Below are 57260 nucleotides of genomic sequence, written 5' to 3' on the forward strand. Positions count from 1 at the left end.
ACTAGGAATGAGCGAACTTGTGTTTCAAGTTTGCCGTACAAGGTTCGGGTTATCTAAGAATTCCGTTATGGATTCCGCTACCACGGACCATACCAGCAGTATAGAAAGTTCCAACTTTCTATCCTGCTTATGTTTATGACTGTGGCCAATAAATTGCCAAAAAAAACGCCCATCATTACTGTTGCCACTTCCTCTGCCCTTCTGGTGTGGGGGGCACAAACATAATTACTTATGAAATAAATTGTAGTAGTAGAAATAATAATAATAATAATAATAATGATCCTAACCACTAGGAAAAGTCCCGGGGTCCAGGAGTCATTTTGTTTTCGTCTGCGCCTGTATAATAATTACACCTGATCGATGAGAAAATGGCCGTCGCTGCGTTCAGAAGTCACTTGGGCCTCTAGTGACAGGAAATGATCGCTTCACGCCACACGTGGTCCGTTTATCCTTCTTACCCCGGAAGTAGATGTGTTCGTTGCCTGGACACGGAAGCGGAAGTTGAGAGGTGTCTGCTTCGGGGCTGATGGTGCAGAGAGCGGGGAAGTGAATGGTGGATTAGCCGCAGAGGTGAGGAGGTGGCGGGGTATGTGCAGGGGGCTCTGTGCGATCCTCCGCCGGGCACATGGACGGCAGGGACCCTGCTGCAGAATACGCCAGGCTGCGGCTGTGATAATGGCAGTTCAAATCATTCATCATTATGGTGATTATCAAAGACCATTTCAAGATCTCTGCTGCCTGTCAGTGAAATCAATCGACCATACTTGCATTCAGAAGCCGAAGTCCTGTGCAGACCTTGTCCTTCTCACAGCTGAGGGTTTGCTACAGTTGTATCCTGTCTGCACAATCTTCTGTGAGTTGAACAGCCTGGATTTGGACTGATACACTGTAACAAAAAGGAGAGACATTCGTGCTGCTGGGCTGCTCACACTGGATACAGCTGTAACGAACCCTCAGCTGGGAGCAGTGCTGCCTCAGTGTAAAAAGGATTGTTTCAATTTACTGACAGCAAGCAGAGATATTGAATGGCTGATCTCTCTATGTATTGCATTGTCAGCCGTTGATTTGAATGGAGCGGTGCCCCCCGGTGATGACGGCTGATTACTGGTGCTCTATGATGGGGACGCCCACATGAATCCAATTCCCGGGGGAGTTCCCTGCTCCGTGTTGTGCTGAGTGCAGGGTGGGACGAGTCTCCGGGCAGCGCTCTTTGGGGGTCCCCCGCCCTTGTAGCTTCTCTCTGTTCTGAGTATACAGGGGTCTCCCGATGGTACATGCAACCCCCCCCCCCCCCCCCCCCCGCTGTGGGCACTGCTTATCTCCTGTGAGGGATCAGCGTGTAGGAGTGCATCAGTCAGGACCCCCATACACATCGTATGACGACCCCCTGACATCTACTGGTTATTGACCGATCACTTCCCTCTCTTTTCATCAGATCTCTTATTTCTCAGTGAGGGGTGAACGAAAAACTGCAGCAAGATGGGGCGCAGGTCGACGTCCTCCACCAAGAGCGGGAAGTTCATGAACCCCACAGATCAAGCAAGTAAGTGAGATATATACGGTGCGCAGCGCAGCAGCTCCTTGTTACCTGCGCACTACTACCCCCTGTTATCAGCTATTTCACACTGGAGGACTGAAACAACAATTCCCTTTACTTCTCCCATAATTATCCCGTTTTAATGTCTGCTTTATACTCCAGAGCTGCACTCACTATTCTGCTGGTGCTTGCAGCTCAGGAGTATAATACAGGATGTAACTCGGGATCAGTACAGGATAAGTAATGTATGTACACAGTGACTGCTCCAGCAGAATAGTGAGCGCAGCTCTGGAGTATAATACAGGATGTAACTCAGGATCAGTACAGGAAAAGTAATGTATGCACACAGTGACTGCACCAGCAGAATAGTGAGTGCAGCTCTGGAGTATAATACAGGATGTAACTCAGGATCAGTACAGGATAAGTAATGTATGTACACAGTGACTGCACCAGCAGAATAGTGAGTGCAGCTCTGGAGTATAATACAGGATGTAACTGAGGATCAGTACAGGATAAGTAATGTATGTACACAGTGACTGCACCAGCAGAATAGTGAGTGCAGCTCTGGAGTATAATACAGGAAGTAACTCAGGATCAGTACAGGATAAGTAATGTATGTACACAGAGTGTCCACCAGCAGAATAGTGAGTGTAGCTCTGGAGTATAATACAGGATGTAACTCAGGATCAGTACAGGATAAGTAATGTATGTACACAGAGTGTCCACCAGCAGAATAGTGAGTGCAGCTCTGGAGTATAATACAGGATGTAACTCAGGATCAGTACAGGATAAGTAATGTATGTACACAGTGTCTGCACCAGCAGAATAGTGAGTGCAGCTCTGGAGTATAATACAGGATGTAATAAGGCTGGTGTATCTGTAATGACTCTGCTCTGTTCTGCCCTCTACAGGAAAGGAGGCGAGGAAGCGGGAACTGAAAAAGGTTAGAGTTTGTTGCTTGTGACTCGGCCTCTGGCAGTGCAGATTGATGAGAGCGGTGACTGTGGACGATGTGAGGCGCTGTGTGAACGGCGCTGTCTTTCTTGGTTATAGAGCTTTGCCTGTTTCCATTGTAGAACAAGAAGCAGAGGATGATGGTGAGAGCCGCGGTGCTGAAAATGAAGGATCCGAAGCAAATCATCCGGGACATGGAGAAGCTGGATGAGATGGGTGAGTCTGAAATATAAGCCCCCTCAGCAGTACGCCATGTGAATAGTCTGTTACCAAAACGTGATGCAGCAGAAAATACCGGAGCAGATTTGAGGCGTCCTGTCAGTGTCACAGCCAGACAGCTGAGAAGCTCTAACAGGAGCTTTCCAGATCCTCCTCCTTGAATTTCTTTGTTTTGGTTTAGTTTCTCATCTCGTTAGTCTATCTCAGCTGTCATGCAGTCAGACTGATCGCTACCCTTTAAGTTCCTCCCCATAATGCAGTAGTGTGCGGCTGATACAACTTCCTGGAGTGTGTGTGCATGCTGTTCCTTGTTCCCAGTCCACAGTCGTCTGCAGATAAGTGCTGTTTATGTATTTATGATTTTGTCTTTTCTGGATCCAGGTGACCATGACTCCCTCCGTGTCTGTGTAGGGAGCCGGTGGTCGTGTCCCTTCACTATTGTAGGGTCTTCAGGTAATAGATAGCCGAGGAACATGGATATGCGGCCATCCACCTTTGGGGTGTTCGCATAGGCTGAGCAGTGAGGGAGAGCGGCAGGTCTATTGCAGGGGTCTCCCTTTGTTCCTTAGTTGTGGATCCAGAGAGACATTGTTTATATGGTATTGTCTTGTTTCCTGTACACCATCCGTGACAATCAGTTTCTGATGCACGAGTCACAATCCTCCGAACAGTCTGTATTTAACACATGTAGATTTTGCCGCATTTTTCATCCACTCTCTGGTACCTGGAATTACTGTGTGCTGCATGACAACTCGATCTCTGAGGGATCCATAACTGTATTCAGCCAGAGCCTGCTGGTTCATGAGTAGAATCACAGGTGTACAGTTAAGACTGACAACTCTGGGATATTTACTGGGGCGCATCGTCAATATGAGATATTGTCTCCAGGACCCCCTTACTGACGGATCCTCCTCCTCTCTGCAGAATTTAACCCTGTGCAGCAGCCGCAGCTCAACGAAAAAGTTCTCAAAGACAAAAGGAAGAAGCTGCGGGAGACGTTTGAGCGCATTCTGCGTCTGTACGAGAAGGAGAACCCCGAAACGTACAAAGAATTGCGCAAAATTGAACTGGATTACGAGCACAAGCGGTCGCAGCTCAGCCAGTATTTCGATGCTGTGAAGGTCGGTGCGAATTCTCTCGTGTCTTTAATCCTAATAGGGTTTTGTGACCAACTTGCTGTTTTCAAGATCTCTGCTTGCTGTGAATTTACAACAAATAATAGATCAGACCGCAATATAATATAAATCAATGTATTGTCTCAATACATAACAATGTATACATAGAGAAGAAGGCGGCATCCACAGAGGAGGACACAAGGGCAATCATTCAGAATAGAACCCACAGATAAAGTGCATCGCGCCAAAAATATAAGCAATCAATAACCCATTGTGCACTTCCTCCAGGATGGCGCCAGCCCTGATGAGCGTTTTGGCGAACTTTCGTCTATGGCGGTGTCATCACCAGAGGGCACATATTAAATACCCCAATTGGCCAATCACAAAATACCACGTGAATGAATAACACCTGCGTATAAACGGAAAAAGGGAATGATCGAGTAACGTCATTATGACGCGACATCCCGCGTGATGTGAACATCGAGTCACGCGATCACACGAAAACCATGATGGCAGTCTCGCGATACCATGATGGCAGGAGTGCCGGCGGCACCAAGCACATTGCGCATGCGCGGTTCCGACACGTCCCCCTGATAAAGAATACTATACATTGGATAGTAACATAGTAACTTATTGACTACGGTGGATAGTAACTGTACAGACGTAATCACTACAGATGATAGAGCCATGAGGATGAGTTATTTTTTTTTAAATAAGTGCATAATACACTGAAAAATAATGACAGAAAATATGAAATTATTAATTTAGATGCTCCTGTACGCTAATCTTTAGCTCTTGTGGTAAAGGCCACATATGTTTTCGGACATGTCGCATAATATATGACCTCTGTACTGGAGCATGTCAATCCATGGGTAATTCGAAGCATCTTCTCACCAGTGGTATCTGAGAATTCGGTTGCCCGTGGTGCAGGCTATACATTCTCCACAGGGTATGAACCCCCACCTAGGCTTCCCAGTCAAGATCGGAGGGATCCGTTTCATGTAAAAGCTCTTTACCAAATGGTCCTTCAGGTTCTTAGATTTTCTTTCCACCAGTGAAGGACCCGAGGCATCATGGCGTGCAACAACCGGATCCGTTAACAAGACCGGCCCACACTTCTCCAGGCCGGCTCTCACCTCATGCCATCTGGAGTGATAGTTTGTGATGATTGGAAAAGAAAATGGTGGCTCTCTCACTTTTCTACTTCTGGAAAGGTGCACTACCCCTCAGCACTTCCAAATGCTGGTAAATGGAGATAGGTATAAAGTTTGGATAGGGGGTCCCTCAATATTAGGCAAACACACAGTAAATAGGTATCCACATAAATTTTATAGGCTTAAAAATAAACACACTACAATATTACATATAAAACATCTCATAAAAACAATTAAAAATATACCGCAAATAGTCAAATGCACTGAAAATCTGAGATTGATTAGTGCTAATACGTCCCTGGGAGGGGCTATTTTTCAATAGCACTAGCACCCTTGGAATGGCCGTAGCTGTTAAATGCTAACTCCAAGCATCATAGTCCTGAGACTGTTATGGTTGTAAGTTCCACATTAATTGAGGAGTTGTTAGTATATCCACATTGCAGCACTACTCAGATTTGTACTTATGCAGGGTACTTTACCGCTCCTATGATCGGTCCGCTTGTACACCAAGGTTTCCAAGTGTAATGCTCTGTTGTGAGCTGCAAGGACCTTTAGGCAAAGTCTATATATGAAGTTCCCCACGCTCCTGGATACGTTGTAGCGGTGCTGCTTGATATCACCGCTCTGACCTTCCAAGACCTGTGTGGTGTCCCATGTGGTTTGCTGGACAGGTCAGGTGAGCTGTAATTCCAGGCGGGGTTTTCAAATCTCTTTGGTGCAGATAGTTTAAAGCTTTCATAGTAACATAGTACATAAGGCCGAAAAAAGACATTTGTCCATCCAGTTCGGCCTGTAATCCTGCAAGTTGATCCAGAGGAAGGCAAAAAACCAAGAGGTAGAAGCCAATTTTCTCCACTTTAGGGGAATAAAAAATTCCTTCCCGACTCCAATCAGAATAACTCCCTGGATCAACGACCCCTCTCTAGTAGCTATAGCCTGTAATATTATTACACTCCAGAAATACATCCAGGCCCCTCTTGAATTCCTTTATTGTACTCACCATCACCACCTCCTCAGGCAGAGAGTTCCATAGTCTCACCGCTCTTACAGTATAGAGTCCATAGTCTCACTGCTCTTACAGTAAAGAGTCCATAGTCTCACCGCTCTTACAGTAAAGAGTCCATAGTCTCACTGCTCTTACAGTAAAGAGTCCATAGTCTCACTGCTCTTACAGTAAAGAGTCCATAGTCTCACTGCTCTTACAGTAAAGAGTCCATAGTCTCACTGCTCTTACAGTAAAGAGTCCATAGTCTCACTGCTGTTACAGTAAAGAGTCCATAGTCTCACTGCTCTTACAGTAAAGAGTCCATAGTCTCACTGCTCTTACAGTAAAGAGTCCATAGTCTCACTGCTCTTACAGTAAAGAGTCCATAGTCTCGCTGCTCTTACAGTAAAGAGTCCATAGTCTCACTGCTCTTACAGTATAGAGTCCATAGTCTCACTGCTCTTACAGTATAGAGTCCATAGTCTCACTGCTCTTACAGTAAGGAGTCCATAGTCTCACCGCTCTTACAGTAAAGAGTCCATAGTCTCACTGCTCTTACAGTATAGAGTCCATAGTCTCACTGCTCTTACAGTAAAGAGTCCATAGTCTCACTGCTCTTACAGTAAAGAATCCTCTTCTATGTTTGTGTACAAACCTTCTTTCCTCCAGACGCAGAGGATGTCCCCTCGTCACAGTCACAGTCCTGGGGATAAATAGCTGATGGGATAGATCTCTGTACTGACCCCTGATATATTTATACATAGTAATTAGATCTCCCCTCAGTCGTCTTTTTTCTAAAGTGAATAACCCTAATTTTGATAATCTTTCAGGGTACTGTAGTTGCCCCATTCCAGTTATTACTTTAGTTGCCCTCCTCTGAACCCTCTCTAGCTCTGCTATGTCTGCCTTGTTCACAGGAGCCCAGAACTGTACACAGTCCTCCATGTGTGGTCTGACTAGCGATTTGTAAAGTGGTAGGACTATGTTCTCATCACCGCCATCTATGCCCCTTTTGATGCAACCCATTATCTTGTTGGCCTTGGCAGCAGCTGCCTGACACTGGTTTTTGCTGTTTAGTTTGCTGTTTATTAAAATTCCTAGATCCTTTTCCATGTCAGTGTTACCGAGTGTTTTACCATTTAGTATGTACGGGTGACTTGCATTTTTCCTTCCCATGTGCATAACTTTACATTTGTCAGTGTTAAACCTCATCTGCCACTTATCTGCCCAAGCCTCCAATCTATACAGATCCCTCTGTAGTAGTATACTGTCCTCTGTAGTATATATATATATATACAGTATACTGTCCCCTGTAGTATATATACAGTATACTGTCCTCTGTAGTATATATACAGTATACTGTCCTCTGTAGTATATATACAGTATACTGTCCTCTGTAGTATATATATATACAGTATACTGTCCTCTGTAGTATATATATATACAGTATACTGTCCTCTGTAGTATATATACAGTATACTGTCCTCTGTAGTATATATACAGTATACTGCCCTCTGTAGTGTATATACAATATACTGTCCTCTGTAGTATATACACACAGTACACTGTCCTCTGTAGTATATATACAGTATACTGTCCTCTGTAGTATATATACAGTATACTGTCCTCTGTAGTATATATACAGTATACTGTCCTCTGTAGTGTATATACAGTATACTGTCCTCTGTAGTGTATATACAGTATACTGTCCTCTGTAGTGTATATACAGTATACTGTCCTCTGTAGTGTATATACAGTATACTGTCCTCTGTAGTGTATATACAGTATACTGTCCTCTGTAGTGTATATACAGTATACTGTCCTCTGTAGTGTATATACAGTATACTGTCCTCTGTAGTGTATATACAGTATACTGTCCTCTGTAGTGTATATACAGTATACTGTCCTCTGTAGTGTATATACAGTATACTGTCCTCTGTAGTGTATATACAGTATACTGTCCTCTGTAGTGTATATATATATATACAGTATACTGTCCCCTGTAGTATATATACAGTATACTGTCCTCTGTAGTGTATATACAGTATACTGTCCTCTGTAGTATATATATATATATACAGTATACTGTCCCCTGTAGTATATATACAGTATACTGTCCCCTGTAGTATATATACAGTATACTGTCCTCTGTAGTGTATATACAGTATACTGTCCTCTGTAGTATATATATATATATACAGTATACTGTCCCCTGTAGTATATATACAGTATACTGTCCTCTGTAGTATATATACAGTATACTGTCCTCTGTAGTATATATACAGTATACTGTCCTCTGTAGTATATATATATATATACAGTATACTGTCCTCTGTAGTATATATACAGTATACTGTCCTCTGTAGTATATATACAGTATACTGTCCTCTGTAGTATATATACAGTATACTGTCCTCTGTAGTATATATACAGTATACTGTCCTCTGTAGTGTATATACAGTATACTGTCCTCTGTAGTATATATACAGTATACTGTCCTCTGTACTATATATACACACAGTATACTGTCCTCTGTAGTATATATACAGTATACTGTCCTCTGTAGTATATATACAGTATACTGTCCTCTGTACTATATATACACACAGTATACTGTCCTCTGTAGTGTATATACAGTATACTGTCCTCTGTAGTGTATATACAATATACTGTCCTCTGTAGTATATATACAGTATACTGTCCTCTGTAGTATATATACAGTATACTGTCCTCTGTAGTGTATATACAGTATACTGTCCTCTGTAGTATATATACAGTATACTGTCCTCTGTACTATATATACACACAGTATACTGTCCTCTGTAGTATATATACAGTATACTGTCCTCTGTAGTATATATACAGTATACTGTCCTCTGTAGTATATATACAGTATACTGCCCTCTGTAGTGTATATACAATATACTGTCCTCTGTAGTATATACACACAGTACACTGTCCTCTGTAGTATATATACAGTATACTGTCCTCTGTAGTGTATATACAGTATACTGTCCTCTGTAGTGTATATACAGTATACTGTCCTCTGTAGTATATATATATATATATATATATATATATACAGTATACTGTCCCCTGTAGTATATATACAGTATACTGTCCTCTGTACTATATATACACACAGTATACTGTCCTCTGTAGTATATATACAGTATACTGTCCTCTGTAGTATATATACAGTATACTGTCCTCTGTACTATATATACACACAGTATACTGTCCTCTGTAGTGTATATACAGTATACTGTCCTCTGTAGTGTATATACAATATACTGTCCTCTGTAGTATATATACAGTATACTGTCCTCTGTAGTATATATACAGTATACTGTCCTCTGTAGTGTATATACAGTATACTGTCCTCTGTAGTATATATACAGTATACTGTCCTCTGTACTATATATACACACAGTATACTGTCCTCTGTAGTATATATACAGTATACTGTCCTCTGTAGTATATATACAGTATACTGTCCTCTGTAGTATATATACAGTATACTGCCCTCTGTAGTGTATATACAATATACTGTCCTCTGTAGTATATACACACAGTACACTGTCCTCTGTAGTATATATACAGTATACTGTCCTCTGTAGTGTATATACAGTATACTGTCCTCTGTAGTGTATATACAGTATACTGTCCTCTGTAGTATATATATATATATATATATATATATACAGTATACTGTCCCCTGTAGTATATATACAGTATACTGTCCTCTGTAGTATATATACAGTATACTGTCCTCTGTAGTGTATATACAGTATACTGTCCTCTGTAGTGTATATACAGTATACTGTCCTCTGTAGTGTATATACAGTATACTGTCCTCTGTAGTGTATATATATATATATACAGTATACTGTCCCCTGTAGTATATATACAGTATACTGTCCTCTGTAGTATATATACAGTATACTGTCCTCTGTAGTATATATATATATACAGTATACTGTCCTCTGTAGTATATATACAGTATACTGTCCTCTGTAGTATATATACAGTATACTGTCCTCTGTAGTATATATACAGTATACTGTCCTCTGTAGTGTATATACAGTATACTGTCCTCTGTAGTATATATACAGTATACTGTCCTCTGTACTATATATACACACAGTATACTGTCCTCTGTAGTATATATACAGTATACTGTCCTCTGTAGTATATATACAGTATACTGTCCTCTGTACTATATATACACACAGTATACTGTCCTCTGTAGTGTATATACAATATACTGTCCTCTGTAGTATATATACAGTATACTGTCCTCTGTAGTATATATACAGTATACTGTCCTCTGTAGTGTATATACAGTATACTGTCCTCTGTAGTGTATATACAGTATACTGTCCTCTGTAGTGTATATACAGTATACTGTCCTCTGTAGTGTATATACAGTATACTGTCCTCTGTAGTGTATATACAGTATACTGTCCTCTGTAGTGTATATACAGTATACTGTCCTCTGTAGTGTATATACAGTATACTGTCCTCTGTAGTGTATATACAGTATACTGTTCTCTGTAGTGTATATACAGTATACTGTCCTCTGTAGTGTATATACAGTATACTGTCCTCTGTAGTGTATATACAGTATACTGTCCTCTGTAGTGTATATACAGTATACTGTCCTCTGTAGTGTATATACAGTATACTGTCCTCTGTAGTGTATATACAGTATACTGTCCTCTGTAGTGTATATACAGTATACTGTCCTCTGTAGTGTATATACAGTATACTGTCCTCTGTAGTGTATATATACAGTATACTGTCCTCTGTAGTGTATATACAGTATACTGTCCTCTGTAGTGTATATACAGTATACTGTCCTCTGTAGTGTATATACAGTATACTGTCCTCTGTAGTGTATATACAGTATACTGTCCTCTGTATTATATATACAGTATACTGTCCTCTGTAGTATATATACACACACAGTATACTGTCCTCTGTAGTATATATACAGTATACTGTCCTCTGTAGTATATATACAGTATACTGTCCTCTGTAGTATATATACAGTATACTGTCCTCTGTAGTGTATATACAGTATACTGTCCTCTGTAGTGTATATACAGTATACTGTCCTCTGTAGTGTATATACAGTATACTGTCCTCTGTAGTGTATATATACAGTATACTGTCCTCTGTAGTGTATATATACAGTATACTGTCCTCTGTAGTGTATATACAGTATACTGTCCTCTGTAGTGTATATATATACTGTCCTCTGTAGTATATATACAGTATACTGTCCTCTGTAGTGTATATACAGTATACTGTCCTCTGTAGTGTATATACAGTATACTGTCCTCTGTAGTATGTATATATATACTGTCCTCTGTAGTGTATATACAGTATACTGTCCTCTGTAGTGTATATACAGTATACTGTCCTCTGTAGTGTATATACAGTATACTGTCCTCTGTAGTGTATATACAGTATACTGTCCTCTGTAGTGTATATACAGTATACTGTCCTCTGTAGTGTATATATACAGTATACTGTCCTCTGTAGTGTATATATATACTGTCCTCTGTAGTGTATATATATACTGTCCTCTGTAGTGTATATATACTGTCCTCTGTAGTGTATATATACTGTCCTCTGTAGTGTATATATACTGTCCTCTGTAGTGTATATATACTGTCCTCTGTAGTGTATATATACTGTCCTCTGTAGTGTATATACAGTATACTGTCCTCTGTAGTGTATATATACAGTATACTGTCCTCTGTAGTGTATATATACAGTATACTGTCCTCTGTAGTGTATATATACAGTATACTGTCCTCTGTAGTGTATATATACAGTATACTGTCCTCTGTAGTGTATATATACAGTATACTGTCCTCTGTAGTATATATACAGTATACTGTCCTCTGTAGTGTATATATACAGTATACTGTCCTCTGTAGTGTATATATACAGTATACTGTCCTCTGTAGTGTATATATACAGTATACTGTCCTCTGTAGTGTATATATACAGTATACTGTCCTCTTCAGTGTAAATTACTTTACACAGTTTAGTGTCATCTGCGAAAATTGATACTTTACTATCTTCTACAAGATCATTAATAAATATATTGAAGAGAATAGGGCCCAATACTGACCCCTGAGGTACCCCACTAGTGACAGTGACCCCTCCAGTACTGACCCCTGAGGTACTCCACTAGTGACAGTGACCCAATCTGAGTGTGTACCACTAATAACCACCCTCTGTTTTCTATCATTGAGCCAGTTACTTACCCACATACAGACATTTTCTCCCAGTCCGAGCATTCTCATTTTATATACTAACCTTTCATGTAGTACGGTGTCAAATGCTTTGGAGAAGTCCAGATATACGACATCCACTGATTCGCCGCTGTCAAGTCTAGAACTTACCTCCTCATAGAAACTGATTAAATTAGTTTGACATGACCGATCCCTCATGAAGCCATGCTGATATGGCGTTATTTGCTTATTTCCGTTGAGATGCTCTAACATAGCATCTCTCAGAAAACCTTCAAACAGTTTACCCACAACAGATGTTAAACTTACCGGCCTATAGTTTCCAGGCTCTGTTTTTGGCCCCTTTTTGAATATTGGCACCACATATGCCACGCGCCAATCCTGTGGGACATTCCCTGTCAGTATAGAGTCTGCAAATATCAGAAATAAGGGTCTGGCTATGACATTACTTAATTCCTTTAGGATACGGGGGTGTATGCCATCTGGTCCTGGCGATTTGTCTATTTTAATCTTTTTAAGCCGCTGATGTACTTCTTCCTGGGTCAGACAGGGCACTTTTAATGGGGAATTTATTTTTGCATTCTGCATTTCATCTGACAATTTATTTTCCTCAGTGAATACATTGGAGAAAAAAATATTTAACAGCTTTGCTTTCTCCTCGTCGCTCTCTGCGACTCCCCCCTCATCACTATGTAAAGGGCCGACACCTTCAGCTTTATACTTTTTAACATTTATATAATTGAAGAACATTTTAGGGTTAGTTTTACTCTCTTTGGCAATTAATCTCTCGGTCTCTAGTTTCAATCCAAGTGTAGATACACGATTGTAGATAATTCTTCTTAGCAGTCCCTCACTGTCATACCAAACGCGTTTCGGGGTGAAGAGACCCCTTCCTCAGTGGTTACCAGTTAGCATTTAACAGCTACGGCCATACAGCCGTTCCAAGGGTGCTAGTGCTATTGAAAAATAGCCCCTCCCAGGGACGTATTAGCACTAATCAATCTAAGATTTTCAGTGCATTTGACTATTTGCGGTATATTTTTAATTGTTTTTATGAGATGTTTTATATGTAATATTGTAGTGTGTTTATTTTTAAGCCTATAAAATTTATGTGGATACCTATTTACTGTGTGTTTGCCTAATATTGAGTGACCCCCTATCCAAACTTTATACATAGTTCGTGATGAACCTTACTGGAATAAAGCAAATCGAAGCAGGTACATGACTTTGCCCTTTTATATGCCCTCTTGATGGACCGTTTGCTGTATCCCCTATTGGTAGAACGTTGCTTCAGTTCTCTCGCCCGTTCCTCAAATATATCATCAGTGGAACATATTCTGAGGGTCCGCAAGAGCTGTCCAGTTGGAATAGATCTGATCACATCTGATTGATCACGTATGCACAGTTGTAAATTTATAGATTTTCAATTCATACATATACACATTTATGTACATTCACATATTGCACATGAGTTTATTGTGGGGTTAGTGTTATGTAAATATACCTAGAAGCATCTGATTTATTCATTTTATATTTTCTGTCATTTTTCCATGTATTATGCACTTATCCTATATAATAAAAGCGTACGGTCAGTGCGCTGTGTCCGTGTGTGTGTGTCATCAGTGCACACTGGGCATCCGCGTCGTCCAATCAGGACACAGCGCTCCACACGGACACAGCGCTACACACAAGTTTCCCTGCAGTCTGACACCCTCGCCCTCCTTTCAAGATGCAGAGCGCGCAGCACCCCCTTCCCACTTTCAGGATGGCAGCGGGCAGAGTGTTAGCTGTAATGTCCAGCTAACACTCTGCTTGAAACGGCCAACATTGGTGCTGGCACCGATGTCTGCCGTTTAACTCCTTCCATGCTGCGGTCCTTAGGGACCGCTGTCTGGAAGGGGCTAACCATCAGGCCGCTGCTCTGCCCTGGCAGCAGCCCAATGCTTGAAGGATTAATGCCCCCCACACACAACACCCACTGTGGCAGCGTCCTGTGACAGGCATCTGGCTCGCTGTGGTATATCTAAGCCTAATCAGGCTTAGTGGGAGTTCAATACACTGCAGTACACTATATAGTGTATTGTACGCCATCGGACCCACTGGATCTTCAAGAACCAAGTGGGTCTGGGTCCAAATAAAGTAAAAAAATAAATAAATTCCTATATCCACACATAATTGGTTCAAAATGTAAAAAATAAAAAAAACACTAAACATGTTTGGTATCTCTGCGTCTGTAAGGACCTGATCTATAAGGCTGGGTTCACACGGGCGTTGCGGGAAAATGTGCGGGTGCGTTACAGGAACACCCGCGATTTTTCCGCGCAAGTTCAAAACATTGTAATGCGTTTTGCACTCGCGTGAGAAAAATCGTGCATGTTTGGTACCCAAACCCGAACTTCTTCACAGAAGTTCGGGTTTGGGATCAGTGTTCTGTAGATTGTATTATTTTCCCTTATAACCATGTTATAAGGGAAAATAATAGCATTCTGAATACAGACTGCATAGTAAAATAGCGCTGGAGGGGTTAAAAAAGAATTTCAACTCACCTTAGTCCACTTGATCGCGTAGCCCGGCATCCCCTTCTGTCTCCTTTGCTGAACAGGACCTGTGGTGAGCATTCATTACATGAACAGGACCTTTGGTGACGTCACTCCGGTCATCACATGATCCATCACCATGGTAAAAGATCATGTGATGACCGGAGTGACGTCACCAAAGGTCCTGTTCATGTAATGAATGCTCACCACAGGTCCTGTTCAGCAAAGGAGACAGAAGGGGATGCCGGGCTACGCGATCAAGTGGACTAAGGTGAGTTAAATTATTATTATTTTTTTAACCCCTCCAGCGCTATTTTACTATGCAGTCTGTATTCAGAATGCTATTATTTTCCCTTATAACCATGTTATAAAGGGAAAATAATAGTGATCGGGTCTCCATCCCGATCGTCTCCTAGCAACCGCATCCGCACTTGCTTGCGGATGCTTGCGATTTTCACGCAACCCCATTTACTTCTATGGGGCCTGCGTTGCGTGAAAAACGTAGAATATAGAGCATGCTGCGATTTTCACGCAACGCACAAGTGATGCGTGAAAATCACCGCTCATCTGAACAGCCCCATAGAAATGAATGGGTCCGGATTCAGTGCGGGTGCAATACGTTCACCTACCGCATTGCACCCGCGCGGAAATCTCGCCCGTGTGAAAGGGGCCTAAAAGGATCATGTTACTTTTACCATATGGTGAACACCATAAAAAAGAAAACTATGATGGAATTGCAACTTTGCCCACCGCACTTCCCAAAAAATGGTATAAAAAGTGATCCAAAAAGTCATATGTATCCCAAATTAGCACCAATTAATCCGTGACCTCATCCCACAAAAAGTGAGCCCCTACATAAGCCAATGACTTTCAGAAAACTGAGACACAAAAATGTATTTTTTTTTTTTTTCAAACATGCTTTTATTGAATAAAATAAAGTAAAAAAAAATGCACATATTGGGTATCGTCATGTCCGTAACACCCTGCTCTATAAAAATAGCATGTGATCCAAGCCATCCGGTAAACAGCATAAAAAATAAAATTAAAAATGTGCCAAAAAATCTATTTTTTTTTGTCACCTAAATCACAAAAGTGTAATACCAAGCAATCAAAAAGTCATATGTGCCCCATAATGGTACCAATCAAAGTCATCTCATCCCGCAAAAAATGAGATCCTACTTAAGACAATCGTCCAAAAAATAAAAAAATATGACTTTCAGAAAATGCAAACACAAAAACATGATTTTATTTTTTCAAAAATGCTTTTATTGTGTAAACAAAAAAAAATAATGCACAAATATTAGGCATCGCTGTGTCCGTAACAACCTGCTCTATAAAAATAGTAGATGATCCATCCTGCCTGGTGAACACTGTAAAAAAAAAAAATACAAAATGTGCCAAATTTTTTATTTTTTTTATCACCTTACATCACAAAAAACAGCCGCCAGTCTCGGCCACCAGTCAGTCAAGTTCCCTTGCCATCTAATATAGACCGTTCCCACTAATGTTTAGGCTCTAATGCTCTAGCGCCCGTTATTGTAAGGGGCTTAATGTCTAGTTTATTCAATAATGTAATAAACTAACTCGTCCTCACGGCTCTATCATCTGTAGTGATCACGTCTGTACAGTTACTATGTGAGCGCGCTCCAATCCATCCATGCTTTGTATCCAATGTATAGTGTTCTTTATCAGGGGGACGTGTTGGACCTGCGCATGCGCAATTATGTGCTTGGTGCCGCCAGCACTCCTGCCATCATGGTTTTCGTGTGATCATGTGACTCGATGTTCACATCACGCGGGATGTCGCGTCGTAATGACGTTACTCGATCATTCCCTTTTTCCGTTTATACGCAGGTGTTATTCATTCAGGTGGTATTTTGTGATTGGCCAATTGGGGTATTTAATGTGTGCCCTCTGGTGATGACGCCACCCCAGACGAAGGTTTGCCGAAACGCTCATCAGGGCTGGCGCCATCCTGGAGGAAGTGCACAATGGGTTATTGTTTATATTTTTGGCGCGATGCACTTTATCTGTGGGTTCTATTCTGAATGATTGCCCTTGTGTCCTCCTCTGTGGATGCCGCCTTCTTCTCTATGTATACATTGTGTATTGTGACAATACATTGATTTATATTCTGTGCGGTCTGGTCTATTATATACCGTAGGCATACGTATACGGTTCTATATGATAATTGTATGTGTCAATATTGGCAAAGATATGTAATTTTAATGGCTTACACCCATTTGGCGATATTTGCTGTGAATTGCACTCATCCTTATTGAATGCGGTTTTCTCTCTCAGTTCAGCATCTAACAGTTCAGAAATTGTGAAAATCCAGCAGAGAACTGCGCAGTAATCTCCATTTTCATACGCCAAGTGTAAGAAGCATGCCTTATAATGATTTATTCATATGTCGGGAAGTCTGTGCGCCAAAAACTACTCCCTGCGCTATCAAGGAGTTGGTGTAGATCCCAGAGGGTCCTTTTAAGGCAGTTTTCTGGCTTAAAGGGACTATTCAGGAAATGATAACGATGACTTACTCTCGGGATAGGTCACCATTATAAGATCGGCTGGTGTCCAAGTCTCGGCGCCCCCTCCGATCAGCTGTTTCAGGGAGCCGTGCCGATCACCGCAGCTTACCAAGTAGAGCGCCGTGTATTGTATAGTGGCAGTGCTTGGTATTGCAGCTCAGCCCCAGTCAATGAGCTGCAGCTAGGCCATGTGACCGGTGAACAGTGATGTCACATGACCCAGGAAGCGGCTGCAGCGCTCAAGGCCTCGTCTAACAGCTGATCAGCGGGGGTCCCAAGAGTCAGTCTCTCTTCCTGGATAACCCCCTTTAAGTAACCTTAAAGGGGTTGTCTCATGACAGACATGCCCCCATTACCCGTATCTATATCGAGAACGGAGCCCCAAAAGTGCAGCATGTGCAGCCGCCCTCCATTCATTTTCTATGGGGCCCTCCATTTCCGTCGAGCCCATAGAAGTGAATGGTAGTGGTGGCCAGTTATGCGCGGTGCGCTCCCATTCACTTCTATGGGGAGCCGGCTTGGTGGTGGCCGGACCGGAGTCCTCCAGCCACCATCTTTGCGGTGCTCTGTTCTCGATATAAGTGCGGGACCCGCACCTATAAGACAATGGGAGCATATCCTAGCGATATGCCCCCATTTTCTATGGTGAGAATACCCCTTTAACCCTTTGTGCCATATAGATCCTGCCCGCGCCTCAACCACTGTTTAGAGTGACGAGTGCAGCAGAGATCAGCAACGGAGACTTTTCTGTGCCAGAAATCTTGAATAAAAGCTTTCATAAATCAATCCCCGCTCTGTGTCCATCCACAACATCTGATAATCGGATACATGAGATCCACTTGATGGCGGAGTAGAGGAATTTTGTTGTACTGAGGGTTTGTTACAACTGTATCAGTCAAGGCATTTCCCTGTGAGCTAGATAGAACAGCAGCACATAGTCTTACGTGGACTGATGCATTGTAACAAACCCATCCGCTCTGTAAGCAGTTCTAGGTCAGATGTTTCCATTCGCTGACAGCAAGCAGAGATCCCAATATTTGTGTAGAGATGTCTGAAGTATCAATAACTTGCGTGTTTCCTGTGTTTAGAACGCTCAGCACGTGGAGGTGGAGAGCATCCCGCTGCCGGACCTGCCCCATGCTCCGTCTAATATTCTGATTCAGGACATCCCCCTTCCCGGAGCCCAGCCCCCCTCCATCCTGAAGAAGACGTCTGCTTATGGGTCAGTGTATTAACGCGAGTGGCGCTCGTTCTGCTGATTCCTTTGGCTGCCGCGCTGTAACCGCGGACTGTTCTGTATTCTTAGACCTCCCGGGCGTGGTGTCGCAATGCCGTTCCCTCCAGGCCATGGGGTTCCTCGTCTACCCCCTGGCAAGAAGCCTCCTGGTCCTCCCCCAGGTCCTCCCCCACCACAGGTCCTGCAGATGTACGGCCGCAGGGTCGGGTTTGCTTTGGAGAACATAATGAAAAGACGTGAGGAGGAGAGGTACAGCCCCGAAGGAGGTGAGTGGAGATGAAACCGGCTCGATCTTCTACACAGTGGATGGAGTTGTGATCGGGGGAGGACCCCGCCGATTAGATATTGATGGACTGTCCTGAGGATGAACAGTAAAGGAGTGGGCAACCCTAATAAATCAGCCGTAATGCCTGGCAGGGCTAACCCTGCGGAGTAAAACGAAACTGCTCTTCCCCTGATCCATTGCTACATTGGGGAGAATTAAGTGTTTTTAAAAATAAGCAAATTATTGCCTAAGTGCACTGAGGTAGTAGGGTAGATCCTGCTGACAGATGACCTGTATCGGCTCCCTCCACTCCTTTACTGTTGATGGCCTGTCCTCAGGATACGTCATTAGTATGTAATCCGTGGGGTCCAACACCCCGCACCACACTGGTGGTTTATGAGGGTTGATCCTGCTGACAGATGCCTTTTAAGAGGAAACCCCCCCCCCCAGAGGTTTGTGCATTTAATAAAAACAAAACCTGTGTAAGATCTCGAAAAACTGTCTGGTTATTTAGAACCGAAACCCTCTGGTTGTTAAGGGGTTAAAGGGGATTTCTCATCAGTCGACACCTTTTAAGATGACGCGGCTTCTGACACCCGTTCTAAATGGATTTTTCAGTTGCTCTTTTCCCCTGCAGCGACCTCTACGGGGGGGGGTGCGGTATTGCATGTGGCTGCGTTCTGCTCAGGCTTATAGAGAGGGGGGAGGGTCATGTGGGCCCGGATTGTCCTGCGGAGACCACCCCTTTAATAGACGCCCTCACGGATCCATGTAGCGCCTGTCTGTATATGTAATTGTCCTCTGTGATCTTCAGGGCTGAAAAGTCACCATGACGCCTCCAGTTCAAGTGAGGATGATGACTACCCCGAGATGGAGCAGGATAAGGATGATGAGGGCAGCAGTGACGAGGACAGTGATAGCGATCAGTCAGACGGCGAAGAGAGCGACAGCGGCGAGTATACTCAGCGGGAAGATGAGAAGAAAAGCAGCGGGGACAAGAAGGCGGCAGGTGAGTCGCCAAGTGATCCCGTTATTTCTTTTCTGGGTCTGTATTTTATGATTTAACCCTTTAAATCTCGTGTGTTGCTGCTATAATGTAATGTGTCAGTCGTCTTCCATCTCCACAGGTCACAACGTGCGGTTTGCTGACGCTCCAGAAAAGCCTCGCAAGAAAAAGAAGAAACACGTCAAGGATCTGACTCCCCTTCAAGCCATGATGTTGCGTATGGCAGGTATGTTCCTCCTCATCTTTTATCATGGCCCATAATTTCCCCCAGGGCAGCCCCCTTGAAGTTAGCATTTCATGCTCGATGCTCTCCCTAGCCCTGCCGCTTTACAGGCTAGGGCAGCGCTAAAACCCGACCATCACTGCCGGTGACGTCACAGGGCTCGCTGCTGGGCGGAAGCCTCCACCTGACAGCCCTAAGGAGAGCCCGGTACGTCACCGAAACTCCAGAAAATGCCTGTGCCCTGTGTGATTCAGCGCAGGGCAAAGGAGAGCATCAGAGCATGAACTGCTCCGATGCTCATGTCAGGGGGGCTGCCTGGGTGAAAATGGGGGTATGTCCGGGTTCAACTCTGAACCTGGACAACCCCTTAACCCCTTAAGGACTCAGCCTTGTTTCACCTTAAGGACTTGGCCATTTTTTGCAAATCTGACCAGTGTCACTTTAAGTGCTGATAACTTTAAAACGCTTTGACTTATCCAGGCCGTTCTGAGATTGTTTTTTCGTCACATATTGTACTTCATGACACTGCTAAAATTGGGTCAAAAAAGTTATTTTTTTTGCATAAAAAAATACCATATTTACCAAAAATTTTGAAAAACTTGCAAATTTCCAAGTTTCAGTTTCTCTACTTCTGTAATACATAGTAATACCCCCAAAAATTGTGATGACTTTACATTCCCCATATGTCTACTTCATGTTTGTAGCATTTTGGGAATGATATTTTATTTTTTGGGGACGTTACAAAGCTTAGAAGTTTAGAAGCAAATCTTGAAATTTTTCTGAAATATACAAAAACCCAATTTTAGGGACCAGTTCAGGTCTGAAGTCACTTTGCGAGGCTTACATAATAGAAACCGCCAAAAAATGACCCCATTCTATAAACTACACCCCTCAAGGTATTCAAAACTGATTTTACAAACTTCGTTAACCCTTTAGGTGTTGCACAAGAGTTATTGGCAAATGGGGATGAAATTTGAGAATTTCATTTTTTTGCCAAATTTTCCATTTTAACCCATTTTTTCCACTAAGAAAGCAAGGGTTAACAGCCAAACAAGACTGTATCTTTATTGCCCTGACTCTGCCGTTTACAGAAACACCCCATATGTGGCCGTAAACTACTGTACGGCCACACAGCGGGGCGTAGAGGGAAAGGTGCGCCGTATGGTTTTTGGAAGGCAGATTTTGCTGGACTGGTTTTTTTGACAACTTGTCCCATTTGAAGCCCCCCTGATGCACCCCTAGAGTAGAAACTCCAAAAAAGTGACCCCATTTTGGAAACTACGGGATAGGGTGGCAGTTTTGTTGGTACTAGTTTAGGGTACATATCATTTTTGTTGCTCTATATTACACTTTTTGTGCGGCAAGGTAACAAGAAATAGATTTTTTTAGCACGTTTTTTTTTTTGTTATTTACAACATTCATCTGACAGGTTAGAACATGTGGTAATTTTATAGAGCAGGTTGTCACGGACGTGGCGATACCTAATATGTCTACTATTTTTTTTTATTTATGTAAGTTTTACACAATGATTTCATTTTTTAAAACAAAAAAAATGTTTTAGTGTCTCCATAGTCTAAGAGCCATAGTTTTTTCTGTTTTTGGGCGATTATCTTAAGTAGGGTCTCATTTTTTGCGGGATGAGATGACGGTTTGTTTGGCACTATTTTGGGGTGCATATGACTTTTTGATCACTTGCTATTACACTTTTTGTGATGTAAGATGACAAAAAATTGCTTTTTTTACACCGTTTTTATTTTTATTTTTTTACGGTGGTCACCTGAGGGGTTAGGTCATGTGATATTTTTATAGAGCCGGTCGATACGGACGCGGCGATGCCTAATATGTATACTTTTTTTTTATTTATGTAAGTTTTACACAATGATTTCATTTTTGAAACAAAAAAAATCATGTTTTAGTGTTTCCATAGTCTAAGAGCCATAGTTTTTTCAGTTTTTGGGCGATTATCTTGGGTAGGGTATGATTTTTGCGGGAAGAGATGACGGTTTGATTGGTACTATTTTGGCGTACATGCGACTTTTTTTATCACTTTTATTACCTTTTTTGGGAAGTAAGGTGGGCAAAATTTAAATTTTCTCATAGTTTTTATTTTTTTATTTTTATGGCGTTCACCGTGCGGGGAAAGTAACATGACCGTTTTATAGATCAGGTCGTTACGGATGCGGCGATACCTAATATGTGTAGTGTATATTATTTTTTTTTATTTTTATTCAGTGATAAATGTGTTTTTTTTAATCTTAACTTTTTTCACATTTAAAAAAAAAATATTTGACCCAGACCCACTTGGTTCTTGAAGATCCAGTGGGTCTGATGTCTGTATAATACAGTACAGTACACTATATAGTGTTTTGTACTGTATTTTACTTACACTTTGTCTGAACAGATCTCTGCCTTTAGCACAGATCTGTTCAGCACCATGGACAGCAGGATGCCTGAGACGGCGTCCTGTTGCCATGGGAACCTTCCCCGTCTGCTCAGTACTGGTCAGAACTTCGCAGACGGGGGGCTCTCTCCATCGGGGGGCTGCAAAGGCACTGCAGCCCCCTGATGGGAGAGGGAGGGAGCTCCCTGAGCTGTTAACCTTTTCCATACAGCGGTCCGTACGGACCGCTGTATGGAAAGGGTTAAACGGCTGACATCGCATCACCGATGTCAGACGTTTATACCAGGGTGTCAGCAATGTGCTGGCACCCTGGTATACCCACTAGACGCCAACGATTATTCAAGGGGAGGCGGACGGGGGATCGCGATCTCGCCCCCCGCACCGCCTGCGACACCCCCCCTGCACCACCCGCCCACATAATATCATTCAGGGGTGCAGGGGGGGTTAATAAACTTTATTTCGGGCATTTTAAAGTTTGATCCCCGCAGTCAGAGACCGCGGGGATCAGAATCGGCTAAAAGCGCAGCAAACCGCAGGTCTGAATTGACCTGTGGTTTTCTGCGATCGTCGATACGGGGGGGGGTCAAATGACCCCCCTCTGCGTTGTTACGGGATGCCGGCTGAATGATTTAATTCGCGGCGCCGGAATCGCGAATTAAAGCCATGACGTACCGGTACGTCATGGGTCCTTAAGGATTCGGGACCCATGCCGTACCGGTACGTCCTAAGTCCTTAAGGGGTTAAGGACCCATGATATACCGGTACGTCATAACTTTAAAACTAGATTGCGGCGCGGCGGGGGTTAATATGAACAGGATCTTGAAATCATTCAAATCATTCAGCGGGCATCCTGTCAACGCGCGGGGGGGGGGGGGTGTCATGTGACCCCCCCCCGTATTGGCGATCGCAGCAAACCACAGGTCAATTCAGACCTGCGGTTTGCGGCTTTACCTGCGGTTTGTGGCTGCGATCGGCGGTGCCATCGGGTCCCCATGCGGCTATAGGGGGGACCCGATGGCATGGATGGCAGCGCGATGTCTAAGGAAGGCATCGCGCTGCCTTCCGGTGACGAGCCTGTGAGATCCAGCCCCCTGGATCTCACAGGCCCCGGAAGCTGTATGAGTAATACACAAAGTATTACTCATACAGCCAATGCATTCCAATACAGAAGTATTGGAATGCATTGTAAAGGATTAGACCTCCAAAACTTCAAGTCCCAAAGTGGGACAAAAAATAAAGTGAAAAGAAAAGTTGAAAAAATAAAGTTTTCCCCCCAAAAAATTAAGTTTCAAGTAAAAATAAACAAAAATGTCATTTTCGCCAAATAAAGTTAAGAAAAATTGGGGGAAAAAAAATGTATACATATTAGGTATCGCCGCGTCCGTATCGACCGGATCTATAAACATATCACATGACCTAACCCCTTAGATGAACACCGTAAAAAATAAAAACTGTGCTAAATAAACAATTTTTTTGTCACCTTACATCACAAAAAGTACAACAGCAAGCGATCAAAAAGGCGTTTGCCCACCAAAATAGTACCAATCTAACCGTCACCTCATCCCGCAAAAAATGAGCCCCTACCTGAGACAATCGCCCAAAAAAAAATATATATATGGCTAAGAATATGGAGACACAAACATTTTTTTTTTGTTTTAAAAAAGCTGTTATTGTGTAAAACTTACCTAATATGTATACTTTTTATTTTATTTATGTATCGCTGTGTCTGTATCGACCGGCTCTATAAAAATATCACATGACCTAACCCCTCAGGTGACCACCGTAAAAAAATGTAAAATAAAAACTGTGCTAAATAAACACTTTTTTGTCACCTTACATCACAAAAAGTGTAATAGCAAGCGATCAAAAAGTCACACGCACCCCAAAATAGTGCCAATAAAACCGTCATCTCATCCTGCAAAAATCATACCCTACCAAAGGTAATCACCCAAAAACTGAAAAAATTATGGCTCTCAGACTATGGAAACACTAAAACATGTTTTTTTTTGCTTCAAAAATGAAATCATTGTGTAAAACTTGCATAAATAAAAAGAGTATACATATTAGGTATCGCCGCGTCCGTGACAACCTGGTCTAAAAAAAATACCACATGATCTAACCGGTCAGATGAATGTTGTAAATAACAAAAAATAAAAACGGTGCCAAAACAGCTTTCTTGTTACCTTGCCTCACAAAAAGTGTAATATAGAGCAACCAAAAATCATATGTACCCTAAACTAGTACTAACAATACTGCCACCCTATCCCGTAGTTTCTAAAATGGGGTCACTTTTTGGAGTTTCTACTCTAGGGGTGCATCAGGGGGGCTTCAAATGGGACATGGTGTCAAAAAAACAGTCCAGCAAAATCTGCCTTCCAAAAACCGTATGGCATTCCTTTCCTTCTGCGTCCTGCCGTGTGCCCGTACAGCAGTTTACGACCACATATGGGGTGTTTCTGTAAACTACAGAATCAGGGCCATAAATATTGAGTTTGGTTTGGCTGTTAACCCTTGCTTTGTAACTGGAAAAAAAATATTAAAATGGAAAATCTGCCAAAAAAGTGAAATTTTGAAATTGTATCTCTATTTCCATTAATTCTTGTGGAACACCTGAAGGGTTAACAAAGTTTGTAAAATCAGTTTTGAATACCTTGAGGGGTGTAGTTTATAGAATGGGGTCATTTTTGGGTGGTTTCTATTATGTAAGCCTCACAAAGTGACTTCAGACCTTAACTGGTCCCTAAAAATTGGGTTTTTAAAAATTTCAAGATTTGCTTCTAAACTTCTAAGCTTTGTAACATCCCCAAAAAATAAAATATCATTCCCAAAATGATCCAAACATGAAGTAGACATATGGGGAATGTAAAGTAATAACTCTTTTTGGAGGTATTACTATGTATTATAGAAGTAGAGAAATTGAAACTCGGAAATTTGCAATTTTAAAAAAAAAATTGGTAAATTTTGTATTTTTTTATAAATAAAAATGAATTTTTTTTACTTCATTTTACCAGTGTCGTGAAGTACAATATGTGACGAAAAAACAATCTCAGAATGGCCTGGATAAGTCAAAGCGACACTGGTCAGATTTGCAAAACATGGCCAAGTCCTTAAGGTGAAATAAGGCTGAGTCCTTAAGGGGTTAATGAACGTGTCCTCGTGAAGGCGAAGACACCCTCTGTTTATAAAGCCGTTGAGTCGCCCCCTCTCTCTGTTGTCATTTCTGAAGGGCAGCTCCGCCCGGTGTAGAAATGGATGCTTCACCTCTGTAGCTCACGGTCTGATGACCGATCCACTCACTTTTCTGGTAACGCATCTTGAATATGCAGGTCAAGAGGTCAGAGAAGAAGAGGAAGAACATGAAGCTGAAGAATATTCCTCCTCTTCCTCATCTGAGGACGACTCCGGCTCTGAAGACGAGCAGAAGAACGAGGAGTCTAAAACCGAATCTGCTGAGAGTGGCTCCTCTGCACCAATCACTGTGCCTCCACCTGTCACGGTCCCACCACCACCCCTGCAGATGCTGTCATCCATTATGACGGGGCCACCACCTCTAGGTCCACCTCCAGTTCCACCTCTTCGACCACCAGGACCCCCAACAGGAATGCCACCAGGGCCACCTCCAGGTGGGTGCAGTCAGACATGACAGTGATACACTGCTGTCCTCAGGACAAGATGAAATAATGAGTCTTCACTGTTTGACCGTAACATTTTGTATCTATTACAGGAGCACCCCCATTCTTAAGACCCCCAGGCCTCCGTGGTCCTCCACCACGCTTGTTACCTCCAGGGCCTCCTCCTGGCCGTCCTCCGGGCCCACCTCCAGGTCCTCCTCCTGGCCTGCCACCAGGGCCCCCACCCCGTGGACCCCCTCCACGCCTTCCCCCACCTGCACCCCCAGGTAAATGTCCTGTTCTGCTTGGTTATAGTTTTGTCTATACCCTTAAAGGGTTTGTTGGCCTTGTTTTACTTGAATTCTTCTAAGGTGTAGTTCAGTTGCCCAAGAGATTTCTATGAGATGCGCTTGTCATGGGTGGTGGTCCCATAATATCTTATAGGGGGCCAAGGGTTACTGCATGGATCCCCACAGGAACTGGTGATATGTCAGAATTACAATGGATGTAAACAGTATAGCCACAAACATCTGCTGTACACTGTGACGACACCCCAGCAGTGACTGCATCCTCCATTCTGGTAGTGTCACACTGGTGCACTGAACTCCCCATTAACTCCATTGTGACGTTCTTGCGGGAGACATTTTATTTCTCTCATTAACCATCTTCATCCCTTATGTTCTTGATCGTGCAGGCATGCCGCCTCCTCCTCGACCCATGATGCGTCCTCCCCTGGTTCCTCCTCCTGGCACTGCCCCTCCAGGCCTGTACCCTCCAACATTGGCAAACCCTGGCGTGCTGAGTGCTCCCCCCAGCTTGATACAAAGACCCAAGTCGGACGACGGAGGCGCCACCATTGAGAAGAAAGCCACTGCCACAATCAGTGCCAAACCCCAGATCACCAATCCTAAGGCTGAAGTGACACGGTTTGTACCGACCGCCCTTCGAGTGCGCAGAGAAAATAAAGGCACCCCAACTTCTGCTCCAGCCAAGAAGCACGAAGAGGAAGTGGTCCGGCCGCCAGTGAAAGTGGGCCCCAAGGCTGGAAACCCGATGCCTGTGCAGACTAAGGACGATATGTATGAGGCGTTTATGAAAGAGATGGAAGGGCTGCTATAGAGCGGAGACTGACATGTACTCTTGTCTTGTGGCCGTCTCCTCTACACAGTCGCCAGTCTCGCCATCTGTGCCCGCACACATCACCAGGCGCTCTGTAGAGCTTGAAGCCCTTCTGTTAGGATTACACGGCATCGTAGTCCGATCCTATGTTCTATCCAGATCAGTTTAGGTCCATTATGTCGACCATTTGCTTTATATTTTTATCGTCTTGTTATTAAACGTGTGATATAAATGATGCGGCGCTGTGTACGCCTCAGACTCTGCGAGACCTGCAGGGATGAGCAAGCGCTGTGCAGAATGGATAAGAAGAAGCAGTGATAACCGGATTCTGTCTTCTCTCCAGGGTGTCCAGCGTTCTCTGTCAGCCGGGCGCAAGACCTGTTCCTGCTAGACTGCGGGAAGCTTTAAACCCAGGCTGTAATGGTGGTTTAAAAATCCAGATTCACGTGCTGTAGGCTTATGAAGGGTGATCCCTGTCCTGCCATTAGATATGGTATTCATTGTGTAGATCATGAGAAGTTACCAATATTTGCCATTTTCAAGCATCACTGCAGAGTTCTGACATTTTCTTAAATGGTTAGGTGCCCCCTGGTGTTCAGTTACTGACATAGTATGGCTCCACCTGGTGATCAGTTACTGACATAGTATGGATCCATCTGGTGTTCATTTACTGACATAGTATGGCTCCACCTGGTGTTCAGTTACTTACATAGTATGGCTCCACCTGGTGTTCATTTACTGACATAGTATGGCTCCACCTGGTGATCAGTTACTTATATAATATGGCTCCACCTGGTGTTCAGTTACTGACATAGTATGGCTCCACCTGGTGATCAGTTACTGACATAGTATGGATCCATCTGGTGTTCATTTACTGACATAGTATGGCTCCACCTGGTGTTCAGTTACTTACATAGTATGGCTCCACCTGGTGTTCATTTACTGACATAGTATGGCTCCACCTGGTGATCAGTTACTTATATAATATGGCTCCACCTGGTGTTCAGTTACTGACATAGTATGGCTCCACCTGGTGTTCAGTTACTTACATACACTGCTCAAAAAAATAAAGGGAACACTTAAACAACACAATGTAACTCCAAGTCAATCGCACTTCTGTGAAATCAAACTGTCCACTTAGGAAGCAACACTGAGTGACAATCAATTCCACATGCTGTTGTGCAAATGGGATAGACAACAGGTGGAAATTATAGGCAATTAGCAAGACACCCCCAATAAAGGAGTGGTTCTGCAGGTGGTGACCACAGACCACTTCTCAGTTCCTATGCTTCCTGGCTGATGTTTTGGTCACTTTTGAATGCTGGCGGTGCTTTCACTCTAGTGGAAGCATGAGACGTAGTGCAGCTTATCCAGGATGGCACATCAATGCGAGCTGTGGTAAGAAGGTTTGCTGTGTCTGTCAGCGTAGTGTCCAGAGCATGGAGGTGCTACCAGGAGACAGGCCAGTACATCAGGAGACGTGGAGGAGGGCAACAACCCAGCAGCAGGACTGCTACGACCACCTTTGTGCAAGGAGGAGCACTGCCAGAGCCCTGCAAAATGACCTCCAGCAGGCCACAAATGTGCATGTGTCTGCTCAAACGGTCAGAAACAGACTCCATGAGGGTGATGTGAGGGCCCGACGTCCACAGGTGGGGGTTGTGCTTACAGCCCAACACCGTGCAGGACGTTTGGCATTTGCCAGAGAACACCAAGATTGGCAAATTCGCCACTGCCGCCCTGTGCTCTTCACAGATGAAAGCAGGTTCACACTGAACACATGTGACAGAGTCTGGAGACGCCGTGGAGAACGTTCTGCTGCCTGCAACATCTTCCATCATGACCGGTTTGGCATTGGGTCAGTAATGGTGTGGGGTGGCATTTCTTTGGAGGGCCGCACAGCCCTCCATGTGCTCGCCAGAGGTAGCCTGACTGCCATTAGGTACCGAGATGAGATACTCAGACCCCTTGTGAGACCATATGCTGGTGCGGTTGGCCCTGCGTTCCTCCTAATGCAAGACAATGCTAGACCTCATGTGGCTGGAGTGTGTCAGCAGTTCCTGCAAGACGAAGGCATTGATGCTATGGACTGGCCCGCCCGTTCCCCAGACCTGAATCCAATTGAGCACATCTAGGACATCATGTCTCGCTCTATCCACCAACGTCACGTTGCACCACAGACTGTTCAGGAGTTGGCAGATGCTTTAGTCCAGGTCTGGGAGGAGATCCCTCAGGAGACCGTCTGCCACCTCATCAGGAGCATGCACAGGCGTTGTAGGGAGGTCATACAGGCACGTGGAGGCCACACACACTACTGAGCCTCATTTTGACTTGTTTTAAGGACATTACATCAAAGTTGGATCAGCCTGTAGTGTGTTTTTCCACTTTAATTTTGAGTGTGACTCCAAATCCAGACCTCCATGGGTTAAAAAATTTGATTTCCATTTTTAAATTTTTGTGTGATTTTGTTGTCAGCACATTCAACTATGTAAAGAACAAAGTATTTCAGAAGAATATTTAATTAATTAATTCAGATCTAGGATGTGTTATTTTTGTGTTACCTTTATTTTTTTGAGCAGTGTAGTATAGCTCCACCTGGTGATCAGTTACTGACATAGTATGGCTCCACCTGGTGATCAGTTACTTACATAGTATGGCTCCACCTGGTGATCAGTTACTTACATAGTATGGCTCCACCTGGTGATCAGTTACTTATATAGTATGGCTCCACCTAATGTTCAGTTACTTACATAGTATGGCTCCACCTGGTGTTCAGTTACTTACATAGTATGGCTCCACCTGGTGATCAGTTACTTACATAGTATGGCTCCACCTGGTGTTCAGTTACTTACATAGTATGGCTCCACCTGGTGTTCAGTTACTTACATAGTATGGCTCCACCTGGTGTTCAGTTACTTACATAGTATGGCTCCACCTGGTGATCAGTTACTTACATAGTATGGATCCACCTGGTGTTCAGTTACTTGCATAGTATGGCACTACCTGCTGATCAGTTACTGACATAGTATGGCTCCACCTGGTGATCAGTTACTTACATAGTATGGCTCCACCTGGTGATCAGTTACTTACATAGTATGGCTCCACCTGGTGATCAGTTACTTACATAGTATGGCTCCACCTGGTGATCAGTTACTTACATAGATGAATAAACTGGACTGGCACTCTGTATGTGTGGGGTAATATGGATAAAATATGAATAAGTGTAAAATACAATATAAAGTGATCACACAATTTAATTAAAATTACAATAAAATCACCAAAAAACATGGCTAAAAATAATCATAAAAAATAGACGCTGCACGGCAATATTGTAAAAAATAAAAAATAATAAGACTCTGCAATAACAATAATCAATTGTTCATAAAAATATGATCCCAATATGTCCTTGGAAACAATAGTGTTCAATAGTATTTCTACATATATGGGTCTTTTTGATAGAACAAAAAAAGCAGGTTAAATGTTCTTTCTCCCAGATACTGTGTAAAGAGAAATGCCGCTTGAATGTGCGGTAATAGGTTTTGTCCGTAGTCTAAAATGGACTTTGAAACAAATAGACTTTGAAAAAAACACAGGTTCCTGAGATGGCTTTATAATTGGTTATAGTCCAATTCAATAAATGGATAAAGTGCTGTGTGCTCTGAGGCAACAATGAATCTTACCTTGGCCCAGATGATGTTCAAAGTAGGTATAGATACCGCATACCTGATTATGCACGGTTTTCGTATTATGTGGATGGACGCTGAGGTAGCGTGGTCTATGGCGTACTCCTGGCTTGGTCCGCAGCAGAATATCGTGGAGGCTGGTGACCGGACTGTTCGTATCCCAGGACGCCGTGTCTCACGTGATCTGTAGCGTACCTCTGGTCCGTGGCTGTATCAAGGTATCGCGAGAGCTGTGCTCGGCGGTTTCTATGTGGAAAGAATTTTCTTGCTGGAGCGCTCCAATTTTTGAAGAAATATTCACAGACTTTGTGTTATCTGTAAAAAGGCCTTTAGACGAAGTGGGAGCTATCAGCTGGTTACGCCAAACGCGTTTCGGGGACCTCTTACCCCTTCAGTGGCAGCATGAAGAAGGGGTAAGTGGCATGCTGCCACTGAAGAAGGGGTAAGAGGTCCCCGAAACGCGTTTGGCGTAACCAGCTGATAGCTCCCACTTCGTCTAAAGGCCTTTTTACAGATCACACAAAGTCTGTGAATATTTCTTCAAAAATTGGAGCGCTCCAGCAAGAAAATTCTTTCCACATAGAAACCGCCGAGCACAGCTCTCGCGATACCTTGATACAGCCACGGACCAGAGGTACGCTACAGATCACGTGAGACACGGCGTTCTGGGATACGAACAGTCCGGTCACCAGCCTCCACGATATTCTGCTGCGGACCAAGCCAGGAGTACGCCATAGACCACGCTACCTCAGCGTCCATCCACATAATACGAAAACCGTGCATAATCAGGTATGCGGTATCTATACCTACTTTGAACATCATCTGGGCCAAGGTAAGATTCATTGTTGCCTCAGAGCACACAGCACTTTATCCATTTATTGAATTGGACTATAACCAATTATAAAGCCATCTCAGGAACCTGTGTTTTTTTCAAAGTCTATTTGTTTCAAAGTCCATTTTAGACTACGGACAAAACCTATTACCGCACATTCAAGCGGCATTTCTCTTTACACAGTATCTGGGAGAAAGAACAAAAAAAGCAGGTTAAATGTTCTATCAAAAAGACCCATATATGTAGGAATACTATTGAACACTATTGTTTCCAAGGACATATTGGGATCATATTTTTATGAACAATTGATTATTGTTATTGCAGAGTCTTATTATTTTTTACAATATTGCCGTGCAGCGTCTATTTTTTATGATTATTTTTAGCCATGTTTTTTGGTGATTTTATTGTAATTTTAATTAAATTGTGTGATCACTTTATATTGTATTTTACACTTATTCATATTTTAGCATATTTTATCCATATTACCCCACACATACAGAGTGCCAGTCCAGTTTATTCATCTATTTCCAATATTTTCTCCTGTACGGGTGATAGTTTCCTGGCCTAGAGCACCTGGTCCTAATCGCATAGGAGGGCTGCTTTTCCAAGACTGCTTACCAAGAGCTGATTTACAAGAGCAGTGAGATATTCAGGAGGTAATCTGGAGGTGGATACAATCTAAACAAGTAAGATTTGTTTGTTTATAATCTTTCCCCTCTTTACAATGGCAGACCTGGTTCTGTGCAGGAATTGTTGTGCTTTTATTTCAGGTTCCACTCTTCAGAGATTTGGATACTGTCTGATCTGTAGACAGCTCTCCATAATGCAGCAGGAAATTACCTTTTTTAAATATGAGATTTTTAAATTAACCACTAAACAAACTCAGGCTGAGAACATTGCAATGCCACTGCCACAGAGGCCCCCTAGAATAGGGAGATGGGTTACTGTAGGTTCTGGTAGACTGAGAGTTGTGGATAGAAGACATGTCCCACAGTCTGTGGCTCTCCCTAATTCATTTGTAGCACTTTCAGAGTGCAAGAGCAACATGGAGGATGACTCAAGCACAGTGGGTGAGAAACAATCATCTCCCATGCCTAAAGTATGTAAGACTGCAGCCAAAGACAAAAAGGAGAAGGTGAGGATTGATAGTAAGCAGCTGTTGGTGGGCGATTCCATCATAAGAGGTGTGAAGTTTGAGGAGAATGGTGTTGTGAGATGTCTCCCTGGTGCTACCGCTAGCAGGGATAGACGACGGATCCTTAATATTGTTAGGCAAGCAAAGCAGGAAAGGGAAGTGGATGTTATTCTCCATCTTGGGACAAATGATCTGGCTTGCAATGAGGTTTCAAAGGTGAAAGAAGCTTTTCACTCACTTGGAAAGGATATACGGGAGGTTGCATCAACTGTTTCATTCTCTGCAGTTTTGCCTGTGCATAACCTTCAGCATGACAGGAAGATGCGCATTAAGGAATTCAATGTATGGCTTGGTGAATGGTGTCTGAACCAAGGGTTTGGCTTTGTGTCTCATGTTAGCTCTTGTTGGAATGGAAAAGAACTGTACAAGAAAGATGGTTTGCATCTTTCTCTCAAAGGAACGAATGTCCTCGGTGAACAGTTCCAGGTATTTGCTAAGAAGCATTTAAACTAGGAAAGGGGGGCAAAAGAGTGATAATCCAGCAGTCCAACTGCCCCCCGGAACAATGCCAGAAGAGGCCAGTAGCACAAAGGTTAAGAAATGACAAGCTCAGAGTCTTGTCTACAAATGCTCGCAGTCTAGGGAATAAGATCAATGAACTTGAGGCTATAATGGCATCTGAGAATATAGATGTAGTGGCTGTTACTGAGACGTGGTTCAAGGGGAGTAATGACTGGGATATATCAATACCAGGGTTCTCTCTATACAGGAAAGACAGAGAAGGCAAGAAGGGGAGAGGGGTGGCCCTGTATGTGAAAGATAACATAAAATCTAATTTGATACAAGTTAGCAAGAACAATTTAGAGTCAGTTTGGGTTACCTTGCAGCTTGATAATCATAAGGTAACTCGTGTAGGTGTGATATATAGACCACCTAGCCAAGTCAAAGAATTAGATGATCTACTATTTGAGGAAATAGCTAAAATGACATTGAAGGGGGAAGTTATCATTATGGGAGACTTCAATCTTCCTGATATAAACTGGAAAACCAAAATAGCTAGTTCTGCCAGGAGTACAGATATTCTAAATTCCCTACTGGGATTATCTCTACAGCAAGTAGTGGAGGAGCCAACCTGGAAGGAGGCCATTTTAGATTTAGTATTCACAAATGGGAATTTGGTATCTGATATTACTGTAGGGGAAAGCTTGGGATCTAGTGATCACCAGTCAGTGTGGTTTACTATAAGTACAGTGACTGAGTCACACCACACAAAAACAAAAGTTTTAGATTTTAGAAAAACAGACTTTTCTAAAATTAGATTAGTGGTATACAAGTCCCTATCAGACTGGAACAGTTTCATTGGAGTCCAGGAGAAATGGGACTACTTAAAAGTGGCACTATTGAAGGCAACAGAAAATTGCATTAGGCTTGTCAGTAAAAAGCAAAAAAAAGGAAGAGACCACTGTGGTACTCAGCAGAAGTGGCCAAAATCATTAAAAACAAAAAGATAGCATTTAGGAATTATAAAAAAAAAAAAAAACGAGGATGACAGACAAATTTATAAGATTAGGCAGAGAGAGGCCAAACAAGTTATAAGAGCTTCCAAAGCACAGGCAGAAGAGAAATGAGCTCAGTCAGGGAAAAAAGGCCAGAAGGCATTCTTCAGATACATAAATGAAAAAAGGAAACTAAAACAAGGAATTACCAAATTAAAAACAAAAGAAGGAATGTATATAGAAGAAGATAAAGAACTAGCTGACTGCCTCAATGAATATTTCTGTTCAGTTTTTACAATGGAAAATGAAGGAGAAGGACCTCAGTTAGGAAAGAAGACTAATGAATCTTTGGATGCATGTGTCTTTACAGAGGAAGAGGTTCTAAGTCAGCTGTCTAAAATTAATACAAATAAGTCACAGGGGCCTGATGGGATACACCCAAAGCTATTAAAAGAGCTCAGCGTTGAACTAGCAAAACCATTAACAGATTTATTTAACCAATCGCTGGCAACAGGAGTCGTCCCAGAAGATTGGAAATTAGCAAATGTTGTGCCCATTCACAAGAAAGGTAGTAGGGAGGAATCGGGCAACTATAGGCCAGTAAGCCTGACATCAATAGTGGGGAAATTAATGGAAACCATACTTAAGGAGAGGATTGTGGAACATCTAAAATCCCATGGATTGAAAGATGAAAAACAGCATGGGTTTACTTCAGGGAGATCATGTCAAACTAATCTTATTGATTTTTTCGATTGGGTGACTAAAATAATAGATGGCGGAGGTGCAGTAGACATCGCTTATCTAGACTTTAGTAAGGCTTTTGATACTGTCCCACATAGAAAGCTTATCAATAAAGTGCAGTCTTTGGGCTTGGACTCCCATATTGTTGAATAGATTAGGCAGTGGCTGAGGGACAGGCAACAGAGGGTTGTAGTCAATGGAGTATATTCAGACCAAGGTCTTGTTACCAGTGGGGTACCTCAGGGATCTGTTCTGGGACCCATATTGTTTAATATCTTTATCAGCGAAATTGCAGAAGGTCTCAATGGTATGGTGTGTCTTTTTGCTGATGACACAAAGATTTGTAACAGGGTTGATGTTCCTGGAGGGATACACCAAATGGAAAAGGACTTAGGAAAACTAGAGGAATGGTCAAAAATATGGCAACTAAAATGTAATGTTGATAAGTGCAAGATAATGCACCTGGGACGTAAAAACCCAAGAGCAGAATATACAACCAGTGATACAGTCCTAACCTCAGTATCTGAGGAAAGGGATTTAGGGGTCATTATTTCAGAAGACTTAAAGGTAGGCAGACAATGTCATAGAGCAGCAGGAGATGCTAGCAGAATGCTGGGGTGTATAGCAAGAGGCATTACCAGTAGAAAGAGGGAGGTGCTCATGCCGCTGTACAGAGCACTAGTGAGACCTCATCTGGAGTATTGTGCTCAGTACTGGAGACCATATCTCCAGAAGGATATAGATACTCTAGAGAGAGTTCAGAGAAGAGCTACTAAACTGGTCCATGGATTGCAGGATAAAACTTACCAGGAAAGAATAAAGGACCTTAACATGTAGAGCTTGGAAGAAAGACGAGACAGAGGGGAGATGAGAGAAACTGCTAAATACATAAAGGGAATCAACAAGGTAAAAGAGGAGAGAATATTTAAAAGAAGAAAAACTGCTACAAGAGGACATAGTTTTAAATTAGAGGGGCAAAGGTTTAACAGTAATATCAGGAAGTATTACTTTACTGAGAGAGTAGTGGATGCATGGAATAGCCTTCCTGCAGAAGTGGTAGCTGCAAATACAGTGGAGGAGTTTAAGCATGCATGGGATAGGCATAAGGCCATCCTTCATATAAGATAGGGCCAGGGGCTATCCATAGTATTTAGTATATTGGGCAGACTAGATGGGCCAAATGGTTCTTATCTGCCGACACATTCTATGTTTCTATTCCTGCTATTTATTTTATTCAGTTACTTACATAGTATGGCTCCACCTGCTGATCAGTTACTTACATAGTATGGCTCCACCTGGTGATCAGTTTCTTACATAGTATGATTCCCCCCTAGTGTTTACTGTGTAGATCAGGTCCACCTCATGAGCTGAGTACTGGTGGTCACACATGCTCAGTCACTCTCCTCACAGCCAGGTCTCTGCCCAGAGATCCTCTGTTCCCTGCAGGGCAGCCAATAGGAATATGTTTGTGTCCTGCAGGAGACTCGGCAGTACATGGCAGTATAGCTGAGGAGACTCCTTCTGCAGAGGAAGTAAGAAGGGAGTTTGCAGTCAGCTGCCAGAAGGGGAAGGAGACTGATTCCAACCAGAGCCTGTCCGAAGCAGCACCTAGGAGGACATATGGAAACAACAAAATGATAAAAGCCGCCAGCGTCCCCATGTGTGATGATTCTTATAATGCTGCCATTAGAGATGATTGGATTGATGCTTCACTAATCAAACTGGTTAAAAACTTAAGTAAATTGGAAACACTTAGTCCTGGGGGGGGGGGGGTTGGGGTACTTGGGCTGGCAGCCATTGCTGTGACTGCAGCTAATGACATGCAACAAGCCTTTATATGGCGCCGTCATAGTTCAGTTTGCGTCAGGTGTTTTTTCTTGAACTTAAATGTAAATCCTTTACTTAACACGACACCAAAGTCATTAGAGAAGATGAATGAAGCTTGACATTATACTAGGACTGGCGCCTGTAAAGTCTGGCGGCACAGAATGCACAGGCCGCCTAATACATTTGCTGCGTTTCCAGGCCGGGCGTAGATTTGAACTGTCTTTTACGCTAGTTCCTAGTATAAATGGTAGTAAATCCGGTGGGTGGCCACGCCCCTTCCTTTGAACCACGCCCACGTTTCTCACCACTTTTAACACGGGTCGAGAGACGTTCTGATGCAGATTTGGTTGTGAAGGCGCTGGATACCGTCCTAGGAGGCCGCAGAGTCTCATACATGACCCAAGCACGTGGGCACTCGACTCGGACCAGAAATGAATTTCTAGAACCGCGCTCATCTCTAATCGCCGTCACAAACTTATAACGCAATTACTGTACATCTGGAATGAAGAGGAAACAGAAATGCAATGCATATTGGAAGAGGACGCGTCCCCTCTCCTGACATGTCTGCTGTAGTAACGCCTTGCAGTCCCCATGTAATACCAATTCTGGAGCATCTGTTCGTCTGACTCGGTGTTGTCCCATTCCTCTGTTATTCCTTCTAGCAGTTATGAAAGGGTTACTAGCATTTGCAATGAAAGTCCAGCTGGGTGTTAGCATTTGATCCGTAGCTCTGCACATCTCAACTGGTAAAACCCATCTGGACCTTCATTGCAAACTGCTAGCAATTAATTCAGAACTTCTAGTAGGAATAACAGAGGGACAGCGCAACATACAGTTATTACATGGGGAATTCAAGCAGTTACTAAGATGTCAGGAGGGGGAAAGGTCTTTAAACGTCCGCTGATTTGTCATTGACACTAAGGTCCCTTTCACACGCGCGAGTGTGATGCGTGATGTGAACGCATTGCACCCGCACTGAATCCGGACCCATTCATTTCTATGGGGCTGTGCACACGAGCGGTGATTTTCACGCATCACTTTTGTTTTGCGTGAAAATCGCAGCATGCTCTATATTGTGGCTTTTTTCACGCAACGCAGGCCCCATAGAAGTGAATGGGGCTGCGTGAAAATCGCAAGCAAATGCGGATGCGGTGCGATTTTCACGCACGGTTGCTAGGTGGCGATCGGGATGGGGACCCGATCATTATTATTATCCCTTATAACATGGTTGCAAACAGAATGCATAGTACAATAGCGCTGGAGGGTTTACATTTTTTTTTAACTCTCCTTAAAGGGTTTCTATCACTTGGTATGACATATTTAGGTGTCAGACACTAGCGATCCGCTAGTGTCTGCTCTAACAAACCATCCTAATATGATAGGTTTTGGGGCAGCCGTTTCGCTAAAATAACAACTTATATCTATATGCTAATGAGCCTCTAGGTGCTATGGGGGCGTCATTAGCACCTAGAGGCTCCGTCTACCTTCACAAACTGCCGCCGCCCAGCGCGTCCCTCCAGCCCGCCCATCTCCTCCGGAATGGGATCCTCCCCGTGCGCGTCTCTGTTCGGCGCATGCGCAGTGAATGTCTGACCGCTTCCCTGCTCAGACATCTCCACTGCGCCTGCGCCGATGACATCATAGTGCTCCGAAGAACAGGCGCAGTGGAGATGTCTGAGCAGGGAAGCGGTCAGACATTCACTGCGCATGCGCCGAACAGAGACGCGCATGGAGAGGATCGCATTCAGCAGGAGATGGGCGGGCTGGAGGGACGCGCTGGGCGGCGACAGTTTATGAAGGTAGACGGAGCCTCTAGGTGCTAATGACGCCCCCATAGCACTAGAGGCTCATTAGCATATAGATATAAGTTGTTATTTTAGCGAAACGGCTGCCCCAAAACCTATCATATTAGGATGGTTTGTTAGAGCAGACACTAGCGGATCGCTAGTGTCTGACACCTAAATATGTCATACCAAGTGATAGAAACCCTTTAATCCACTTGCTTGCGCAGCCGGCATCTCTTCTGTCTTCTTCTTTGCTGTGTGCAGGAACAGGACCTGTGGTGACGTCACTCCGGTCATCACATGATCCATCACCATGGTAAAAGGTCATGTGATGACCGGAGTGACGTCACCACAGGTCCTTTTCCTGCACACAGCAAAGATGAAGACAGAAGAGATGCCGGGCTGTGCGAGCAAGTGGATTAAGGTGAGTTAAAAAAAAAATTTTTTTTTTTTTAACCCCTCCAGCGCTAGTTTACTATGTATTCAGAATGCTATTATTTTCCCTTATAACCATGTTATAAGGGAAAATAATACAATCTACAGAACACTGATCCCAGGCCCGAACTTCTGTGAAGAAGTTCGGGTTTGGGTACCAAACATGGCGATTTTTCTCAAGCGAGTGCAAAACGCATTACAATGTTTTGCACTCGTGCAGAAAAATCCCGCATGTTCCCGCAACGCCCGTCTGAAAGAGGCCTAACACCTCATTTTGGATGCTATCGCTGCGTTCGCTTGGTCATACACCCAGGAGAAGAGTCCATGTTTGTCTTCGGATTAATCATTGTCGGCTTATGCACATATTTTTTATTCTGCACACACAATCGTCCTCGTATCTGAAAAAAAAATTGTTTTTTTTTTATCTGTTCCAGGAACTTTCCATATGGGTCTGATATTAAAGGTGATCTATTCATGTCAATACTGCATCAGATAAATGCTCACCAAAAAAAAAAGGAAACTAACTTTCGTATGTATGAAAATCCAAAAAGCTTTATTGTAAATATATATATATATATAAACATAAGCAGTACATACATGTATTATAAAACAGGCAGCACAAGGCGGGACACACAGATGAGGAGCAGGACCCAAGGAGAGGCCGGGAGATCAGTGCAAAGAAATACAGGGAAAAAGAATACTAGCTGGAAGAGCAAACCTCAGAGTCTGATAGCAGCAACGCCCCAAACACAATGCAACAGAGGCGATTGTGGAGACTGAGGTTTAAGATGGAAGGAACACAAAGGAACACAATTAAACATACCCTGAGTGGTGCAAAGATCTCTCGGCCAACGCCGTTTCGCCAGTAGATCTGGCTTCTTCCGGGGATCCGATGTTTTGATATCATTCTGTCCGGTTAATATTGGTTGACCATCAGATAAATGCTGCAGTGCAGCATCATATTATTTAGCTGTACAGCGTCCAGATTGTCATACAGATTACTAGTCCATATAACTAGTGTCCCGATATCTAGTGTTATATAACGTCCAGAAAACTCGTGCCATATAATGTCCAGACAACTAGTGTCATATAGCCTCCAGATGAGTAGTGCCATATAATGTCCAGATACAGTTAGGTCCATATATATTTGGATACTGACACACATTTAGTTTTTTTTTACCTGTTTACTAAAACATATTCAACTTATAGTTATATAATGGACATAAAGTCCAGACTTTTAGCTTTGATTTGAGGGTATCCACATTAAAATTGGGTGAAGGGTTTAGAAGTTTCGACTCCTTTACATGGGGCGCCCTGTTTTTAAAGGGATCAAAAGTAATCGGACAATTGACTCATTTCATGGGCAGGTGGGGCAGTTCCTTCATTATTTCATTCTCAATTAAGCACCTAAAAGGCCTGGAGTTGATGTGAGGTGCGGTGCTTGCACTTTGAAGATTTTGCTGAGCAGTAAACATGCGGTCACAGGAGGTCTCCGTGCAGGTCAAACCAGCCGTCCATCATCTGCGAAAACAGAAGAAAAAAAACATCTGAGAAGTTGCTGCACTATCAGGAGCGGCAAAATCTACAGTTTGGTTCATCCTGAGAAAGAAAGAAAGCGCTGGTAACCACAACAATGCAAAAAGACCTGGACGCCCACGGAAGACAACAGTGGTGGATGATGGCGGAATAATTACTATGGTGAAGAGAAGCCCCTTCACAACAGCCGACCAAGTGACCAACACTCTCCAGGATATAGGCGTATCAATGTCCAAATCTACCATAAAGAGAAGACTGCGGGAAAGTAATACAGAGGGTTCACTGCGCGGTGCAGCCACTCAGCCTCCAGAACAAGAAGGATGGACTGGACTTTGCTAAAAAAACATCTTAAAAAACCAGCACACTTCTGGAAGAACATTCTGTGGACGGATGAAACCAAGATCAACCTCTACCAGAATGATGGAAAGAAAAAACTATGGCGAAGGCTCGGTACAGCTCATGATCCAAAGCATACCGCATCGTCTGTAGTACACGGCGGGGGCAGGGCGATGCTTCGGCATGCATGGCTGCCGGTGGCCCCGGGCCCTAGTGTATATTGATGAGGTGACACAGGGCAGAAGCAGCCGGATGAATTCTGGGGTTTTCAGAGACATACAGGTGAAACTTGAAGAATTAGAATATCGTGCAAAAGATCATATGAGACTCATTACAGGCAGCGAGATATTTCAAGCCTTTATTTGTTATAATTTGGATGATTTTGGCTTACAGCTTATGAAACCCCAAAGTCACAATCTCAGAAAATTTTAATATTCCATGAAATCAATAAAAAAAAGGATGGTAAATAGAAAAATGTAGGACCTCTGGAAAGTCTAATCATGCCTATTTGCTCAGCACTTGGTTCGGGCCCCTCAGTGCAGCGTGGCATGGATGCCATCAGCCTGTGGCACTGCTGAGGTGTGATGGAGACCAGGATGCTTCAGCCTTCAGCTCTTCTGCATTGTTCGGTCTCATGTCTCTCATCTTTCTCTTGGCAATGCCCCGTAGATTCTCTATGGGGTTCAGGTCGGGCGGGTTTGCTGGTCAATCAAGCACAGTAATCCCACGGTCATTGAACCAGGTTTTGGCAGTGTGGGCAGGTGCCAAGTTCTGCTGGAAAATGAAGTCACCATCTCCATAAAGCTCGTCTGCGGAAGGAAGCGCTCCAGAATCTCCTGGTAGACGGCTGCGTTGACTATGGACCTAATGAAGCACAGTGGACCTACACCAGCAGATGACATGGCTCCCCAAATCACAGACTGTGGAAACTTCACACTGGACTTCAAGCATCTTGCATTGTGCGCCTCTCCATTCTTCCTCCAGACTCTGGGTCCTTGTTTCCAGATGAGATGCAAAAGTTGCTCTCATCAGAAAAGAGGATTTTGGACACTGAGTAAAAGACCAGTTCTTTTTTTCTTTAGCCCGGGTAAGACGCTTCTGACGTTTGTTCAGGAGAGGCTTGACAAGTGGACTACGACATCTGAAGCCCATGTCCAGGATCCGTCTGTGTGTGGTGGCTCTTGATGCACTAACTCCAGCCTCAGTCCACTCCTTGTGAATGGCCTTTTCCTGACCATCCTCTCCAGGCTGCCGTCATCCCTGCTGCTTGTGCACCTTTGTCTTCCACACTTGTCCCTTCCACATAACTTAATGTGCTTTGATACAGCACTTTGGGAACATCCAACTTATTTTGCAATTACCTTTTGAGGCTTTCCCTCCTTACGGAGGTGTCAATGATGGTTTCTGCACAACTGTGCGGTCAGCAGTCTGTCCCATGATTGTGATTCCTAATTACCAGACTGAGAGACAATGGAAAGGCTCAGGAACCCTCTGCAGGTGTTAGGGGTTCATTAGCTGACTAGAGGGTGACCCTGTGAGCCGAGGATATTGAACCTTTTCACAATAGATTGTGACTTTGTGGTTTCATAAGCTGTAAGCCATAATCATCCAAATTATAACCAATAAAGGCTTGAAATATCTCGCTTTGCCTGTACTGAGTCTCATGTTAGTTTCACCTTTTAAGTTGCTTTACTGAAATAAATGAACTTTGCACGATACTCAAATTTTTCGAGTTTCACCTGTACTGTGTACTCAAATGCAGCCAAACTGATCGGTCGGTGTGTCACAATACAGATGGACAATGACCCAAAACATAAAACCAAAGCAACCCAGGAGTTTATTAAAGCAAAGAAGTGGAATATTCTAAAACGGCCGAATCACTGGATCTGAACCCGATAGAGCATTTCACTTGTTAACCCCTTAACCCCTTAAGGACTCAGCCCTATTTCACCTTAAGGACTTGGCCATTTTTTGCAAATCTGACCAGTGTCACTTTAAGTGCTGATAACTTTAAAACGCTTTGACTTATCCAGGCCGTTCTGAGAATGTTTTTTCGTCACATATTGTACTTCATGACACTGGTAAAATGAAGTAAAAAAAAATTCATTTTTATTTTTTTTTAAAAATACCAAATTTACCAAAAATTTGTAAAAAATTGCAAATTTCCAAGTTTCAATTTCTCTACTTCTATAATACATACAGGGAGTGCAGAATTATTAGGCAAGTTGTATTTTTGAGGATTAATTTTATTATTGAACAACAACCATGTTTTCAATGAACCCAAAAAACTCATTAATATCAAAGCTGAATATTTTTGGAAGTAGTTTTTAGTTTGTTTTTAGTTTTAGCTATTTTAGGGGGATATCTGTGTGTGCAGGTGACTATTACTGTGCATAATTATTAGGCAACTTAACAAAAAACAAATATATACCCATTTCAATTATTTATTTTTACCACTGAAACCAATATAACATCTCAACATTCACAAATATACATTTCTGACATTCAAAAACAAAACAAAAACAAATCAGTGACCAATATAGCCACCTTTATTTGCAAGGACACTCAAAAGCCTGCCATCCATGGATTCTGTCAGTGTTTTGATCTGTTCACCATCAACATTGCGTGCAGCAGCAACCACAGCCTCCCAGACACTGTTCAGAGAGGTGTACTGTTTTCCCTCCTTGTAAATCTCACATTTGATGATGGACCACAGGTTCTCAATGGGGTTCAGATCAGGTGAACAAGGAGGCCATGTCATTAGATTTTGTTCTTTTATACCCTTTCTTGCCAGCCACGCTGTGGAGTACTTGGACGCGTGTGATGGAGCATTGTCCTGCATGAAAATCATGTTTTTCTTGAAGGATGCCGACTTCTTCCTGTACCACTGCTTGAAGAAGGTGTCTTCCAGAAACTGGCAGTAGGACTGGGAGTTGAGCTTGACTCCATCCTCAACCCGAAAAGGCCCCACAAGCTCATCTTTGATGATACCAGCCCAAACCAGTACTCCACCTCCACCTTGCTGGCGTCTGAGTCGGACTGGAGCTCTCTGCCCTTTACCAATCCAGCCACGGGCCCATCCATCTGGCCCATCAAGACTCACTCTCATTTCATCAGTCCATAAAACCTTAGAAAAATCAGTCTTGAGATATTTCTTGGCCCAGTCTTGACGTTTCAGCTTGTGTGTCTTGTTCAGTGGTGGTCGTCTTTCAGCCTTTCTTACCTTGGCCATGTCTCTGAGTATTGCACACCTTGTGCTTTTGGGCACTCCAGTGATGTTGCAGCTCTGAAATATGGCCAAACTGGTGGCAAGTGGCATCTTGGCAGCTGCACGCTTGACTTTTCTCAGTTCATGGGCAGTTATTTTGCGCCTTGGTTTTTCCACACGCTGCTTGCGACCCTGTTGACTATTTTGAAGGAAACGCTTGATTGTTCGATGATCACGCTTCAGAAGCTTTGCAATTTTAAGAGTGCTGCATCCCTCTGCAAGATATCTCACTATTTTTGACTTTTCTGAGTCTGTCAAGTCCTTCTTTTGACCCATTTTGCCAAAGGAAAGGAAGTTGCCTAATAATTATGCACACCTAATATAGGGTGTTGATGTCATTAGACCACACCCCTTCTCATTACAGAGATGCACATCACCTAATATGCTTAATTGGTAGTAGGCTTTCGAGCCTATACAGCTTGGAGTAAGACAACATGCATAAAGAGGATGATGTGGTCAAAATACTCATTTGCCTAATAATTCTGCACGCAGTGTAGTAATACCTCCAAAAATAGTTATTACTTTACATTCCCCATATGTCTACTTCATGTTTGGATCATTTTTGGAATGATATTTTATTTTTTGGGGATGTTACAAGGCTTAGAAGTTTAGAAGCAAATCTTGAAATTTTTCTGAAATTTTCAAAAACCCAATTTTTAGGGTCCAGTTCAGGTCTGAAGTCACTTTGCGAGGCTTACATAATAGAAACCACCCATTCTATAAACTACACCCCTCAAGGTATTCAAAACTGATTTTACAAACGATGTTAACCCTTTAGGTGTTCCACAAGAGTTAATGGCAAATGGTGTTAAAATTTCAGAATTTAGATTTTTGGGCAAATTTTCCATTTTAATCCATTTTTTTCCAGTAACAAAGCAAGGGTTAACAGCCAAACAAGACTGTATCTTTATTGCCCTGACTCTGCCGTTTACAGAAACACCCCATATGTGGCCGTAAACTACTGTACGGGCACACAGTAGGGCGTAGAGGGAAAGGTGCGCCGTATGGTTTTTAGAAGGCAGATTTTGCTGGACTGTTTTTTTTGACACCATGTCCCATTTGAAGCCCCCCTGATGCACCCCTAGAGTAAAAACTCCATAAAAGTGACCCCATCTAAGAAACGACACCCCTCAAGGTATTCAAAACTGATTTTACAAACTTTGTTAACCCTTTAGGTGTTGCGCAAGATTTAATGGAAAATAGATACAATTTCAAAATTTCACTTTTTTGGCAGATTTTCCATTTTAATTTTTTTTTTCCAGTTACAAAGCAAGGGTTAACAGCCAAACAAAACTCATTATTTATGGCCCTGATTCTGAAACAGAAACACCCCATATGTGGTCGTAAACAGCTGTACGGGCACACGGCAGGGCGCAGAAGGAAAGGAATGCCATACGGTTTTTGGAAGGCAGATTTTGATGGACTGGTTTATTTACACCATGTCCCATTTGAAGCCCCCCTGATGCACCCCTAGAGTAGAAACTCCAAAAAAGTGACCCCATTTTAGAAACTACGGGATAGGGTGGCAGTTTTTTTGTTACTAGTTTAGGGTACATATGATTTTTGGTTGCTCTATATTACACTTTTTGTGAGGCAAGATAACAAGAAATAGCTTTTTTGGCACCGTTTTTTTTTGTGTTATTTACAACATTCATCTGACAGGTTAGATCATGTGGTATTTTTATAGAGCAGGTTGTCACGGACGCGGCGATACCTAATATGTATACAATTTTTTTTATTTATGTAAGTTTTACACAATGATTTCATTTTTGAAACAAAAAAAATCATGTTTTAGTGTCTCCATAGTCTAAGAGCCATAGTTTTTTCAGTTTTTGGGCGATTATCTTAGGTAGGGTCTCATTTTTTGTGGGATGAGATGACGGTTTGATTGGCACTATTTTGGGGTGCATATGACTTTTTGATCGCTTGCTATTACACTTTTTGTGATGTAAGATGACAAAAAAATGCCTTTTTTTTACTTTTATTTTTTTACGGTGGTCATCTGAGGGGTTAGGTCATGTGATATTTTTATAGAGCTGGTCGATACGGACGCGGCGATACCCAATATGTATACTTTATTTTTATTTATGTTTTACACAATGATTTCATTTTTGAAACTAAAAAAATCATGTTTTAGTGTTTCCATAGTCTAAGAGCCATAGTTTTTTCAGTTTTTGGGCGATTATCTTGGTTAGGGTATGATTTTTGCGGGATGAGATGACGGTTTGATTGGTACTATTTTGGCGTACATGCGACTTTTTTGATCACTTTTATTACCTTTTTTGGGAAGTAAGGTGGGCAAAATTTCAATTTTCTCATAGTTTTCATTTTTTTATTTTTTTATTTTTATGGCGTTCACCGTGCGGGGAAAGTAATATGACCGTTTTATAGATCAGGTCGTTACGGACGCGGCGATACCTAATATGTGTAGTGTATTTTATTTTTTTAATTTTTATTCAGTGATAAATGTGTTTTTTTTAATCTTTACTTTTTTCACTATTTTTTTTACATTTTTTGGACCCAGATCCAGTGGGTTTGATGTCTGTATAATACAGTACAGTACACTATATAGTGTATTGTACTGTATTTTACTTACACTTTGTCTGAACAGATCTCTGCCTTTAGCACAGATCTGTTCAGCACCATGGACAGCAGGATGCCTGAGACGGCGTCCTGTTGCCATGGGAACCTTCCCCGTGGCCACAACTTCGCAGACGGGGAAGGGTAAGGAGGGGGGCTCCCTCTCTCTGTGACCCCATCCTGTCTGGGGGCTGCAAAGGCACAGCAGCCCCCCGATGGGAGAGGGAGGGAGCTCCCTGACCCCGACAGTTAACCTTTTCCATACAGCGGTCCATATGGACCGCGGTATGGAAAGGGTTAAACGGCTGACATCTACACAGATGTCAGCCGTTTATACCAGAGTGTCAGCAATGTGCTGACACTCTGGTCTCTGGTATACCCACTGGCCACCAACGAATTTTCAAGAGGAGGCGGGCGGGGGATCGCGATCCCGCCTGCCGCACCGCCCGCAACCCTCCCCTGCACCACCCGCCGGCATAAAATCATGCAGGGGTGCAGGGAAGGGGGGTGCAAAATCAAAATTTTGGGCATTTTAAAGTTTCTGATCCCTGCGGTCTGAATTGACCTGCGGTTTGCGGCGATCGCCAATACGGGGGGGTCACATGACCCCCCCTGGCGTTGTGACAGGATGCCGGCTGAATGATTTCAGCCGGCATCCTGTTCGGATTAACCCCCGCGGCTCCGCAATCTCGATTTAAACTTAGGACGTACTGGTACGCCCTGAGTCCTTAAGGGGTTAAAGACTAAACCTCAGACAGAAAGGCCCAGAAACAACCAGCAACTGAAAACAGCGGCAGTAAAGAGGAGGAAACTCAGCGTCTGGTGATGTCCATGAGGTCAAGACTTAAGGCAGTCATTGCCAACAAAGGGTTTTCAACCAAGTATTGGAAATTAACATTTTATTTACAATTATTTAATTTGTCCAATTACTTTTGAGCCCCTGAAATGAAGGGATTGAGTTTAAAAAATACTTACCGACTGAATTAAAGCTGAAATTCTGAACTTCTGAACTTCTGAACTTCACCTGCATCTGAATCCATAGTGGTAATGTACAGAACAAAAATTTGAAATTTTTTGTCTCTGTCCAAATACATATGGACCTAACTATATCTAGTGTCATATAGCATCCAGATTAGATATGAGTAAATTTTTGAAAAATTCGATTCAGCCGATTTGCGGAATTTTGACAAGAAATTAAATTCGTTCTGAATACATTTTTCACGAATTGCTATAAATCAGGTATACGCAGGCCACTCTGACTAATGGTATTCACTCCACTTGGCGGCCCAATCTCAGTGTGAAGGCTTGGAACTTAAACTGCAGGTGCAGTGTATGGCGGTATGGCGGTGTGCATTACCTTCCAGTGCACCCACATTCATAGTTAATCCGCTCTGTAGGTACTGTGCCGTCAGTATTACAGGTGTCATTTATCGCCGTTACATCACTGTTCAGGGCACCAAGATTCACAGCTAAGGCAACTTTCACACTGGCGTTTTGGCTTTCCGTTTGTGAAATCCGTTCAGGGCTCCCACAAGCGGTCCAAAACGGATCAGTTTTGCCCTAATGCATACTGAATGGAAAAGGATCCGCTCAGAATGCATCACTTTGGCTCCGTTCCGCCGCCATTCCGCTCTGGAGGCAAACACCAAAACGCTGCCTGCAGCCAAACGGATCTGTCCTGGCACACAATGTAAGTCAATAGGGACGGATCCGTTTTCTCTGGCACAATAGAAAACGGATCCGTCTCCCATTGACTTTCAGAGGAGTTCATGACGGATCCGTCTTGGCTATGTTACAGATAATACAAACGGATTCGTTCATGACTGATGCATGCGGTTGTATTATTGTAACAGATCCGTTTTTGCAGATCCATGACGGATCCGCCCAAAACACGAGTGTGAAAGTAGCCTAATCCCTTCTGTTAAGCAAAAAGAAAAGCATACAGCAGCCTAAAGTACAGCCAAAAACCTGTGCGCGCCCCTGCAGGAGCTGTGTCCAAATGGCTCCTTAGTGGAACAAAATAAAGAAATGGAGGCAGCACCAATAAAGTTAATCCGTGTTGTTAATTTAATCCCTTCTGTTAGCTGTAGATTTACTGTGCGTCAGTATTACTGCATGTTACTGTCAGGTTTAATTTAGGGACCTAACTGTGCAGTGCCCCAAGATTCAGGTACTGACCCCATGATAGAGTGGGAGGGGGGCAGCCGAAGTGGCAGTACCTGTGACAATAGTGGCCCCATGATAGAGTGGGAGGGGGGCAGCCGAAGTGGCAGTACCTGTGACAATAGTGGCCCCATGTTCACATCACAGTTTATTTTTCTGTTCTTGTGATCCTTTAGAAGAACAAAAAGCTAAGGCCCCTTTCATGCATTGATCTTGCAGCATGTGACAGGGACAGCACACGTCCTGACCTCCCAGCACTGACGGGGTCGCATAGCATGATATTGATTTATGGTGCTATGTAACCCTTAGAGTTCTAGAATTTATTGGATAATAGTGACAGCATTAGGCCAGTGTTATCCAATACATTTCAGAACTCTAAGGGCTCTTTCACACGAGTGAATGCGGTGCGTGGAATCTGCTGAGTGAAAGAGAGATGAGCCCCGCTCCGGACAGCAGGGACATGTAGCAGTAACATGACTGATAATGCTCTTTTTCTCTCTGTGATCTTTTTACTACAAAATCACAGTGAGATAAAGTTGTCACCGTTATTTTGTAGTAAATGCCACATCTCTCAAGTGCCACTCTTAAGTGCACTGACTGAATTATACCAGAATGTAATATTATGGATATTGAATCCTCTTTGTCATCACTGCCTACTGACCATCACCCAACTCTCTCATCTCCAGGTATGTCTGCATTGAAGCTAACTGCTACACCCAGCTTTTCCACAGTCTGATCTTGTCCACCCCTCTCATCTCTCCTTCTAAATCCTGGTATGTCTTTTCTGAAGCATTAATGTCTCCTTCCCTGCTAGATTTATTGAGTATTTGTTTACATTGACTATTTCACCCCTGTATCTGGTGCCCCTTGATTAGGCCATATGTAGCCCCCTCCCCTCTTGGTCACACCTGATTGAACACTGAGTGGTATAAATCTAAGTCCTTTGGTCTTCCAGACACCACATCTCTCAAGTGCCCCTCTTAAGTGCACTGACTGAATTATACCAGAATTGGACCAGAAGGGGACCACAGGTAATTACAGACATTAGTTAATGCAAACAATGTTTAAATTTTTCCTCTTACTCTTCCCACTTTTCCAACACCTCCTGAAATACCCCCACATCCATTCACCCAGCAAGGAACTATTCATCTCTTCCTACATTTTACCTTCTCATCTGACCGCTTGCACAAACCTGTTTGCCAACATAAAACACTTCCTTCCCAAACACAAACCGATACCTCCTGCCCTCTCCTATTCTCACCTATTAACACTTTCTCTGCTTCTCCTTATTGCATGTGATATCTCTCCAAATCTAGGCCCCCTTAGCAAATCCCCACTATCACCTCCATGTCCCACTACAAATCTCCTTCTTCAAATTTCTCCAACCCCTTAAACCTAATAACCATTCCTCTGACCCCTGCTCCTTTGGTTCCTCTTGCAGGAGCATTATGGAACGCACGCTCTGTCTGTAACAAACTGTCATACATTCATGAACTGTTCATCTCTCAAAACCTTTCCTTTCTGGGTCTCACAGAAACATGGCTGACACCCTCTGACACCTCCTCCCCTGCTGCACTCTCATATAGTGGATTTCAATTCGCTCACACACCCCGGCCCGGCTGCAAACATGGTGGAGGAGTTGGTCTCCTCCTATCAGACACCTGCTCCTACAGCCCAACTCCACTGCCACCCTCCATTACACTCACATCATTTGAAGTACACTCTGTTCGCATCTACTCTCCCTCCAACCTTCAAGTAGCCGTCATTTACCGCCCTCCAGGCCCAGCCACCATCTTTCTTGACCACTTTAACACCTGGCTACTACACTTTCTTTCTGCCGACATCCCCACTATCATCATGGGTGACTTCAACATCCCTATTGACACCTGCCACTCGGCCGCCTCTAAACTCCTGTCACTCTCTTCCTCCTTCAGCCTCTCACAGTGGTCTTCAGCTCCCACCCACAGAGATGGTCACACTCTGGATCTGATCTTTACCCGCCTCTGCTCCCTATCTAACCTTTCTAATTCACCTCTCCCCCTATCCGACCACAACCTACTCACCTTCTCTTCACTGGTCTCTTCTGCTGCTCCCCCGGTCCACACACTAGCACACCCCCGCAGGAACCTTAAACATCTCGAATTTCACTTGCTTTCCGACTCTCTTCTCCCACTCTCTACCATCTGTTCCCTCCTAGACCCAGAAGCTGCTACCACCCTATATAACACCACAATAAGTACAGCTCTGGACACTGTTGCCCCTCTCACACACAACAAAACCCGAAAAATCAACAGACAACCCAGGCACACCAACCTGACCAAAAAACTCAGACAAGCTTCCAGGGCTGCTGAGCGGTGATGGAAGAAATCCCATTCAAATGATCATTTCACCGCATACAAGCAATCCCTCCTCATATTTAAATCCTCACTCGCTGATGCAAAACAGGCCTACTTCTCATCTCTCATATCTTCCCTGGCCCACAGCCCTAAACAACTTTTTAGCACTTTTAACTCCCTTCTCCGCCCCCCAGCGCCCCCACCCTCTCCTCTCTTCTCAGCTGAGGACTTTGCCAAATATTTCAAACAAAAGATAGTCAACATCAGAGAAAGCTTCACCACACAGTCCCCACAGACCCTCTACGCAACAGCTCGGTCCCCTTCTCCCAAAACCCGCTTCTCCACCATTACAGAAGAAAAACTCTCCACTCTACTCTCCAAATCTCATCTGACCACCTGTGCACTTGACCCAATCCCATCCCACCTCATCCCTAACCTCACCACAGTGTTTATCCCAGCCCTAACTCATCTCTTCAACCTATCACTAAACTCTGGTGTCTTCCCCTCTGCTTTTAAACATGCTACGATTACACCCATCCTCAAAAAGCCTTCACTTGACCCATCTTCCTTGTCCAGTTATCGCCCCATATCACTTCTTCCATATGCCTCAAAGCTACTTGAACAACATGTCCATTCAGAACTGTCCTCCCACCTCTCCTCCTGCTCCCTCTTTGACCGCCTACAATCTGGCTTCCGACCCCACCACTCAACCGAGACTGCCCTTACCAAAGTCACCAATGACCTACTGACAGCCAAAACCAAGAAACAATACTCTGTCCTCCTTCTCCTTGACCTGTCCTCTGCCTTCTTCATTACTCTGTCCTCCTCCTCCTTGACCTGTCCTCTGCCTTCTCCATTACTCTGTCCTCCTTCTCCTTGACCTTTCCTCTGCCTTCAACACTGTTGACCACTCCCTTCTGTTGCAAACTCTCTCATCTCTTGGCATCACCGACCTGGCCCTCTTCTGGATCACATCATACCTCACAGACCGGACGTTTAGCGTCTCCCACTCTCGCACCACCTCCTCGTCTCATTCCCTCTCTGTTGGTGTCCCGCAAGGCTCTGTCCTAGGACCCCTGCTCTTCTCTATCTACACCTTTGGCCTGGGACATCTCATAGAGTCCCATGGCTTTCAGTATCACTCCTACGCTGACGACACACAAATCTACCTCTCTGGTCCAGAAATCACCACCTTACTATCAAGAATCCCACAATGTCTATCTTCTATATCATCCTTCTTCGCCTCTCGTTTTCTAAAACTTAACATGGATAAGACAGAATTCATAATCTTTCCCCCATCTTGTTCAACCCCCTCAACAGACCTATCTATCATGATCAATGGCTGCACACTCTCCCCAGTCAACAAAGTCCGCTGCCTTGGAGTGACCTTGGATTCTGCACTTTCCTTCCGACCGCACATCCAAGCTCTTTCCACCACCTGCCGCCTCCAACTCAAAAACATCTCCCGCATCCGTGCTTTCCTTAACTTTGAATCTGCGAAAATTCTTGTACATGCCCTCATTATCTCTCGCCTAGACTACTGCAACATTCTCCTCTGTGGCCTTCCATCTAGCACTCTCGCACCCCTCCAATCTATCCTCAACTCTGCTGCCCGACTAATCCACCTCTCCCCCTATTACTCCTCTGCCTCTCCCCTCTGCCAATCCCTTCACTGGCTCCCCATTGCCCAGCGAATTCACTTCAAAGTACTAACAAATACATACAAGGCCGTCCACAACCTGTCCCCTCCCTACATCTCTGAGATACTTTCCAGATACATCCCCACACGCACTCTTCGATCCTCACAAGACCTCCTTCTCTCCTCTCCTCTCCTCTTATTGCCTCTTCCCACAATCGACTCCAAGATTTCTCCCGTGCATCCCCCATACTCTGGAACTCGCTACCCCAACATATCAGACTCTCACCTACAGTGGAATCCTTCAAAAGAAACCTGAAAACCACCTCTTCAGACAAGCCTACAACCAGTGACCCCGCTGCCTCTATACCGCCATGACCTGCTTCACCCGCACCTACTGTGTGCTTCTCCCATACCATGTAGATTGTAAGCCTCGCGGGCAGGGCCCTCTCTCCTTCTGTACCAGTCTGTAACTCGTCTTGTTTATGATTAGTGCAATTGTCTGTATTATGTATATGCACCGCTCATCATATGTACAGCGCTATGGAATGAATGGCGCTTTAATAATAATAATAATAATAATAAGGGTTACATAGCATCATAAAGCAATATAATGCGATGCCACCCGTCAGTGCTGGGAGGTCAGGACGGGAGCTGTCTGATGATACTCATGTTGCAAGTCCGATGCGTGGACCTCGCTTGTGTGAAAGAGGCCAAAAAAAAATAAAAAATAAAAATCCTGTATTTGAGCATTTATAAAGCTTTTTTTCACACGGTCTGCATTTGATCAGTATTTTGCATCAGTATTTGTAAGCCAAAACCAGGGTCCAACACAAAGGTAAAATGTAATGGAAATATTTGCATCCCTTCTGTGGTTTGGACCCACTCCTGCTTTTGGCTTACACATTCTGATCAAATACTGATGCAAAATACTGACCATGTGAAAGAGGCTTTATGGATGCTTAAAATACAGGATCCTTTTTTTACTGTCAACACGGACAGTAGTGGCTCCATAACCGAGGGGGGGGGGGGGGGGGGCAGCAGCAGTGGCAGTGACAATAGTGGCCCCAACAGAGTGGGGGGGGCAGCAGCAGTGGCATGCAGCACAAGATGGTGGCAGATCACAGTAGAAGCAGAACCCAACAGCAGTGTGATCGAGAGGCCCAGTGGCTGCATATGCTTGTAAACATGTAACATGTACATATCAGATGGCCAAGGAGCTCCTTTGTAGGAATGGCAGGAGAGGCAGCAGGCGTGTGCCATCAGCTGGGTGGCAGCGGCACGTGGCCAGAAACAATGACCCATTTTGCAGAATATTCCGTTGTGGCAGAATGATCTGTTCAGAACGGACTAACTAGGAATGTCACAGCAGTTGAACGTCGATGCAAGTGGTAAGATATTAGACTGCCCTTTAATACTGAGGCCCAGTATCTCTATCTGTAAAAGAAAAAAAATCATTCATTATCATACAGTGCAAGGAAATTCAGATTCGTGGGAAATCAAATTTTTCCTAAACTTTGGATCGAATTCCACTTCGGATGCTTCAATTCCTTCAACACTAATCCATATAACTAGTGTCATATAGCGTCCAGATAAATGGTGCCACATAGCGTCCAGATTGGTAGTGTCATACAGCGTCCAGATGACTGGTGCCACATAGCGTCCAGATGACTGGTGTGGGGGTTTGAACGCCGTCCCTGTGCACACACTCACGTGTCGGTTCAGTCTTCACCACAGGCAGTGTTTATTTCAGCAAACAAAAGTAAACATGTCCAAACTTCAGCTTTAAGCTTTCTTCAGCCCACACGTATTGCATAACGTAAAGTCCCACATTTTGTGTTCAGTCCAAATCGGGTAACAAAACAATAGGATCCCACCACTGTCGGGGTCTTTCAGAGACCCATTCCTCCCTCTTAGCTCGTTCAGCCTTCAGTTAGCCTGTGCACACCGTAGGAAAACCCTGGATGGAGTACGGGAGGGACCCGTCCCACCCAATCTCTCTGGTCACTCCTAAAACCCGGACCCAAAATCCACTTTAATGAAAACCTCCCAGCAACCTAATGTTACTGGTATACTTATATCCGGGAATTATATCACTGAAGCAAACATTCTCATTGAGACGTAGCGACCATCCATGATTCTCCCCTCTGGGCTACTACGCTGGGTGCAGTGGTCCCTCCTCGGAGCAGGGAATGAAGGCATCTTCTTACTGATCTTTGTAATATAATACTAAATGTAAAATAAATATGTATGAAAAATATCAAACCGATTTGGTAATCCTCTCCAAATATAGTGTATGTGTAATTTGGAGTAAAGAACACCCGGAGGACTCATCACCAGGATTCAACAAGAGTTATATAAAAAAAATGAATAATGCGATTTATTTTAGGTCTTCATAAAAGTTGATTACTTACAAAAATAGTTTAGGAAAAGTTTTAGTCTATTGTCCATGCATGAATATGAATGTCCTTAAAGTATCCTTTCTGAAGGGGAGTAATTCCTTCTCAGGCTCCATGTGTGTCTTCAATCATGTTACACAGTGAGAGTAAGAAGACGACCGTCTCTGTCCGTCATTTATACCATAGATACAGGCGCGTCTTACTAATGTACATTGTAGATGGTGTCAGTGTGTAGTGTAATACATCCTTTATATTAAAAGAGGTTGAGAAAAATCCAGCTCCACTTTAAAGGAATTGCGTTTATTCAGCTTGCGGTTAAAAACTCATCCAAGAAATACAAAATTTAGCAGTCTTGTCTTGTCTACATGTTTCGGGCTATCAGAGACATTTCCAGCCCTTCTTCATGACACAGAAAGACATTAAAAGTGAGACCTTTTAAAGGGGAGGGTGCACCTGTGTTCACTAATTGTTTCCACAGGCCTGTAACCGCCCCCAGGAAAAGGTGCCACACTTCCAGTTAACTCTTCTCATGAAAATTAAATGAAAGAAAAAACAAAAATATATAACCATATGTATGCATAGAAAAAATAAAAGTATAATGACTATGAAAAAAAAACTATGTCATACAAGGGTATACATATATAGAGGATACATGGGGTATGAGCTGGATATACAGCAATATTCTAGCAAACCATGGTGGAATGTAATGGAAATCAGGTCACCAGAAATGTGTTGTAGCATTCTCAGGAAAGGAAGAAATTCACATGCCAAAATATTATTAGCATGAGAATTATTGCTGCAAAATCAGATCTAGGCGTTTATTGAGCCCCTCAGGTTGGCGTGTATTCAGTGAAAAAATCCAAAAGGATTCCCTATTTAATAATTTTCTTCTATGGTCTCCTCCACGTTTAGGCAGAAAAACTTTTTCTATGCCTTGTACTATCATATCTGATGTGTCCCCACCATGGCAGACAGCAAAATGCAGACTAGCTGCAGACACATTGCGACTGCCATGGTGGGGCTCATCAGAGATGTGTTTGCGTATCCTAGATTTTATTGCATTAATAGTACAACCCACGTATTGCAGTTTGCACTTTGTGCAGGTGATCAGGTATACAGCGTGGGTTGTGTTGCAGTTAAGATACGCTTTCATTGGAAAAACTCTGTTGTTTGCAGTTGAGGAAAAGGTTTTGGATTTCATCATATGTGTGCAGCAGATGCATCTGTGGTGTCCACACCTATAACTCCCCTTGGTCCTAAGCCACACTGGTTGCGACTTTTTGTCTTCTTGGTATAGGCTAGGGCTGACATAGTTTGCAATTGTGGGAGCCCGTCTGGCTGCGCATTTAACCCCATCTGCAACTATGTCAGTCCATTCTCTATCATAAGACAGGACAGGAAAATGTTTTTTTATAATATGACATATCTGTTGGTCCTCTGTACTATATTGTGTCACAAACAGATTATTCCTTCTGCCCTTGTCCTTGATAATGTTGTTTGTGTTTCTGTTTTTGTTTTCACTATTAGTGCCTATATCCAGTAGTGGAACCTCCTTATGCAAAGGATTTTGCTGTTTAGGATAAAGGAGGGATCCCCTTTCAATGGTTGAGACCTGAGCTATAGCATCTTTTACATGTTTGATGCTATAGCCTCTTTTACCCAGTCTATGGCAAATGTGTCCAGCTTCCTCCATGAAGCCAATTTCCTCCGTGCAATTCCTTTTTGCACGGATGATTTCCCCCCTGGGTATATTGGCAGTTACATGTTTAGGATGACATGATGTCGCATGTAATGTGGTATTACCTGCCATAGGTTTCCTATATGTGCAGGTGGCTACCTGACTGGTGGCGGGGTCCCCCCTCAGGCGCAAATCCAAAAATTTTTTTCATAGTCATTATACTTTTATTTTT

At 43.3% G+C, this 57260-nt stretch overlaps 1 protein-coding gene across 1 annotated transcript; it reads left to right on the forward strand.

Annotated features, from left to right (window-relative positions):
- Positions 1-489: 489 nt before the first annotated feature.
- Positions 490-27395, forward strand: WBP11 (WW domain binding protein 11). Its single transcript, XM_040407690.1, has 12 exons — positions 490-570; positions 1436-1543; positions 2449-2480; positions 2614-2707; positions 3635-3831; positions 18390-18523; positions 18608-18804; positions 19618-19812; positions 19931-20035; positions 25760-26056; positions 26158-26331; positions 26739-27395. Exons 2-12 carry the CDS (start codon positions 1480-1482, stop codon positions 27161-27163), a joined length of 1914 nt encoding a protein of 637 aa, XP_040263624.1. The 5' UTR covers positions 490-570; positions 1436-1479; the 3' UTR covers positions 27164-27395.
- The last annotated feature ends 29865 nt before the right edge of the window (positions 27396-57260 follow it).

The sequence above is a fragment of the Bufo bufo genome, chromosome 9 (genome assembly GCF_905171765.1).
Source record: "Bufo bufo chromosome 9, aBufBuf1.1, whole genome shotgun sequence".
In the NCBI taxonomy this organism is placed as follows: Eukaryota; Metazoa; Chordata; class Amphibia; order Anura; family Bufonidae; genus Bufo; species Bufo bufo.

Bases quoted from the DNA above. Each gene is read 5' to 3' on its own strand.
- WBP11 (XM_040407690.1), top strand. From the start codon at position 1,480: ATGGGGCGCAGGTCGACGTCCTCCACCAAGAGCGGGAAGTTCATGAAC. The intron at 1,544-2,448 runs GTAAGTGAGATA...TGCCCTCTACAG, and splicing joins GAACCCCACAGATCAAGCAA to GAAAGGAGGCGAGGAAGCGG. The intron at 18,805-19,617 runs GTGAGTGGAGAT...TGTGATCTTCAG, and splicing joins GAGGTACAGCCCCGAAGGAG to GGCTGAAAAGTCACCATGAC.